Below are 72,089 nucleotides of genomic sequence, written 5' to 3'. Positions count from 1 at the left end.
GGGCTCTGGGAATAATGTCTGAACATAGAGCAAGGAGCTCACCCCCCTGAACCGCCTCAGGTGTCCCTATGATCCGGAGGATATTCCTCCTGGAGCGGTTCTCCAGGTCCTCAATTTTATCCTGCAATGCCTGAAGCGCCTTGTCCTGATTATTAATATCCCTACTAGAGTTGAGCGGACACCTGGATGTCCGTGTTCAACGGGTTCGGCCAAACTTTAAAAAAAAGTCCGGGTCCGTGTCCCGGACTTTTGCCGAACTTTTCCCGGACACCGAACCCCATTGAAGTCAATGGGGACCCGAACTTTCAGGCACTAAAATGGCTCTAAAACACCAAAGGAAAGGGCTAGAGTCCTGCAAATGGCAGCAAAACTTAATTAAGAGCATGGCAAGTGCTCTGCAAACAAATGTGGATAGGGAAATAACTTAAAACAACAAAAAAAAAAACAGAAAAATAAAACAATGTTCTTCATCTCTGAAGGACGAGGCCCATATGGAGTAGGAGGGAGGTTGAGGTGGTGGTGGATGTGGCGGTGTCATAGGCGTGCGCACAGGGTGTGCCGGGTGTGCCTGGGCACACCCTAATCACCTAGGGCACATAGCATTATCACTCTGTTTGCCAGTGAGGAGATGGAAAAGATCTCCCTCGGACCTGCTCTGCTCTATTTCTCTTTGCCAGCAGGGAGAGTAATGTATCGGGGCCATGTACATGTAGGCAAACACATGCATGTGTATTTAAACTTTGGGGTGCACACCCTAATGCAATAGGCTGCGCACACCTATGGGCGGTGTAGGTGGAAGCGGCGGTGGAGGAGGACCAGGGCCAGATTAAGAGCATCATGGGCTTGGTGCTGAGGATTTTGAAGGGCCTTAAGGGCCGTGCCTTGGCATGCACCCAGAGGAGGAAGGGTGCAGCCATGCATGCCTAATTCAACATGGGATGCTGTCTCTGAAGCCCATAAACACATGAGCACCCTCAAATCTTCAGAAGTATGAGATGAACCTCAAAAACTTGGAAAGGTTGATCTCACACGTACCGACACAGACTATCCCGCAATTTAATTGATCCCCAAAGGTTTTTATTGAATAGCGGATTAGGAAATATGATCAAAAAAAGTGTATGTATCTCACACATACACAACCACACTAGGCCCCAATTACTATTGTTTGTACCCCTAAAAGGATGGATGAGGAGTAGGAGTATGGAACAGGCAGCACCCTCAAATCTTCAGAAGTATGAGATGAACCTCAAAAACTTGGAAAGGTTGATCTCACACGTACCGACACAGACTATCCCGCAATTTATTTGATCCCCAAAGGTTTTTATTGAATAGCGGAATAGGAAATATGATCAAAAAAAGTGTATGTATCTCACACGTACACAACCACACTAGGCCCCAATTACTATTGTTTGTACCCCTAAAAGGATGGATGAGGAGTAGGAGGAGTATGGAACAGGCAGCACCCTCAAATCTTCAGAAGTATGAGATTGTGTTCACTGTACCCCACAAAGATTGTGTTCACTGCACTCCAAAAAGATTGTGTTCACTGCACCCCACAAAGATTGTGTTCACTGCACCCCAAAAGGATTGTGTTCACTGCACCCCAAAAAGATTGTGTTCACTGCACCCCACAAAGATTGTGTTCACTGCACCCCAAAAAGATTGTGTTCACTGCACCCCACAAAGATCGTGTTCACTGCACCCCAAAAGGATTTTGTTCACTGCACCCCAAAAGATTGTGTTCACTGCACCCCACAAAGATTGTGTTCACTGCACCCCAAAATGATTTTGTTCACTGCACCCCACAAAGATTGTGTTCACTGCACCCCACAAAGATTGTGTTCACTGCACCCCACAAGGATTTTGTTCACTGCACCCCACAAAGATTGTGTTCACTGTACCCCACAAAGATTGTATTCACTGCACCCCAAAAAGATTGTGTTCACTGCACCCCACAAAGATTGTGTTCACTGCACCCCAAAATGATTTTGTTCACTGCACCCCACAAAGATTGTGTTCACTGCAGCCCACAAAGATTGTGTTCACTGCACCCCAAAAGGATTTTGTTCACTGCACCCCACAAAGATTGTGTTCACTGCACCCCAAAAGGATTTTGTTCACTGCACCCCAAAAAGATTGTGTTCACTGCACCCCACAAAGATTGTGTTCACTGCACCCCAAAAGGATTTCGTTCACTGCACCCCAAAAATATTGTGTTCACTGCACCCCACAAAGATTGTGTTCACTGCACCCCAAAAGGATTTTGTTCACTGCACCCCAAAAAGATTGTGTTCACTGCACCAAGATTGTGTTCACTGCACCCCACAAAGATTGTGTTCACTGCACCCCAAAAAGATTGTGTTCACTGTACCCCAAAAAGATTGTGTTCACTGCACCCCAAAAAGATTGTGTTCACTGCAGCCCACACACAGCAAAATGGATGTGGATCACTGACACCTGCCTATCTCCTATCCCACACCACACAGCAATATTGATTGTAGTTTGTAGAACACACTTTCCCTAAAAATCAGCAAACTCTATCCCTAACAGGATTGATAAGAGATCGTAGATCGGGACTGAGTGCAGACCCCACCCCACACAGCAATATCGATTGTAGTTTGTAGAACACACTTTCCCTAAAAATCAGCAGACTCTGTCCCTAACAGGATTGATAAGAGATCGTAGATCGGGACTAAGTGCAGGCCCCACCCCACACAGCAATATCGATTGTAGTTTGTAGAACACACTGACCCTAAAAATCAGCAGCAGCCTCGCCCTAAAATGCCTACAACTCGCCCTGCCTAACACACTCCGACCTGTCCCTCAATTCTATCCGGACACAAATGGTTTTTTCCTGCCTGTCTGTCCCTAATCAGCAGCCAGCACGTTGATGTGTGCTCTCTCCCTGATCTAAGCAGCAGAATGACGCCGCTGCGACGCTGCCTCGAACTTATAAAGACTTGGTCACATGCTTCAGACGGCCAATCACAGCTACTGATACATTTGCAGGCATGGCTGGGATGGCTTAGGCACACCAGTTAAACGCTTGTTGATTGGCTGTTGAAAGCCCGCCATGAAAAGCGCGCCAAAGCATGCAAAACCCGGAAATAAAACGACCGAACACGGATTTTTACCCGAATATACAGTAAAGTGTCTGGGTAACAAAAATCCAATTATTCGGTACGAACACAAATAATACAGTCCGTGTTCGCTCAACACTAATCCCTACTGTTAAGCAGGGTCTCTTCCTCCAGGGAGGTGATCCTCAGCTCAGCCTCCTGGATTTGGTGTCTGTGGGAGCTCAGTTCTTTCTGTAACTGTGACAGACTTTGAGTAATGGCAGTTTCAATTGCTGCCTTAATTGTGGGGGATAGTATATGTGCCACGGCCTCTGCCATTTTGATATAGGCTGGGTCAGCCTGAGTAAATTCTGCGGCCGGGGTGAGCAGCGGGAGACTTGTAAGTTGTGGAGCATTTGGAGAGAGAGTGAGTCACTCACTACCCCCTCCCGCTGTGTTCCAGCAGCCGCGGCCATGTTGGGAGCTGTGTGAGGAGCGGTATCCATGTCCGGCCATTCCGTGATGGCAGAAGATGGCGGGTGCTGGAGCTCCACAAAGCGGTCCATCCAGAACCCCCGGTGTGCGGGATGAGAGTGGCGGAGGTAAGTGCTCTCCGGGTGGCCTCGGTCCCTGTATTTTTAGGCGGATCGGCGGCGGGTGTAGCAGAGTTGCAGAGGCTCACTCCTCCTGCATGAGCGCCGGAACCGGAAGTCCTGTTGAGTTATTTTGAGGGGACAACAAATTTACACTGTTATACAAGCTGTACACTCACTACTTTACATTGTAGCAAAATGTTTTTTTTTTTTGGATGGGGTGGAGAGGGATTAAAACATCTGTGAGTTTATATTGCTGTCTATGCCCCATTAAGGAAATTCACCCTCTCTATGTATCCTGTTTACCATTCACATCGAAGGTTAAGGTAAAAAAACATCCAAAATTTCGGGCTGACACCGAATCAAGAATAGAGGGGGAATCTTCCAATGGGGGCTCTGGGGAATTTTCCATTGGAGTTCTTGTTATGGCTATGGGACAGGAAGTTAAGGGAAATCTCCCCAATAGGACACAGATCAAAAAGAAAAGCCTGACAGGGGTTATAATGCTCCCTCTATCCAAAATGTTGCCTTGACACTTTCATTTATGGTAGCATATAAACACAAACAAACAAATGGCAGAAACTAGGTGTGCTTCATGTTCATAAATCCACAGGCAATCTGGATCATTTAGAGGTCTTCAAAGTGTATGGTTCTTCCAGGGTACATTTAATCATTTTAAATGTCCTTCAGGTGGTAAGCGCCTACTGTATATTATAAGGGACCTTCATCAATCACTCAACTGATTAGCATATTGGGCACTTGACAGTTTAAACAACTAAAGGCAAAACTCTTTGCATTTTGGATAGAATAAGGGAGGGTTTCAGTTTTCTGGCATCTGTGTCCCATTGGGGAGATTTCCTTACATTTCCTGTCCCATAGCCAAAACCATGACACTCCAACTACCACGCTTTACTCTAGGCAAGACACACTTGTCTTTGTACTCCTTACCTGGTTGCCGCCACACACACTTGACACCATCCTACTCTCAAGCTCCCTTGTCTCCTCCTCCCATGCTCGTCTCCAGGATTTCTCCAGGGCCTCTCCCATCTTCTGGAACGCTCTACCTCAACCTGTACGGCTATCTCCTACTCTAGCTGCTTTCAGCCGATCCCTGAAAACTCATCTCTTCAGGGAAGCCTATCACACCTCCAACTAATCTTCCATCAGCTCATTCCCTATTGTTACAACCTCTCGTACCACCTGCCCCACCCCATTAGATTGTAAGCTCTTCTGAGCAGGGCCCTCTTAATCCTCTTGTATTTTTTGTATTATAACTGTATTGTCTCCCTCTAACAATATAAAGCGCTGCATAAACTGCTGGCGCTAAAGAAATCCTGAAGAATAATAATAATAATAATAATCTGAACCAAAAAAGTTTATCTTGGTCTCATCAGACCACAGGACATGGTTCCGGTAATCCATGTCCCTAGTCTGCTTGTCTTCAGCAAACTGTTTGCGGTCTATATAAGGAAAAAAGATTGAGACTTTAAATGAGGTGCGTTAGAACAACCGGATCTTAGTAAATTATACTCACCGACCAGTCTGCTAACAAACCAAACTGACTTTTCTAACCATGTACGATAAAAACAGGGGTTTAGTTAACACATATTTGCAAACGCATGTGTAAGCTGCAAGGCCCCTTCAGTCTTGGGCGGGATTGCAGGGAAAGGTGAGTATGGTTCTGGGGTAATCCCGAGTGTGGCTCGGGGGTTAATATAGTGTACCAAAAGCGGTAACCCCGAGCCACACTCGGGATTACCCCAGAATCATACTCACCTTCCCCTGCGATCCCGCGCCGTCCTCCCCAGCCATCCTGCAGGCATCCTCACACTTTCTCCCTGCTCTGTGCTCGGCAGATACCGGCACCTGTCTTCCGGGTGGAACCGGTGGCAAATTCAAAAAGTTAATAAAATAAATGACTGGATACAAAGTTGTTATCCTAACGGATTACACTGTATCAAGTCATTTACTTCAGAATTTCACCTGCTGACTTTTCCAGTGCCCTGCCTGTGCTTTTCCAGTTCTTTGTGCCTGGAAAATTGAGAATGACCATGGCGTCCAAAAAGCATTCTTTTTGCGCAAATGCGCTTTTAGACGAACTGGAAAACAGCGACAGGGAAATGGAGTTACTTGAATAGCTGAGCGATAGTGATTTGTGGGAAAATTCATCATCAGGTACGGAAAGTGACGATGACATTGACGATTCTACAACTGAGTTCAGCGATGTGCCGTCTTGGTGCTCTATTGACTGTGGTACAGATCAGGCAGCGCCCCCAAGATTCCCATTTACAGGAGCACCTGGTATAAAAGTTGATGTCGACCATCACAACCCCTTGGCATGCCTCCAATTATTTTTGACCAATGAGGTTATTGAAAAAAATGTAAACGAGACCAACCGGTACAAAGACCAACCCAGAAATGGAGATATGCAATTAACATGAGATAGTACTGGACAATGCGTAAAACCCTGTATTGCTGATAGTAGAGCCATCAAAAACAAGTAGAATGTCCATAGTTACTCCATTCTGGAAAGTCAGTGAGATTCGCAAAGATTTTTTGCTTCCTCAGGACTAGTTGGGTGGATGCTGTTACAAGGTGTAGAGAGTAAACAAATGTATATATTGCATCTATTGCAATTGAAGCAGTATCATATATATACACAGTATTCCAATATTAATAAATAGAGTAGTATGCTTGCCTAGTCTAGATATCTATAAGGAATGGATGGCACAAATCTTGGGGGTGGACACAGAAGCTCCGTAGTTGGAAAGAGGGGAAGGGAGGGGCACCGATGGCACCAGAGAACCAATATCTATTGTATATGAACTCATAGATACCATGACTTACCTCATACAAAGGATCCAAAAATATCCAGGATTATTTGGTGAGGTGCGCTGTATTACCCTTGAAGCAAAAAAGGAGTACAACCTCGGGTAGAAGCCACAATAGTGTGACTCCAAACTTGGCACCCCGTGAGTTCAACCTAAGGATGACATAGTATAGGTGAATATACTGTACTGTATATATCCTCTAAATGTATTTTTTTTTTTATATTATATATTTTTATAAAATTTTTCAAAACACATACAAAGTAAATATAAGACAAAAGAAGAAATGGGGAAAGAACCCCAAAAATTCTTCTTTCTTTCATTTCTAACATTTTCAATTATAAAAACATTGCCTCTTCCTCCCTCCCCCCGCCCCCCCCACCCAACCTCATATGTTCTCCATATTAGCCATCAGTGAATTTCATTAACAATCTTTGGAGAAAATATTCTCCCCCCCTCCTCCATCATATTATCGTGGACTATACCCCTAAGTGATTAATTCATGTTATCAATCATTAAGGGGAGATATCTCCCATTTTAAAAACCTTTCTACACCCCAGTGTCTTGATTCCCCTGTATTGAGGGGGAAAAAAAAGAACCCCAATTTTTCCCTCTTTCCCATTATCGTGAATTACACTCCTATGTGATTACAGTATTTCTACTATCAAATATAAAATCATAAGGGGGAGATTATCCCCCAAACCAACCAATACCATAATTCGTGATACATACAGTGAAAAAAAAAAAAAGGGGGGGGGGAAGAAAAAAAATGAGGAAGAAGAAGAAGGGGAAGGAATTTATACTTGTTGCTCAATCAAATACTAGTCTCACAAAACTGCACTCTTCAATGTCTGAGAGCGTCTGTTAATCTATATTTAAACTGATCCTTTAATTACCTCTAATTTCATGTCAAAGTGAAAGAAGAAGAGAGAGAGAAAGAAAAAAAAAAGGGGGGGGGGGAGAGAGTTTCCCCTAAGGAGTGACCACCCCCCTAAGGGACCCCCCATTTTATCCTAAGCATGCACCTTAACCACTTGCCGACCGCCGCACGACTATCTACGTCGGCGGTCAGCCCCTCACAGGCAAACTAACGTAGGGCTACGTTGCTTGCTTGTGAGGGTCTATGGAGCGAGTGAGCGCGCGCCCCCGGAGGCGCGCTCCCGCTCCCGCGTGGTCACGGACCCCCCCGCGCGTGTGACCAGCGGACCCGATGTCCGCCGGTCACTCGGCGATCGTCGGGGGAGAGGGAGAATGTCAGGCAGCTTGTGTAAACAAGCCACCTGTCATTCTCCTCGGTGTAAAGACACTGATCACACGGATCTACTATGTAGATCCGTTGATCAGTGTCCTTACAGCTCAAGCCACAGCCAAACACAGTAGAAAGCACGCCCCTAGGGACACACACAGCCCCTCCCTCCCAAATAAAGTTAACCCCTTCACTACCAGTGTATTTTTACAGTAACAGTGCATATGTATAGCACTGATTACTGTAGAAATGTCACTGGTAACCCCAAAAGTGTCAAAAATGTCAGTCAAGGGTCCGATCTGTCCGCCACAATGTCGCAGTACCGCAAAAAAATCGCAGATCGCCGCCATTACTCGTTAAAAAAAAAAAAATGACAAAAATCTTTCCCTTTGTTAGTAAACGCGATAACTTTTGCGCAAACCAATAAAAATACGCTTTTTGCGATTTTTTTTTACCAAACATAGGTAGGATAAAACAAATTGGCTGAAAATGTTAAAAAATTTAGATTTTTACATTTTTTTGAGGGGAATTTCATATAAAAAAATGTGAAAAATATTGCTATTTTTGCAAAATTGTCGCTCTTTTTTTGTTTATAGCGCGTGATCAAAAAATCGCACAGGTGATCAAATACCACCAAAAGAAAGCTCTGTTTGTGGTAAAAAAAGGACGCCAAATTCGTTTAGGTACAGCGTCGCACGACCGCGCAATTGTCCGTTAAAGTCACGCAGTGCCGAATCGCAAAATACCCCCTGGTCGGAATGGGGGTAAAATCTTCCGGGGCTTAAGTGGTTAAGTATAAATTATAAGAATATAGACAATACCACCTCCAAGTCCTTAGTCTATTTCCAATCATGTTTAATGTCAATTATTTCCTCTGAGTATAGCCTCCAACTCGCCCATATTTCTTGAAAAAGAGACTGCTGACCCCGGGAAACCAGCACCCTCCTCTCCGCCTCCATGATCCCATTAACCTCTCGTTTCCATTCTCCTAGAGTAGGAGTTGTAGACTGCTTCCAGTGTCTGGGAATCAGACACTTAGCAGCATTCAGCACAAACGGAATAAATGTATTTAATAGCAACAAAGCCATATAATCCACATGTTTGCCCACCTTAATATATCCTGTGGTCCAAGGGGCAAACCTCCCTATAAAGTAGCTGGTGGGGGATTCCTGGATATACCGGAAAACAAAATCCTGGTAGATAGCCACAATCTATAGGGATAGCAAATACGGCGCAAAAGTTACACCACATTTCCTGACATTAAGGATAGAAGACCCACCACAGGGATCAATCTCACCTCAAACATGACTTCTGTGTTTCCACTGTCTGGGCCATCCCGAGGACATGGCTAATCCCCCCTTGAAATACTCCCACAGTCCATATTCCCATCCCACACATTCCTGGAATGAGCTCATTAGGCTACTGGGTGCTGTAGCGTCTGCCAGCTGGATACTGGAACAACTTATGTAATATGTAGATATTCGCCAGCACACCAAGGATCATCAATTTCTACCAAACATTTTTTTTTTTTTCAAGAAAGATCACATCACAAAACAGCGTAGTGCACTTCACTGTTTTTTGATGTGATCTTTCTTGAATATGTAGCGGGTGTCGATCTGTCACCTGCGGCCCCACACCTCTCGCCGGCCGCCTCCGAGAACAGGAGCTGACAAGCTTTCATAGTGAGACACAGCCTGTCAGCTCCTACGGGAGAATTCCCGCTCCCTCTTCTCACAGACACTGCAGTGTGCGAGTGATGATCACAGAGCCCGGCCGCCCACCCTGTTCCCTCCCCTGCTTCCTCATTGGCAGGGGAAGCGAGCCCATTGTTAGCCAGGACTCCAGCAGCTGCAAAGCATCATGGGAAATGAAGTCCATATCACCAACGGCCCCACACAATCCCTGGGGGCAGAGACTACACATCCAGCATGCACCAGGGGAGGAGAGGCTGCCGGGGAGCTGGAAATCTCTCACCATGAGGCAAGGGAAGACAGACAGGACAGAAGGGGCGTCTGTTCTTGGGGGCGACTGATCCTGCCACAGTTCCAGGAGTGGGTGCAGCTCCAGACGTTCCTGAGGACGTGAGATGTTCCGGTCACAAGGTGGCCAGACGGGCCCACTGAAGAATCATCCTATCGGGACATCTTCCTTTGGACCCTGGTTGCAGGACTGGTACGCCGGCACTCACCCACTTTAACCGCTTGCCGACTGCCCACAGTATATTAACTGTGGCAGTCAGCCCCTCACAGGCAAAGCGACGTAGGCCTACATCGCTAGCCTGTGAGGGTCTCCGAAGCGAGCGCGCGCCCGGAGACGCGCTCCCGCGCGGTCACGGACCCCCCCACGCGTGTGACCGGCAGACCCGATCGTCTGCCGGTCACTCGCGATCGTCGGTGGAGAGGGAGAAAGGCAGGCGGCTAATGTAAACAAGCCGCCTGTCATTCTCCCCTGTGTAAGAATTGAGATCATACGGTTCTGCTATGTAGGACTGTTGATCACTGTTCCTACACCTCAAGCCACAGCCAATCACAGTTAGAATCATGCCCCTAGAGACACGCATAACCCCTCCCTCTCAAAAAAAGTTAACCCCTTCACTGCCAGTGTAATTATACAGTAACAGTGCATATTTATAGCACTGATTACTGTAGAAATGTCACTGGTAACCCCAAAAGTGTCAAAAATATCAGTCAAGGGTCCGATCTGTCCGCTGCAATGTCGCAGTACCGCAAAAAAAATCGCAGATCGCCGCCATTACACGTTAAAGAAAAAAACAACAAAAATTACAAAAATCTTTCCCTTTGTTAGTAAACGCGATAACTTTTGCGCAAACCAATAAAAATACGCTTTTTGCGATTTTTTTTTTACCAAACATAGGTAGCATTAAACGAATTGGCCGAAAATTTTAAAAAATTTTGATTTTTACATTTTTTTGGGGGAATTTCATATAAAAAAATGTGAAAAAATATTGTTATTTTTGCAAAATTGACGCTCTTTTTTTGTTTATAGCGCAGAAAATAAAAATCGCACAGGTGATCAAATACCACCAAAAGAAAGCTCTGTTTGTGGGAAAAGAAGGACGCCAAATTCGTTTAGGTACAGCGTCGCACGGCCACGCAATTGTCCGTTAAAGTCACACAGTGCCGAATCGCAAAATACCCCCTGGTCTTTTAGCAGCCAAATCCTCCGGGGCTTAAGTGGTTAAAAACCAGCAACCCTAAAGGGGGCTGTGCTACATTGGCTTACCAGATCCAAATCCATACCAGACCCAAATGGACTGGGAGGGGGGGGGGCCTAGGCCGTTTTTTTTTTTCATTTTTTTATCTGTATTGCGGGAAGCCGACAATACATTACAGCCGGGAGCAAGTTTAAATTAAATTTTTTCCTTTGGAAATGTCAGTATTGCTGTAGCAAGATCTATTCATCATACAATTGCACCACTTTGCAGGCACATTAGGGGACCCCCCTGGCACGATATTTAAAGGAATTTTTCATTTTTATTTTTTCACTTTGAGCATCATTAAAATCACTTCTCCTTTAAAAACAATTGTTTTTTTAAAAAAGTTTTGCATTGGTACATGTTCCCCAGGTCAGTACCTGGACCCCCATACACTTATTTTGGGCAATAGCATGCATTTAAGCTTTTAAAATGAGGACTTTTGATTTTTGACATTCGAGTCCCTTAGACTTCAATGGAGTTTGATTATTCAAACTAACTTCTCCTTCGTTCGCGGTGATCTGATGCGATCCACACAGGGGGGGTGTTCGGCTCATCACTATCTATAACACTACGATAGACAGTAAACAGTGGTGACATAACATATAACTACCAATCAATACAGTTTGATTAAGAGAAGTAAATTAGGTACCCTTTGCCCTGAAAATGCCTTGCTGATCAAGAAAGTCTGATAACTCAATGCAAGAAAAGGGCTTACCCCAGCCAGCTAAATATCAGAAACTCCCAGATCATCTCAAGCTCCTAGTTTTGGATTCTTAGGGTCACCTGTAAATTCCCTCCTGGCTGGCTCGCCAACTATTCTGCAAATTTTATAGATAGGCAACTCCTATCCTCATATTGGTTAGTGGTTCCAAATTAAATATTAACTACTTGCTTACTTAACTTAATGTTGCTGAGCAGGAACACAAGATCTCTATCTTCTCCCCTGTCACAACGGCAATCTGCCTTGTTTACATAGGCAGATCGCTGTTCTGCCTCTCTGGGGAACGATCACAGGACCGCTGATTGACATCTCCTGTGCCCGCGCCTCCCAGTGTCTATTGCACAAATTGACTTACAGGTACGTTGTTTCATGCAATAGAGCCGACCTGCTGCAGTAAAAGTGCGGTAGGCGGTTGGCAAGGGGTTAAACATGTATTGCAATATATGTGAACTAAATATCCCTGTTTTTCATTGCATAGTTTGCTGGAAAGTGTTTATAGCAGCATACAGAGGGTCCATATGGAATTTGTAGGTTTTATTGCTGTCTGTATCTCATATTAGGTAGATTCATCCTCTCTATTTGTCCTGTTTACTGCTTTCTATCTATCTATCTATCTATCTATCTATCTATCTATCTATCTATCTATCTATCTATCTATCTATCTATCTATCTATCTATCTATCTATCTATCTATCTATCTATCTATCTATCTATCTATCTATCTCATTATCTATCTCATGGAGTTTCCTAAACAATATAATCAGGGCCGGCCTTTGGGGTGTGCGAGCTGTGCGGCCGCACAGGGCGCCATGGGCAACAGGGGCACCGTGCGGCCATCACAGCTTGGAAAAGATTAGGCTGCACAGAGGGAGGGAACTGGCGACCGCAGCCTGGGAGCTCTGTGTGTGGGGAGCTCTGTGTGGGGGGTCTCTGATGTAAGGGGGGCTCTGTGTGTGGGGTCTCTGATGTAAGGGGAGCTCTGTGTGGGGGGACTCTGATGTAAGGGGTCTCTGTAAGGGCGGGTCTCTGATGGAAGGGGAGCTCAGTGTGGGGGGGGTCCCTGATGTAAGGGGGTCCCTGACGTAAGGGGGGGCTCTGTGAGGGTCTCTGATGTAAAGGGGGCCTCTGTGAGGGTCTCTGATGTAAGGGGGGCTCTGTGAGGGTCTCTGATGTAAGGGGGTCTCTAATGTAAGGGGGCTAAGTTATTAGTGATCATAAAAAAGAAAAGTCAAAATGCAAAAAAGGTGCAAGAAAATGCGCGTGCCACGCCACAGGATTAGCTCGCACAGGGCGCCTGAACACCTAAGGCCGGCCCTGAATATAATATAACTCGATATTTGATGAACCTTAGAGATTACTAAGAATCATCCCACATATGACATGATAAATTTAGTCATTTAAACATAGCAGGAGAGCAATTAAGAGGCTAAAACTGGATACGAAACACCCCTGAGACAGGTTGGTGCATGGGGATCATTTAACTCCGCACCTGCTAGAAAAGGTGTTAATCCCTTTATTACATGACACAACTGTTGTATCTCTAAAGAGTTAATGTGTCATTTTATGTCACCATGGCATGGTATACAGTATATATATATTAAGTCTGTGACATGACCACAAAAATTCAGAAGGTCCATGTTACAGAATATCTCTTATCAGTCGGTGACGATCTTCATTAATTATCTTGCTGTAAGTATAGAAGAGTCTGCCTGGCTAAAAGTCTTTCTGTATCACATATACATCATTCAAGGCAGAGATTACACAGCGCCAAGCAAGATGCATAGTGAGGATCTCAAAGGACCCATTTATGTTTCCTGACAGTGAATAGATGGGGGATGATTTTCTAGGGATAGAGAAATGTTCACTTGGAATACCCATGTGCAGGAAAAAAAATGTCTCACATGTAATTCAATGATTGATGTAATCCAGCTTCACTTTATTAACTAAGCAAACATTCTCCACTCCTATAGTATGACAAACCAGGTTGGATCTAAAAGACTAAACCCCCATTTAGTCTTGTGATACAGACAAGGTATGATTACACTGGCCTCAACCTGTGGTGATACCTTACAGATGCAGAAAAAGAAAATAAAGGGTTATTTTTGCAAAGTTAGTCCTTGTCTGCAGTTATAGCGCAGATGCAGACAAGCTTAATATAAACAGAGGTATGATTGCACTGGCCTCAACCTTTGGTGATAGCTTACAGATGCAGAAAAAGAAAATAAGGGGTTCTTTCTGCAAATTTGTTTTATATCCCTGGATATAGTAAAATACTTTTGTGTTTTAAAATAAGGGCCGGGTCACACCATAAAAATGCAGTCCAGATGTGTTCTGGATGCTTTTATGCATGCACGTTCTTGGTGCGTTTTTTGATGCATTTTTGATGCGGTCCAGTACATATTTTCCCCCTCTCTTTTCTTAACCTTAAAAAAGAACAGGTGTGTTCCAGTGTATTTTTGGTGCGTTAAGGTGTGTTCTGGTGCATTTTTAATGCATTTTACCGCATTCCAGTACAGTCCAGTGCAGAAAAAATGCAGCATGTTGTATGTTTATTCTCTAACTTAAAGCACTGGAACTGACTGCATTGGTGTGAACTATGCCATTGGAAACCATATAACCTACTATCCATGTGTTTTTGATGCAGGAAAAACACACTGGACTGCATGTAGTGTGAACTGGCTTTAAGTCAGTTATCCTTTATGAATGCAATGTTTAAATTGACCCAAGCAATTATTTTATACAAATATGAGATACTAACCGTTCACTTTCTGGAATAATTAAAACCAGCCATTTTCAATCAGTGTTCCTCCAGAGGCTGTTACCCAGATAACAAGTTTGAAAATGAATTGCTTAGCTATGGCTAGACATGCCAGGCTTTCCAATTTGCTGCACAATTACAGCAGCAAGTCAGCATTGCATGACTCCAGATAAAATTTCTATCAAACATTCTGCAAGTCTTTTGTAAGTTCGGATTCAGTTATGATGTGCAATAGTCATCCCACCACAGGGGGTCACTGTGGCTGAATTTTCATGCTGTAGACCTGCAAAGCTCTTGCTGTAGACTCACTACTGCAACTTTGCTCTTGCTAGAGACTTGCCACACAAATTTGCTACAAATTAGAAAAGTGTCAACTAGAACTTGTGCTTCAAGTGCTCTGCAGGTGTCCAAATTGCCAGTGAAAATGTGCAGCAAATTAACATGACTTACAGCCGGTTCACACTATTACGACTTGCCAGGCGACTTGGTCAGCCTGGCAAGTTGCGTACAGGGTCCTGTACTACTTCGGGGCGACCTGGAGGCGACTTGCATTGACTTCAATTATATTAAGTCTGTGCAAGTCGCGCCGAAGGCGCGGTGCATACGACTTCACAGGTCGCCCCCGAAGTCGGAGAGACCTAATGTGAACGGGGACTTACAATTCAACACTGCCACAAATCTGTGGCGAGGTATCCTTGCTATCTGGGTAGGGATTCCTGGAGCAGTGGCTGACTGACCTCTCTGATGGTCTGGAAAGTTCTGGGTCTAATGCCACACCACACCAGAGCCAGCAGCATGACGCTAATGATCTTTTTAGCTGGCTCTAAGGTGGCAACAGTAAGGAGGGCCATTCTTCCCACTAATCACCAATGTAAGGAGCATTCTTCCCACTGATCACCAATATAAGGAGAAGGAGCATTCTTCTCACTGATCACCAATGTAAGGAGCATTCTTCCCACTGATCACCAATATAAGGAGAAGGAGCATTCTTCTCACTGACCACCAATGTAAGGGGCATTCTTCTCACTGACCACCAATGTAAGGGGCATTCTTCCCACTGACTACCAATGTAAGGGACATTCTTCCCACTGACCACCAATGTAAGGGGCATTCTTCCCACTGATCACCAATGTAAGGAACATTCTTCCCAATTTTGTTTATTAAAAGTCTTGCAATCAATAAGCATAAAATCAATATACATAAATAAATATATACATATTTACATGAAAAGGGGGGAAAAAAAATACATAGCAAATTCTGCTCTCAAATAAAGCATGCCTTTACAGCAAAAACAAAACTCACATCATGAAACACATCATTACCGGGAAAAATAATCTTAATAAAACTCACACCACCACACCAGACATCAAACCTGCGAGGTCAAGAAACAAAACCACCCCCATTATGCATGCAGCCCTTCTTCAAAAATGAAGATATTAACCAACAAAAGCTAAGGGCGTGAAAGAAATAGCATAGGAAAAAAGCTTTTCACCCAGAGATGGACAGTTCACCAAAAGCAGGTCTGATATTCCTCCACGCCCTTATCCAGACCGCTCGAGGCTCCCTGCCCTTCTCAAGACCCCAAATCTTCCCAACCTCACCAAGAATATCGTACACCACCACCTCGACAGGGAGGACTTTCTTCCGCAGGGTAATCTGGCACCGTGCATTCCACGTGAAGTAACGGACAATTATACTAACTAGAAAAAGTGTATCCAAATCAAAATCCCAGCGAGTCGGGAATGCCCCGTACACCCACTCCGCATAACTCATGCGATAGAGAAAGGGGATGCCTAGAGCCCTCCCCACCCTTTTATACACCTCTATGTTAAAGGGACACTGGAGCAAAAAGTGGTCCATAGACTCCACTTTACCAACACACTCCGCTCTAGGACAATCCCGATCATCCACAGGGCGATGCTTCAGGTTCCCTCTCACATAGAGCCTTCCATGGAAAGCGAGCCAGGCTTGATCCCTAAACTTCAAAGGGATTCTTCCTAAGTTAATTAAACGCAACCCCTCCCTCATTACGGGGCCTGGGCAATCCCTTAAGGTCAGCGACACACTGAAAGCAGAGCCCAAAATCCTCTTCTCCAGAAGCTTTCTGGGGAGGGACTTGATATCCCCCACTGTCACCTGCCACTGCCTAAGTATTTTCAGACACGGGGCAACATAAGCCGGAAGCTTGCCATGTCAGATTCTCAGACTTTTCACTGGCCCGCCATCTTCCCAGCATCACAGAAAAGGCCTAAACCAAGATTGAAAAATACCCACCCATCCCGGCGGGGTCTCTGCTAACATATTACCAAGATTATACTTTAAAAAAAGCAGAGAAAAGAAAACTATAGGGTTGACCATTCCTAGACCACCCTCCCGCCTGGACAGGTAAGTTACATTGCGTTTGATCAGGTTCAGCCTATTTTCCCATAACAGTTGGAAAAAGCAGCTGTACACCCTTGCATAGAGAGATTCCGGCAAGATACAGACAAAGCTGACATATAAAAAGATTGGGATCAGGTAAGTTTTAATCAAGTCAACCCTTTCCCTCAAGGAAAGTTTCCATTTCTTCCAGCTTGCCACCTTGGCATTGGCATTCAACAACCTGCTTTCCCAATTTCGATGACCATAGTCACCAGGACCAAATTTGATGCCCAACACTTTAATTTCCTGCTGGGGCTCTGGGAAGGCATCCGGAAGTTTGAAGCTTTCGCCCTCCTCACCTATCCAGAAAACTTCACTCTTTTCATGATTGATTTTAGAGCCAGAAGCCTCAGTGTACTGCTCTATCACAGAGACCACCTCCTGCGCCTCCTCCATCCCAGAGATAATAACAGACACATCATCGGCATAGGCCACGACCTTCAAAGGCGGCACACCAGCAATAGTGATGTCGCGAACCTAAAATTCGCCGTTCGCGAACGGCGAACGCGAACATCGACAAATGTTCGCGAACCGGCGAACCGGGCGAACCGCCATAGACTTTAATAGGCAGGCGAATTTTAAAACCCACAGGGACTCTTTCTGGCCACAATAGTAATGGAAAAGTTGTTTCAAGGGGACAAACACCTAGACTGTGGCATGCTGGAGAGGGATCACACAAAAAAAAGTTCTTAAAAATTGTAATTTTTTGATAGAGAGCCAATTATTGGAAAAATTTAAAAAAAAATAAAAATAAAAAAATTCTTTGGATTTAGCATCTGGGGGGTCTAAAAAGTGTACCTGTGAAGTTTCAGCTCTGTAGCATGTCCGGAACCAGAAAAAAATACGAATTAGGGTTAGGGTTAGGGTTAGGGTTAGGGTTAGGGCTAGGGTTAGGTTTAGGGTTAGGGTTATTTTTATGGCTAGGCTTAGAGGGTTAGGGTTAAGGTTAGAGGGTTAGGGTTAGGTTTAGTGTTAGGGGCTAGGGTTAGGGTTATGGTGAGATACTTAGGGATAGAGTTAGTAGACCTACCCCTACCCCTCTAACTCTAACCCTAAGCACTAAAAATAACCCTAACCTTAGCCCTGACCCTAACCCTAGCCCTAACCCTAGCCCTAACCCTAATTCTATTTTTTTTCTGGTTCTGGACATGCTACAGAGCTGAAACTTCACAGGTACACTTTTTAGACCCCCAGACAATAAATCCAAAGAAATTTTTTTTTTTTAAGTTTTTTTTTTTTTTAAGTTTTCCAATAATTGGCTCTCTATCAAAAATGACAATTTTTAAGAACTTTTTTTGTGTGATTTAGTGTATAGGGGGTCTAAAAAGTGTACCTGGGAAGTTTCAGCTCTGTAGCATGTCCAGAACCAGAAAAAAAGATAATTTTTCAGTAGAGCAGGGATGGTGGGAACCCCTTTTACACCTATATGATCTTTTTTTCCTGGTTCTGGACATGCTGCAGAGCTGAAACTTCACAGGTACACTTTTTAGACCCCCCAAACAATAAATCCAAAGAAATGTTTTTTTTTGTTAAGTTTTTTTTTTTTTTTTTCCAATAATTGGCTCTCTATCAAAAATGACAATTTTTAAGAACTTTTTTTGTGTGATTTAGTGTATAGGGGGTCTAAAAAGTGTACCTGTGAAGTTTCAGCTCTGTAGCATGTCCAGAACCAGAAAAAAAAGATAATTTTTCAGTAGAGCAGGGATGGTTGGAACCCCTTTTACACCTATATGATCTTTTTTTTCTGGTTCTGGACATGCTACATATATATATATATATTAAAAAAATACTCAAATACCAGCCCTCAAAAGGGCTTTTGGGGACAATAGATATATATATATATATATATATATATACAGTGGGTACGGAAAGTATTCAGACCCCCTTAAATTTTTCACTCTTTGTTATATTGCAGCCATTTGCTAAAATCATTTAAGTTCATTCTTCTTCCTCATTAATGTACACATAGCACCCCATACTGACAGAAAAACACAGAATTGTTGACATTGTTGCAGATTTATTAAAAAAGAAAAACTGAAATATCACATGGTCCTAAGTATTCAGACCCTTTGCTGTGACACTCATATATTTAACTCAGGTGCTTTCCATTTCTTCTGATCATCCTTGAGATGGTTCTACACCTTCATTTAAATCCAGCTGTGTTTGAATATACTGATTGGACTTGATTAGGAAAGCCACACACCTGTCTATATAAGACCTTCCAGATCACAATGCATGTCAGAGCAAATGAGAATCATGAGGTCAAAGGAACTGCCTGAAGAGCTCAGAGACAGAATTGTGGCAAGGCACAGATCTGGCCAAGGTTACATAAAGATTTCTGCTGCACTTAAGGTTCCTAAGAGCACAGTGGCCTCCATAATCCTCAAATGGAAGACGTTTGGGAACCCTTCCTAGAGCTGGCCGTCCGGCCAAACTGAGCTATCGGGGGAGAAGAGCCTTGGTGAGAGAGGTAAAGAAGAACCCAAAGATCACTGTGGCTGAGCTCCAGAGATGCAGTCAGGAGATGGGAGAAAGTTGTAGAAAGTCAACCATCACTGCAGCCCTCCACCAGTCGGGGCTTTATGGCAGAGTGGCCCGACCGAAGCCTCTCCTCAGTGTAAGACACATGAAAGCCCGCATGGAGTTTGCTAAAAAACACCTGAAGGACTCCAAGATGGTGAGAAATAAGATTCTCTGGTCTGATGAGACCAAAATAGAACTTTTTGGCCTTAATTCTAAGCGGTATGTGTGGAGAAAACCAGGCACTGCTCATCACCTGTCCAATACAGTCCCAACAGTGAAGCATGGTGGTGGCAGCATCATGCTGTGGGGGTGTTTTTCAGCTGCAGGGACAGGACGACTGGTTGCAATTGAGGGAAAGATGAATGCGGCCAAGTACAGGGATATCCTGGACAAAAACCTTCTCCAGAGTGCTCTGGACCTCAGACTGGGCCAAAGGTTTACCTTCCAACAAGACAATGACCCTAAGCACACAGCTAAAATAACGAAGGAGTGGCTTCACAACAACTCCGTGACTGTTCTTGAATGGCCCAGCCAGAGCCCTGACTTAAACCCAATTGAGCATCTCTGGAGAGACCTAAAAATGGCTGTCCACCAACGTTTACCATCCAACCTGACAGAACTGGAGAGGATCTGCAAGGAGGAATGGCAGAGGATCCCCAAATCCAGGTGTGAAAGACTTGTTGCATCTTTCCCAAAAAGACTCCTGGCTGTATTAGATCAAAAGGGGGCTTCTACTAAATACTGAGCAAAGGGTCTGAATACTTAGGACCATGTGATATTTCAGTTTTTCTTTTTTAATAAATCTGCAACAATGTCAACAATTCTGTGTTTTTCTGTCAGTATGGGGTGCTATGTGTACATTCATGAGGAAGAAGAATGAACTTAAATGATTTTAGCAAATGGCTGCAATATAACAAAGAGTGAAAAATTTAAGGGGGTCTGAATACTTTCCGTACCCACTGTATATATATATCCAAAAAAAACCTCAAATACCAGCCCTAGGAAAGGCTTTTTGGGGTGCTGTCCTTACAGCAGGAGTGTACCAAGAACACTGGCTAACAAGACCGGGAACTGTCCCCAGCTATAACAACAGCAGCAGCACTTTTCCTGCTCTCAGTAACACAGAAATGATCTAAAATGGATGCTGCCCTTGCTTATTTATAGGAGGTGGGAGGGTGTGGGAGGGAGGGAGGAATACTGATTGGCCTGGAATGTGTCTGCTGACTGTGATGTTCAGGGTCAAAGTTTGCCTCAATGATGATGTATAGGAGGCGGACCGAACATCGCATATGTTCGCCTGCAGCGGCGAACGCGAACATGCGAAGTTCGCCGGGAACTGTTCGCCGGCGAACAGTTCTGTACATCTCTAACCAGCAATGCCCAAAGGCACCCCACACAACGATCCACTCTCTAGCCTTCTTATGAAGGGGTCGATTGCGAATACATATAGCAGGGGGCTCAAAGGACACCCCTGGTGCACACCAGAGCCAACCTCAAAAGGCCGTCCAACCCAACCATTAACAAGTGGGAAGCTCTCAGCCCCTTTATATAATGTTTTCAGCCAATCAATAAACCTCCCCTGCAGGCCGTATCTACCAAGTAGCAAATACAGGTACTCATGATTGACTCGATCAAAAGCCTTCGCCTGATCCAATGCCAGCAAGTACTTTCTCCATCCAGCAGCCCTGCATCGCTCCAAAGCCTCCCGGACAGCTAAAATTGCTGAAAAGGTACTTCTGCCCTGGACCGAGCAGTGCTGATGATTGGACAACAAATCGCCTGCTACTGACGACAAGCGCCAAAAAAGAATCTTCGCCAAGATCTTTCTATCAACATTGAGAAGACTGATGGGGCGCCAGTTCTCAATTATTGAGGGGTCTTTACCTTTTGACAGAAGAATCACAGCGGATTGCCTCATGGAGGGAGGGAGAGAACCCTCTTCTAAACAGCTGTTATAAATCTCCGCTAAAAAGGGCGCCAGAATGGACTTAAAACACTTGTAAAATTCAGCTGTCAACCCATCTGGCCCAGGCGACTTTTTGGTAGCCAGCTTCTCTATAGCACAAACTACCTCATCCGCTGAAATTGGTTCTGACAAATCCATCAAAGGCAATGTATCGTTTCCCAATCCTGGAGTAGAATCCAGAAAGCTTTCCATCCTGTCCCGACTAAGGTCCTTTCTTCCCAGAAGGTCTGCGTAATATGACCTGAAGATCTCCAGGATCCCTGATCTGGACTTCACCAGGGAACCCGTACTATCCCTCAGACCTATGACCGTCTTAACTGCTATGCCTTGCTTACAGTTCTGGTAAGGATCAGGCGAGTGATATTTCCCATAATCTCTCTCCAGAACCAAGGAGGCATGCCGGTCGTATTGACACTTCCTAAGAAGAAGCTTTACCTCCGAGATCTCCCCTGGATCTCCTCCATACGAGACTAGACGATCAAGCTTCCTCCGCAAATGCTGGTAGGCAATATACATACCAAGCTGCTTCTTCTTACTTATGGCCTTGAAAAGTCCAATCGCCCTTTGTTTCACAAGCTCCCACCACTCTGACTTACTGCTGCAAAAGTCCAGAATAGAAACCTGTGCCTGAAAAAAATCCTCAAAGGATTGTCTTACCTCTACATCTTCCAGGAGAGCCGAATTCAGTTTCCAGGTACCCCTTCCCCTGGGTGGAGTGTCCGAGGCATTCAGAGTCACAGACAGCATACAGTGGTCAGAGAACTCCACCGCCCTCAACTCAGGAGCCGAGAAAGCAGAGTTCTCCTTTAAAAAAAACCTATCTATCCTACTCTGACTATTCCCTCTCTGAAACGTGAATCCCGTGCTGCCAGGGCAGTGCTTAATGTGCACATCTACCAGGCCTGCTTGTCTAACCATATCTCTAAGAAAAACGCTATCATAACCCAGCCTGTCTATGGAGACCCTCCTGTCTTCAGGCCTAATTATGGTGTTAAAGTCACCTCCAAAGACAACCTGCTGGGATGTAAAAAGGAAGGGCTTGATCTTTGTGAAGAGGCATTTCCTGTCCCATTTTGACTGCGGTCCATAGATATTGATCAGGCGCAGGTCCTGCCCCCTAACAGAGACGTCTAAGACCATGCATCTCCCCATTTCTACCTCAATTATCCGCCGGGACGTTACCATATCGGTTTTAAAAAGAACCGCAACTCCGCTGCAAGGCTCAGCCGCAAGAGACCAAAAGGAGGGACCGCATCTCCACTCCCTTTTTGCTAGATGGACATCGGCCAAAGTATTGAGCCAGGTCTCTTGCAAAAATAAAATCTCAGCATCAAACTCACTGAGCAAAAATAAGGCAATATCACGAGCTCTTGCAGATTTCACACTGGCGACATTAATGGTCGCCACCTTTATCAGAGCGGGCACTGCCATCAGGATGATTGGGGTAGACGTTTCTTAACCTCCACCACACTCTCATCACCCGAAACAGCTCTCTTTACACTATGTGACTCCCCCTCATCCATAGATGATAAAGAATTAGATAAATCCGACACCAACTCCTCCCCTGATAAAACAGAAAATGTGTTGCCAAGAGGAACCCCTCCTGGCTCTAACTGTAAGGAAGAAATGACCTCTTTACTGGTCTTCCTCTTCTTCTTTTTCTTCCTCTTTGTCCTCTCCCACCCCTCATCATCCGAATCCTCCACAACAGAGGGTGAGACATGGGACATGGACACCCCTCCCTCAACCCCATCGACCCCACCACCATCCAGCACCCCTGCACCCTCTTGGCCGCGTTTGCGGTGTCGAGAGACAGGGACTGGAGGTGGAGTAGGCTGAGGGGGAAGATCCACTATACCCGCCCCCCCAGCAGCTTCCACTAGTCTGGAGGATCTACGCACAGTAGATGTAGGAAAAACAGGAGGGACAGACTCAGGGACCACATCACTAGAGGAAACAGAATCTGACACAACAGACACAGGAGGGACAGACTCAGGGACCACCTCACTAGGGGAAACAGAATCTGACACAACAGACACAGGAGGGGCAACAACAATTTCCTCTCTAACTTCAGCTGCTTCATCTTCTTTATCAAGCCTCTGCAGCTCAGTCTCCAATCCTGGCAAGTTATGCAGTGCCTCTGGGCACTGGCTATATGGATGACCCAGCTGCTGGCACAAATTGCACCGAATCTGGGTGCATTCTCTGGCCAAATGGCCTAAATCCTGGCACAGTGAGCACTTCTTGTGGGAGCAGGACGATGCAAAGTGGCCTTTATCACCACATTTATTACATACCTTAGGCTGACCTTGGTAGAAAATGGTCAGCCTATCCCTACCCAGAAAGGCTGAGCAGGGAAGGTGCTGAACTACATCGCCCAGCACCCCCAATTTTAGTGACACTGTCCAGGCCCCTGTCCATATCCCATGCTCATCAAGGACCTTCCGCAGTGGAGTGAGGACCTCGCCATATCGGCGTAGCCATACTAATAAATCAGCCTCTGGTATGGATTCGTTACGCACCAAAATGGTCACTGATTTTATCAGAGGCTGCCTTGAAATTACCTTTGGCACCAAACCACTCCACTGCTGAAGGCCCTTGCACCTCCTATATCTCTCCCAGAAGAGATCCAAACTTTCAGGTTTTACAAACGACAAATCAAATTCATAACTCCCCACCGGGCAAATTAAAGCAAAAATATCACAGGCTTTAAACCCCATTTCCAAAATCAACTCAGCCACCCTCCCCCTTACTGGTGGAGTTCCATCCCCCACCCACCTCAACTGTACCACATTCCTCCTCCTATACCCACCAAACCTCCCTGAATTTTGACTAATAACAGAATTCCCACCACCCACCCTGGTGTGACTCCCCAAAGCTGAAGCATAGCTTCCAACATTCCTCCCAGCAGAAAATCCATCAGTTTTTTTTAAATTATCTGACACACACTTAGCAGATAACGATTGCACAGATTCGGGATTGATCTGTGCAATCGAATCTTTCCTCTGCTGAGCAGGAGGAGAAATGTCATTTTTATTTTTCCCAGCATTACTAACCCCTTCACCACCACCCACCACATTCATTGCTTTAACATTAATGTCATTTTTTATACTTGCTGTGATATTTATTATTGCTGTTGTCTTCACAGCAGGATCCATAGTTGCTGCTGCACTGGTAAAAACTCCAGCTGTCATCTTCTCTTCCACTAGGACAGGGTTTTCAGCTGTGGAAATAGCATTCTGTTTTAACACAGCAGCAGGTAAAGCATTGCAGGATACTTCCATTGCTACTTCCATTCCACTTCCAGAACCATGTTGATCCCCTCCCCCATCAGCAATCAGCTGGTCAATCAGCACTGGAAGACTGGGAGGCTCAGGTGAACATGAAGCAGGCTCTTTGGAGCTGGCAGCCATTCTGCTTGCCGTGGGACTACTGGTCTCAGCCAGACCAGCAAAATCCATGCCTGGGGTGTTTAATGCAGGTCCATCCACATTCATCTGATGGTCCGGGGATTCAAAGGTCAGGGATTTTCCTTGCATGTCTGCACTCGGTTTCTCCACAGCGGTAACTCCAATAGGTAGCTGTATGCAGAGCTCCTTCTCACCTGGGACACCATCCACTACAGCAGATGGGGCAGACATGTTGGATGGCAGCATGGTGTACTGGGATTTCTCCACCATTACTGGCTTTGCTGGCTTGTATCTCCTCTGCCCATCCTCAGGGATTTCTGATGGATCATCAGAAAAGACAAACTTGTCTGCTTTCAGGGGTGACTCCATCTGCTGGATGAATGTCAGGGATCCATGTCCACTCTCAACCCCCTGGCTGGTTGCCGCTGGTGATTCCCAGTTCTGGCATGGGGGGAGAGGTGCAGAGGCAGATGGAGCCTGGTCATCCATTAACTGAGGCTGCTGATCCACAGAACTTGCTGATGCTTGGCTGGTAAAACGCCTCTCATTGTCAAACTTTTCTTTAAATGCTCCACTTCTGTCTTTCAGCCTTTCCAATAATAAAGATTGTTCCTTTACCTTTTCTTCCAATTCCTGTAACTCAGGCTTCATGGCTGTGCGATTTTTACTCCAGGCCTGGAAATACTTGGTTTTGAAGGATTTGTGTTCAGCCTTCAAAACTTTAAGTTTTTCTTCCGCTCTCCCAATCGCCCTAAAACGATTGATAACCTTCTGGCTGAAGACATCCGCATTCTCACCGGGGCCTGGACCCACAGACAGGTCCTCCACCTCCTCCTCACTAGGCCCCGTGTCATCAGGGGGATCCCTCCCAGGGCCTCCCCCAGGATCAGGCATTGTTCCTGGGCCAAGCTAGCAAGCAAGGCCCAGGCTTGAAAAGGGCTGGTTCTCACAGAGAGCTCCTTGGGTGTGTCCTCCTCCTTCTTCCCACTGACCACCAATGTAAGGAACATTCTTCCCAATGATCACCAATGTAAGGAACATTCTTCCCACTGACCACCAATGTAAGGAAAATTTTTCCCACTGATCACCAATGTAAGGAGCATTCTTCCCACTGACTACCAATGTAAGGAACATTCTTCCCACTGATCACCAATGTAAGGGACATTCTTCCCACTGACCACCAATGTAAGGAACATTCTTCCCACTGGCCACCAATGTAAGGAACATTCTTCCCACTGACCACCAATGTAAGGAACATTCTTCCCACTGACCACCAATGTAAGGAAAATTTTTCCCACTGATCACCAATGTAAGGAGCATTCTTCCCACTGACCACCAATGTAAGGAACATTCTTCCCACTGATCACTAGAGATGTATAGAACTGTTCGCCGGCGAACAGTTCCCGGCGAACTTAGCATGTTCGCGTTCGCCGCTGCCGGCGAACATATGCGATGTTCGGTCCGCCCCCCATAAGACATCATTGAGGCAAACTTTGACCCTGAACTTTACAGTCAGCAGACACATTTCCAGCCAATCAGCATACCTCCCTCCCACACCCTCCCACCTCCTATAAATAAGCAAGGGCAGCATCCATCTTAGATCATTCTGAAGCAGTGTGTGTAGTGAGAGTAGGGAGAGAGCTGCTGCTGCTGCTGCTGCTGCTGTTAAGCTAGGGACAGTTAGTCAGTGTTCCTGGTCTTGCAGTGTTCTTGGTCCACTACTGCTGTAATATCAGCACCCCAAAAAGCCCTTCTAAGGGCTGGTATTTGTGTTTTTTTTTTTTTTATATATATATATATATATATATATATATATATATATATATATATACCTAGTGTCCCCAAAAGCCCTTTTAAGGGCTGGTAATTGAGGATTTTTTTTATTTATATATATACATATATATATATATATATATATATAGTGTCCCCAAAAGCCCTTTTAAGGGCTGGTAAGGTAATAGAGTTTTTTCCTTATATATATATATCTATATATATCTATTGTACACTGCAGTTGCCTGCCCGCTGTGTGTGAGAGGCCACAGACCCACCACAGACTGTACTGTGTGCACACCACACTCATTTCGGGTGGCACAGGCACAGTACCTGGCATTTTAAAAAATATTTTTTTTTTCCTCTGTCATAATTGCAGTGAGTGCTGTGTCAGGTCCACAGAGTGCACTGTACCCACTGCAGTGCACTGCCCACCACTGATATATATACGGTGGCACAGCATCTTGTTGCAATAAATTGAAAAAAAAAATATTTTTTATTATTGCAGTTGCCTGGGCTGCCAGTTACTGTCAGGTCCACAGAGTGTACTGTGCCCACTGCAGTGCCACTGTGTGCCCACCCACCACTGATATATAAGGTGGCACAGCAGCTTGCAAAGTAAAAAAAAATATATATATTTTTTAATTGCAGTTGCCTGGGTGCCAGTGACTGCTGTCAGGTCCACAGAGAGTGTACTGTGCCACTGCCCACCCACCACTGATATATAAGGTGGCACAGCAGCTTGCAAAGTAAAATAAAATATATATTTTTTAAAATTGCAGTTGCCTGGGTGCCAGTGACTGCTGTCAGGTCCACAGAGAGTGTACTGTGCCACTGCCCACCCACCACTGATATATAAGGTGGCACAGCAGCTTGCAAAGTAAAAAAAAATATATATTTTTTTAAATTGCAGTTGCCTGGGTGCCAGTGACTGCTGTTAGGTCCACAGAGAGTGTACTGTGCCACTGCCCACCCACCACTGATATATAAAGTGGCACAGCAGCTTGCAAAGTAAAAAAATATATATATATTTTTTAAATTGCAGTTGCCTGGGTGCCAGTGACTGCTGTCAGGTCCACAGAGAGTGTACTGTGCCACTGCCCACCCACCACTGATATATAAAGTGGCACAGCAGCTTGCAAAGTAAAAAAAATATATATATATTTTTTAAATTGCAGTTGCCTGGGTGCCAGTGACTGCTGTCAGGTCCACAGAGAGTGTACTGTGCCACTGCCCACCCACCACTGATATATATGCCTGCAAGAGAAAAAGCCAGCCGCAGAGAAGCCGTATTCCTGAAAATATAAGAAAAATGCTGTTTTTTAGGGGTTCTGGACATGCTACAGAGCTGAAACTTGACAGGTACACTTTTTAGACCCCCCAGACACTGAATACAAAAAATGACATGCCTGCCTAAAAAAATGCCCGCTAAATGCCTGCAAGAAAAAAAGCCAGCCGCAGAGAAGCCGTATTCCTGAAAATATAAGAAAAATGCTGTTTTTTAGGGGTTCTGGACATGCTACAGAGCTGAAACTTGACAGGTACACTTTTTAGACCCCCCAGACACTAAATACAAAAAATGACATGCCTGCCTAAAAAAATGCCCGATAAATGCCTGCAAGAGAAAAAGCCAGCCGCAGAGAAGCCGTATTCCTGAAAATATAATAAAAATGCTGTTTTTTAGGGGTTCTGGACATGCTACAGAGCTGAAACTTGACAGGTACACTTTTTAGACCCCCCAGACACTAAATACAAAAAATTACATGCCTGCCTAAAAAAATGCCCGCTAAATGCCTGCAAGAGAAAAAGCCAGCCGCAGAGAAGCCATATTCCTGAAAATATAAGAAAAATGCTGTTTTTTAGGGGTTCTGGACATGCTACAGAGCTGAAACTTGACAGGTACACTTTTTAGACCCCCCAGACACTAAATACAAAAAATGACATGCCTGCCTAAAAAAATGCCCGATAAATGCCTGCAAGAGAAAAAGCCAGCCGCAGAGAAGCCATATTCCTGAAAATATAAGACAAATGCTGTTTTTTAGGGGTTCTGGACATGCTACAGAGCTGAAACTTCACAGGTACACTTTTTAGACCCCCCCAGACACTAAATACAAAAAATGACATGCCTGCCTAAAAAAATGCCCGCTAAATGCCTGCAAGAGAAAAAGCCAGCCGCAGAGAAGCCGTATTCCTGAAAATATAAGAAAAATGCTGTTTTTTAGGGGTTCTGGACATGCTACAGAGCTGAAACTTGACAGGTACACTTTTTAGACCCCCCAGACACTAAATACAAAAAATGACATGCCTGCCTAAAAAAATGCCCGATAAATGCCTGCAAGAGAAAAAGTCAGCCGCAGAGAAGCCATATTCCTGAAAATATAAGACAAATGCTGTTTTTTAGGAGTTCTGGACATGCTACAGAGCTGAAACTTCACAGGTACACTTTTTAGACCCCCCAGATGCTAAATCCAAAGAAATTTTTTATTTTTATTTTTTTTTAATTTTTCCAATAATTGGCTCTCTATCAAAAAATTATAATTTTTAAGAACTTTTTTTTGCGTGATCCCTCTCCGGCATGCCACAGTCCAGGTGTTAGTCCCCTTGAAACAACTTTTCCATCACTATTGTGGCCAGAAAGAGTCCCTGTGTGTTTTAAAATTCGCCTGCCTATTGAAGTCTATGGCGGTTCGCCCGGTTCGCGAACATTTGCCGATGTTCGCGTTCGCCGTTCGCGAACGGCGAATTTTAGGTTCGCGACATCACTACTGATCACCAATGTAAGGAACATTCTTCCCACTGATCACCAATGTAAGGAACATTCTTCCCACTGACCCCCATTAAATTATTTTTAAGCAAGGGATTCCTGAGATGTGAAAATTATTTTAAGGGTTCCTCTGGAATAAAAACGTATAGATAGGCTGATTTAAACGTTTGGGAGTCAAATAACATTTTGCAGTTTTGGTATAAATCAGTGCAAATAAAACATATGTTCTTCTGAATTGAGGGTTTACTAAACTTAGCAAAGGCTGCATTTTTTCCAATCAACTAACAGTGCTTGCAAAAACCCAATTTTTCTTATTTCTCTTGGACATGGTTGGGTAATGAAAGTGAACATAATTTCACCGTATATACTAACAGACACGTTGTAAAGCAAAGATTCCTTTAGCTAAGTGAAAACCCTCCCATCCTTCAATAATAAATGATGTGTTCTTTTCAGGCATACATATAATGTGCATTTTTATTAAAATCTAAAAATATGATATATTCATATATACTTTTTCTACTGGTATTATTAATACTATTAACTTTGGAATCTTGTTTATCTATATCTACAGTATCTCACAAAAATGAGTACACCCCTCACATTTTTGTAAATATTTTATTCTATCTTTTCATGTGACAACACTGAAGAAATGACACTTTGCTACAATGTAAAGTAGTGAGTGTACAGCTTGTATAACAGTGTAAATTTGCTGTCCCCTCAAAATAACTCAACAGCCATTAATGTCTAAACTGCTGGCAAAAAAGTGAGTTCACCCCTAAGTGAAAATGTCCAAATTGAGCCCAATTAGCCATTTTCCCTCCCCGGTGTCATGTGACTCCTTAGTGTTACAAGGTCTCAGGTGTGAATGGGGAGCAGGTGTGTTCAATTTGGTGTTATCGCTCTCCCTCTCTCATACTGGTCAACATGGTACCTCATGGCAAAGAACTCTCTGAGGATCTAAAAAAAAAGAATTGTTGCTCTACATAAAGATGGCCTAGGCTATAAGAAAATTGCCAAGACCCTGAAACTGAGCTGCAGCACAGGTGCCAAGACCATACAGTGGTTTACCAGCACAGGTTCCACTCAGAACAGGCCTCTCAGTGGTCGACCAAAGAAGTTGAATGCACATGCTCTGTATCATATCTAGAGGTTTCTTTGGAAAACAGACGTATGAGTGCTGCCAGCATTGCTGCGGAGGTTGAAGGGGTGGGGGGGGGTCAACCTGTCAGTGCTCAGACTATACGCCGCACACTGCATCAAATTGGTCTGCATTGCTGTCATCCCAGAAGGAAGCCTCTTCTAAAGATGATGCACAAGAAAGCCCGAAAACAGTTTGCTGAAGACAAGCAGACTAAGGACATGGATTACTAAAACCATGTCCTGTGGTCTGATGAGACCAAGATAAACTTATTTGGTTCAGATGGTGTCAAGCGTGTGTGGTGGCAAACAGGTGAGGAGTACAAAGACAAGTGTGTCTTGCCTACAGTCAAGCATGGTGGTGGGAGTTTCATGGTCTGGGGCTCCATGAGTGCTGCCGGCACTGGGGACCTAATGTTCATTAGAGAACCATGAATGCCAACATGTACTGTGACGTACTGAAGCAGAGCATGATCCCCTCCCTTTGGAGACTGGGCCACAGGACAGTATTCCAACAATGATAATGACCCCCAAACACACCTCCAAGATGACCACTACCTTGCTAAAGAAGCCGAGGGTAAAGGTGATGGACTGGCCAAGCATGCCTCCAGACCTAAACCCTATTAAGCATCTGTGGGGCATCCTCAAATGGAAGGTATAGGAGCGCAAGGTCTCCAGCATCCACCAGCTCCATAAAGTCATCATGGAGGAGTGGAAGACTTGTGAAGCTCTGGTGAACTCCATGCCCAAGAGGGTTAAGGCAGTTCTGGAAAATAATGGTGGCCACACAAAATATTGACACTTTGGATCCAATTTGGACATTTTCACTTAGGGGGGGGGGACTCACTTTTGTTGCCAGCGGTTTAGACATTAATGGCTGTGTGTTGAGTTATTTTGAGGGGACAGCAAATTTACATTGTTATACAAGCTGTATGTTGTATGATGTTAAAGTAAAAGTTAAAGTAAAGCACAATCATTGTTTTCAAAAGCAGGCTGATACTATGTGTGCGTTTACATTCATACATGTGTGTTTGTTGGGGTAGGGGGGCCTCAAAAAAATGTTTGGGGGGGGATATTTTTTATTTATTTTAATTTACTTTAATTTTCTAAACTTTTTTCTTTTTTTACTTATCTTTACTGCTATCTCAAGCACAGATTATCCTCGGTTAGGTCCTCCTCTGACCACAGCAGCTGGGGAATGACAGTGCTGAAATAGGAAGTGACAAAATGCTCATCACGCCCAGCTTTAGTTACTGCAAGGACAATCAGTGAACAATGATCACCCTCCTCGCTGACACCCACCACGGCCATTCCGGATTCATAGAAGTGGCAGTGCAGCCCAGAATATATGGTGAGGGGGTCAGGTGGAGAGGCAGCCTTTTACGGCATCTATGGAAGTAGACTGGATGACTTCACTTAGTTAACATTTTCTTTTGTTTGTGTTTGATAAATAACGAAGGGGTTAGAAACCCCCTGTCATGTTTTTATTGTTAAGTGTCCTCCACTGGAGACTCACTTATTTAAGTCTAAAAGGCTAAATCTATCAATAGGGAAATTTGTCCTGATGATAATAGCCTCAGTGAGAATTTCTCCTTCCATCTAGAATAGTGACGGGCTTGGGTTCGGTCCAAACCCAAGTTCACGCAAACCTGGAAATTAGCTGTCATTGCTGGGACAATGAACTGATTGTCTGCACCATAGCGGACATACTCAAAGGGATGGGAGATACTCATGACACCAATGACCTGTTATGGGCACATGGCCTCCTCTTCATTCTTTTTTATTGAGAGAGAGAGAAAAAAAATAATCATTGATACAAAACAGGGCCTCTTGAGCATACCCAGGCTCAATACATTTTCCCATTTTATTGTATTTCATTTCAATTCTCTTCCTTATTAACAAATAATTTTCCTATTACAACCTATTAAAAAAAAAAAAAAAAACAACACCGACAAACAAAAAAAAGGAAAAAAAATGTTTATTCCTCAGCATATTATCGCTTCATAGCAACATTTCATTATTAGCTAATTTTTGCCTTCTATTTCCTTATTTTCACTTTATCTTCATCATACTCCTGTATATTACATACATTTTATATTCTTACCCCTTCCTTCCTACCCTCCTACAAAGCAAGTATCTCTCCTAGATGTTTGAGGCCTATTTGGGATATATTTATCATTCCTAAATTCCCCAACATCATAAGGATAATCTATCCATGCTTATGGTACCGTCGGGTATTATGGAAAAGGGTGCTACTATCCATGGTTCCCACATTTTTTGGAATTTATGTAACAAACCCCTACTCTTATATACCCGCCTTTCCTTTAGTAAGACATCAATAACTTGTATCCTACATTCCTCATATGTGGGTGCACCAGAAGATTTTTTGGGCTATAAATAATAACCTATTAATAGGTATTTTTACTTCCATTGAATATCTTTCCTTTTCTAAATAGCCCAGTTTGCACACCTTAGAGTCCATTTCTACTGTATGGGTGCGATTCCCAAAACCTTTGTAGTAGGTTTAGCCGTCATCCCTGAGAATAGTTTGGAGAAAGGTTGGTGCCTCAAGCCAGGTAAGTTGGGACTTTATGGGCTAGTACAACAGAATTTGTGTTTATACAATTTATTGAGAAAAGGTTTTGTATCATAAATATACAATGATAAACATAGAGTGTGTGGGTTATAGACCCATAGGTGATAGTGAGTCAGAGGATTAAATTCAAATTATGTCCATTTACTTATCCATATCTTATATACTCCATGGACAAGCGTCAAACCCTAATTCCTGTGTGAAAATATAAGGACCAGAAGCAAGGTCCCAAGAGCAGATCTCTTTTAACAAGTATGTAAACTATTAGGCGACAAATGAATCATTTCTATTGGAAGCACAATACTTACTAATTATTCACCTACTATGTCTACAGATATGGTGGAAAAACGTCCTTGATAAAGGCAGAACGCTGAAACGTGTAGGAACTCAGGATATCTCTCCCTACAGACTCCACGCCACCAGAAGCGTGGACAGATAGAGAGACATACCACTGTCACCATATCACCATGTCACTATTTCTCCTCTGACTCACTATCACCTATGGGTCTATAACCCACACACTCTATGTTTATCATTGTATATTTATGCTACAAAACCTTTTCTCAATAAATTGTATAAACACAAATTCTGTTGTACTAGCCCATAAAGTCCCAACTTACCTGGCTTGAGGCACCAACCTTTCTCCAAAGAGTCCATTTCTATACAGGTTTAATAAACACAATTAATAGTGTCTACCAAACTTTGCCAATATATAAATAATTTAGGACATTTCTACAACATATACAGTAAATCTGCAAGGGATCTGAAGCACCTCGGGCATTCCGATGTATCCCGCCTACCCCACTGATACAGTTTAAGTGGGGTTCTATATGCTCTATGGATTATAAATAGCTGAGTTAAACTTTCTTAGGGTGATGCAGACACCATGGGTACTTGTTCTAATATATCCTCCCATATTTCATCTGGCAATGTACCCAAATCTTTTTCCCAAACCCTTCTACCCGGATATGCAGCCTTCCTCTGGTATTGTCTAATCAAACTGTTATATATAAAAGATATAAGGCCCTTCCTAACATGTGACTTAGCAAAAGATATTTATAAGTGGCATAGACTGTATCTTGGGTTTTTTATCTTTAAACTGAGACTGTACAGCGTGTCAAAACTGCAAACACTGAAAAAAAAAAGCATTAATGGGGTAATGGGTACATCGTCTGGAGATCCTGAAATGTTCTAAAGGTATTATCTTTATATAACTCTGCAATATAATGGATTCTCAGTGCGCGCCAAGACTCAAACCCCTCTAATTTGCATAACTCTGGATAGTTTGTATTTCCCCATATTTATGCATATGTTGATATGTTCTCATATTGCATAATACAACTCTCTTCCTGCCAAACTTTGTGGATGAGTACTAGAGTAGGGCTTTGAGTAGCATATGCGAAGGACCCAGATTCTATTCTTTGTTATTAAATTGTAGTAAGAAGATCTACTCAAAAGCATAGACTGAACAGGATCTGCCCCATTTATCAATCCCCACCCTGCGACTTGTTGCATTTGAGCTGCTAAGAAGTATAATTTAGCATTAGGTACTGCCAATTCCTCTTCAACTTTAGGGAGCTGTAATATCAATAGACTAATTCTGGGGTTCTGACCTTTCCATATTAAATTACGAAATACTGAATCTATCTTCTTAAACCACTAAGGGTTATCCACAATGGTGCATTATGCAAAACATATAATAACTGAGGGGCCCAAAACATTTTTATTAAATGTGCTCATCCCACCACAGACAGAGGTAATTTGGTCCAAACCCTACTCTTCATCCTAAACTTATTTAGGATGACTTATAGTTAAAATATTCCTCTATTTTGGCATGTACCCAGATTCCTAAGTATTTCAAAGAGTTCAATACCTTTATCTGATAGGCACTCTGTGGTGGGATTGGGGAGGATCCATCTTTTGGGAGTAACATGGACTTGTCCCAGTTTATATCAAAGCCAGAAAATGAACCAAAGTTTTCTATCAATGTCACAGCAGTCAAAGATTGATCAATATCTCCCAAAAACAATAATGCGTCATCCGCATATAAGCAAAGCTTGTCCTCCCATTCTCCTCATCAATGATTGACCTAATATAGCCATGTGGCCATCTTAGGTAAATGTTATTGTGATGGAACCATCCAGCACCCAGCTTAGGAGCTTCTGTCAAGACATAGCTTCCTTCAGTCTGGAACCAGAAACCAGGTAATATAGCTGAATATTGCACCCAAGATACTAGATGACACTAGCTTAGATGCAAACTAGAACTCTTTATTGTAAATTCACACAGAATATATAGCACACCAGATCAGGTAGGGCCTGGTCACATTATCCTGACACTAAAAACTGTAAACAAGAATATAATAACATACTTAAGGAACAGCCAACATAAACATAATGCTAAAACATATATAACAACTAATAGATGACAGTAATATAATTAACACAGACTAATTAACAGTTAGTCACTTAAACAAACCTAGGTGCCCGGACCGTTCGGCACCCAGCCCACAACCCTACATATACAAAGCATAAAAACATAACATCCCACAATGGTTTGATAACAAGGTAAAGTGGTCACAATGTTAATCACATCTCTTAGAGATGATTAGACAGACAGAAACAATAGGTGACTCAGTTAATAATGGGAATTCACACCTAGGAGGCAAACAATGGGAGAGACATACTTAACAATAAACACATACCAAACAGTGATCCCACCCCATCTCAGAATATCCAGCAACAGTCTACAACAGTCTATGAGACAAACTCATACAATGTTCCAGTAGTCTAAAAAGGTGGAATTAATGAATCTTCATAGATCTCTTAAGGGATTATGTTGATAAATAGTTCTGTCCCAAGTGAAGGAGCCTCTACCACCCAGTCTGCAGGAAGGCCAACATATTCCATCTGACCATGAGCTTGTACAAGAATAATATTACACCTTTCCATCCACTTCAGAAGGGAAGCTTATTCAGAGAATTAATCCAAGCCTCACTCTCAATGTTCAACACGTGGTTGTCCACCATTAGAGAATGATCTGCTCTCTCCATGGGCAAAAATTAGTGGGTAGGAGGCTTGCCCCTAGTCTCCTCTGAAAGCCACTGTCCTGGTTGGGTCTGTCACAGTTATCACAAGCGTCCCCGTCCCTTTGTATACATGCAGGGAATCTCCTGCCTGCAGTTCAATGGTTCAGGAATGACCTCTATCTTCTGGGTTCAGACAGAACCCAAGCTCATCCCTACTCTAAACCTATTATCACTTCATGTTGTTTTTTAAGATAGGAATTGAAAAAAAAAAATCCCCTAAGGGACAGCAAATAATAAAAAAAAAAAGTACCCATTGTCTAACTTTTGTTTTGTATTGCAAAGTTTTGCTTGAGTTGGATTGGAGTATAAAGCAGTGGAAGGTTTATTGAAACATACGTTGCCTAATGTGGTTACATCCTTCTCAAGCTGCTCCTAATATTTTGTTTCCCTTTCATCATATACTATTTTATGTTACAGGTGTAGGCTACCAACATAGTTCTCCAATGGAGAATACTACTTTTCTCGCTGCCAACCATACCAATATGTCCTTGCTCAAAATTGCTGCCATTGTAAACATGACCTGCTTTATCATCTTAGTACTGAGTCATTTCATCTTCCTCTGTTTCGTGGTTTTCATACTTCAGGTGTTCTTCACCACTGCTTATATTAAGGAGAAGGCTCGCTATGTCCTCTTCATTCATATGATTCTTAACGATACCCTTTATCTCATCGTGGTCTTTGCCCTTTATGTATCTTTCATATATTCTGTTTACATCCCAGTCCCGGTCTGCTACACTATGCTGACGATAAGCACATCGACTTTCCGCGTCACTCCCTACAATCTGGGTGTCATGTCTTTGGAACGCTATGTGGCAGTGTGCTTTCCACTGAGACACACTCAGCTGTGCTCTCCAAGGAGCTCCACCATCACCGTTGCTTGTATTTGGGCAATAGCGTTAATATTTAACCTGGCAGACATTGTTGTCCTGGGCTCCAAGGTTGGGAAGAACTTCTTCTCTCTGTCTGTGATTTGCAGTCGAACGTCAATGACGAGGACTCAGGAACAAGGCACCATCACACTCTGTAGCCTTACTATTAGCTTTTCCGCTGTGGCACTCATCATCATCTACACTTATATCCAGGTGGCACTGGTTGCTCGAAAGATTGGTTCTGGCAAGTCATCGTTTTTTAAGGCTGGAAAGACGATCATGCTTCATGCATTTCAGCTGATTTTATGTATGATGTCCTTCACATCTTCTGTCACCGAGACCTACCTTGAAAACTCTCAAGTCTTTATTAAAATTATTAATTATCTGCTCTTCATGTGTCTGCCACGGTTTCTAAGCCCATTAATCTATGGATTGAGGGATGAAACCTTCCGCAAATATATCATTACTTTTTTGATCGGCAGCACCAGGAACAAAGGAGGGTTATAAATAAATTAAAATCTGTCATAATTTTTGTTCTGTAAATTAAATCCTGAAGGTATTAAAAACCTTATTGCTTTTCATACAATATTGTCTTTATTTTTGCTTAAATTTGGCTTTTTTAGGCCTCATACACACAGATGTATTTAGGCATAAAGTATGCTTGGCGTACAAATAGTATCCTTGTTTTCCCATGTCTAAAGAGCCATAGGTGGGGCATACAGCTGGCCATAGAACTGAAGGGCTATACAAGCCTGTACACACGTATGTCTAATGAGCATGCTTTTGTAAAACACTGATGCAGAGAAGCATTAACATTAACAAATGCATGCTCATAAGATGTACATTCCTGAATGGAAAACTTCCACATTTGGTAAAATAAACATATGCATAGGTAAAGCTGATGCAGAGAAGCTTTGGTGTTTACAAGAGCAAAGTGGCATATAGCCATTTACCTCTATGGCCTCAAATACAGCTCCTCAGCAATGGGAAAAAAAGTGTTTTTTATGCTAGGTAAATTTTATGCCTAACTACTGTATAGTACCTAACATGTCTATAAGTTCTTAACAGAATATGCAAAGTAAACCAGTTCTTCAGTCCAGCTATTTAAATCTCAAAGTGTTGCCCTTTTTCTTGTTAAGACAATCCTCCCCTCTGCTACCTATGAAATTACTATCACTGACACACGGTTCTTGATGCCAGTCCAAATTCAGTTTTTTTTTTAAATGTCCCCCCTGAGCCCCTTCCCTACAAGATGTCATCCATTTTCTATGGAACGCTATGTAGCGTTATGCTTTCCACTGAGACACCCTCAGCTGTGCTCTTCAAGGAAGTCCACTTCCATCTCCACCTTGTGAAAGGTAGTGGTGCTAATACTTAACGTTTTTAAAATTGTTGTCCTGAGCCCCAGGATTAGGAAAAACTTCTCTCTGTGTGCGATTTACAACCAAGTGTCAGTGTTGAGGACTCAGGAAAAAGGTACCATCACACTCTGTAGCCTCGCTTTCGGTTGGGGTATCATCATTATCTACACTTATATTCAGGTGCATGGTTGCTTAGTTCCATCAAGTCATAAGCTTTTCAAGGCTAGAAAGATGATCTTAACAAAAAAAGCAGCACTTCACCACTACTTAAAAATGGATACTGTGATAGATAGGGCCACCGTGCTGCAGCTCAGTTTCAGGGTCTTGGCAATCTTCTTATAGCCTAGGCCATCTTTATGTAGAGTAACAATTCTTTTTTCAGAACCCCAGAGAGTTCTTTGCCATGAGGTGCCATGTTGAACTTCCAGTGACCAGTATGAGAGAGTGAGAGCGATAACACCAAATTTAACACACCTGTTCCCCATTCACACCTGAGACCTTCTAACACTAACGAGTCACATGACACAGGGGAGGGAAAATGGCTAATTGGGCCCAATTTGGACATTTTCACTTAGGGGTGTACTCACTTTTGTTGCCAGCGGTTTAGACATTAAGGGCTGTGTGTTGAGTTATTTTGAGGGGACAGCAAATTTACACTGTTATACAAGCTGTACACTCACTACTTTACATTGTAGCAAAGTGTCATTTCTTCAGTGTTGTCACATGAAAATATATAATAAAATATTTACAAAAATGTGAGGGGTGTACTCACTTTTGTGAGATACTGTATGACTAAAAGAAATTATTTTATTACATCATCATATTAAAATGAGTTGGGGGTACAACCACCTTAAAAAATATATATAATGGTAAACAGCAGCCACACACAACTTTACAGCCCCCCAAAGAGGAACCCCCGTATTTTGTAAAAATATAAATTTAGACACTATGCAGAGACCAGTGATAGAAGAACATCGGCCGGGGCGGTTCGCGAACGTTAGCCGCAAATTTTCTCAAAAGTCTGCGAACCGCAAGTTTGCGGCGGGCCCCATTGACTTTAACCACTTGCCGACCGCCGCACGACTATCTACGTCGGCGGTCAGCCCCTCACAGGCAAACTAACGTAGGGCTACGTTGCTTGCTTGTGAGGGTCTAGGGAGCGAGCGCGCGCCACCCGGGGCGCGCTCCCGCTCCCGCGTGGTCACGGACCCCCCCGTGCGTGTGACCAGCGGACCCGATGGGAGGCGAACTTTAAAAACCTTTAGGTCATATTTGCAGCCACAAAAGATGTACTAGCTGTGCACAAATAGTCCCAGCACATGGACAATGTCATAACAGAAGTATTGCAATTGGAAAAGTTGCCCTAAATGTTTTTTTTTTTTTTACAGCAAAAATTATTTTTTTTTTTTTAAATTAACAGAGCGATTTGTGTCACTGCAGATGACGATCTCTAACTGCCCCTACAGCACAGACTGGATAACCTGTCCCTATACTGAAGAGAGACTGGACCTATACCGATATACCAGCCCTGAAAAGGACTTTTGTGGACATTAACAGAGCGATTTGTGTGACTGCAGTGATCTCTAACTGCCCCTAAAGCAGCCACTGTATACCTCTCCCTAACCTGAAAAGACACTGTAGAAGGCCTATACCGAAATACCAGCCCCGAAAAGGACTTTTGTGGATCTTCACAGCACTATATGTGTCTAGCAAACTCTCCCTAATGAGCACAGCAGACCTCTCCCTACACTGGCAGAAAGCGGAATGTGAAATGGCCGACAGCTCAGGTCTATTTATAGGGTGGGGGGACTGTCCATGTGCTGGAATGTTTCAATTGGCTGTCCCGTCCCACCTGACGGTTGTGTCATGGGTCAAAGTTCTTCTGAATGAAAAAGAAAATGGCGGCGTGGACATATTCGCGAACATCGGCAAAAGTCAGACTTTTTGTGAATTTGCGAACAAGCAAAGTTCGCTGCGAACCGACCGCCGGGCGAATCGCAAGGCCATCCCTAGCAGAGACCACCAATTAAAAATAGTGTCTACTGGTCGTCAATGAACTGTATAACACAGTGCAGGAACACCAAAACAATAATGTGATATAAAGAACACATGCACACATATCGAAGAGGAGTGCGACTACCCAACGAGTTTCACACCATTGGCTTTCTTCAGGGGTTCATGGGGTGCTGATGAATACGGTTGCTGGAAATGAAAAATATCATATAATAGTATATAGCATATGCGAAAGAGTCAAACAAATAATAATACGTGGAAGTAAATGACATCATAGAGAAAAAACTCACATAAATTAATATCACAGAAAAGCCCCTCAAAAAGGGTGGGTGAAAACCGGCCAGACCCGCCCTTTTTGGGGGCTTTTCTGTGTGAAATGCATTGGGTAGTCGCACCCATTCTTTATTGGTGTCTCTGCACTGTGTCTAAATGTTTATATCTACAACCTACGGGGGGAGCCTTTCTGGGGGGCTGTAAAGTTGTGTGTGGCTGCTGTTTACCATTATATATGGTTTTAAGGGGGTTGTACCCCAATCCATTTTACCATGATGATGTAATAAAATTATTGCTTTTATTCATATATGTGTTTGTAGGTTTGTATATCCAATAAAAAAAAAAAAAATCTAATTTCTTTATAAGTTTACGCCAATTTGTATTCTGCTACGTTTTTATTACAAAAAACTCCCCAAAAAGTATATATTGATTGGTTTGCGCAAACGTTATAGTGTTTACAAATTATGGGATAGATTTATGGACTTTTTATTTATTTATTTTTTTAATTAGTAATGGCGGCAATTAGCGATTTTCAGCGGGATTGCGACATTGCAGAGGACAAATCTGACACTAACTGACACTTTTTGGGTACCAGTGACACCAATACAGAGATCAGTGCTAAAAATATGCACTGTCACTGTAAAAATGACACTGGCAGGGAAGGGGTCAGAGCATCCGGGCGATCAAGGGTTTACGTGTGCTCCTAGGGAGTGCTTTCTAACTGTGTGGGGGGATGGGCTGACTGCGGGAAGAGAGAGATCTGTGTTCCTGATTAGTAGGAACATGCTATCTGTCTCTTCCTGTCTCACAGAACGGCGGTCTGTCTTCTTTACGTAGGCAGACTGCCTTTCTTTCATTCTACGGAATGATCGCAAGTGACCAGCGGCCATCACAGCCGACGGACCCACTGATTGGCTCCCGCTGTGTCCAATCACAGCGAGAGCACGGCTCCGGCTGTGCGCGCGCCCCCTAGAGTCCATTTACAAAATCACTTACAGGTACGTGATTTTGTGCTTAAGGGCCGCCCTGCTGCAGTAAATGTACGTGGGGTAGTCCTTAAGTGGTTCATTGACATGCTAGTGATCCCCACTACTCCTTTGGGTACTTCTCAAAGTGCTCAATGTTTTTTAGGGCTGGTAACAATACCCCAATAGTGCTCCCCTCTTGGTGTACTCTCACCAGAATGCCAGTGACCCCACAACTAAGTTCAATCAATTTGCACATTCTAGTCCCATCCGGACTGTAATAAAGGTGTCCAAGTCTTCTTATTCTTCCTCCTTATTACCGCGGTCACATATCCTGTAATCTCCTCCACACTCATGTATATTATATATATATATATATATATATATATATATATATATATATATATATATATATATATATATATATATATATAAAAAATCTCCAATAGCGCTTATAACTTCAAAACTGGGTGATGTTTATTGATGTACAGCAAAATGATTACTCACATTTTATGGGTGCTTTGAGCGCACCACACTGACATCATTTAAAAAACAGTCTGTTGTTTTGTGACACAGCAGTAGCCTCCAGTGTACAAGTTTTACCTCCGGGAACAGCCGCTGTGCCATCCTCTCGCCCCTCCCCTACGCGTTTCCCCACAGGGAACACGTGGCTTCCTCAGGGGGAAGCCAAACCGTCCAATATTATTTCCCCCTGAGGAAGCTTAGGGGAGGGGCAAGAGGACAGCATGGCGGCTGTATAACCTGTATAACTTGTACGTTGGAGGCTACTACTACTACTGTGTGGTGCGCTCGAAGCACCCAATAAATGTGAGTAATCATTTTGCTGTACATCAATAAACATCACCCAATTTTGAAGTTATAAGTACTATTGGAGATTTATTTTTATATATATATACATGAGTGTGGAGGAGAGTACAGGATACGAGACAGCGGTAATAAGGAGGAAGCATAAAAAGACTTGGACACCTTTATTATAGCCTGGATGGGACTAGAAAGCGCAAATTGATCAAACTAAGGCCCTGTTCACACCTGAGCATTTTCAGCTCATAAAACGCTCATCTCTGAAGTTTCAAAACGCCCAACAAGCAAAATCCCATTCATTTCAATGGCCCAGTGTTCACATATGAGCGTTTTGTCGCCTGAAGCTCGAAAAAGAACAGGAGCTTCTTTTTTGGCAGATTACAAGCTTGTTAGATGTCAATGCCTGCCTCCAAACACCTGTTTAAAACGTCTGAAAACAATACGCTCAGGGGTAAATGGAGCCTTAGTTGTGAGGTCACTGGCAGTCAGGCATGAGTACACCTAGAGCAGCAGTGAGGCGTTGTCACCAGCCTAAATAACATTGAGCACTGTGAGAAGTACCTAGAGGAGTATTGGTGAATGGTGATCACTAGCATGGCAATAAAAAAACTGGACTTTCTTTCTCTCTTTTTTTTTTTTTGAATCACTAAAAAGACTGCATGTATATTTATATTTTTTACAAGGTCATATATATATATCTATATCTATATATATATGTGTAGCAATATTTCCAGGCCTTGGGCCTGAGGTGGGTCTGCCATTAGTACCGGTAAAGCCCCGTACACACGTACCGAATGTCGGCCGAACGATCGGCCGTCTTTTGTCCGGTGCTGTCCTGTCGGCTGAAAAGTGCAAAAGACTGCACGCGAATTTTGTCGGCCAACAACAGCCGACTGCAGAAGTGATGTCATGTGATGGTTAACTTTCCCTATGTTTTTTCTTTTCTGAGCATGCCCAGTCTTGCTAATCTGCTGTTTGTCGGCCGAATTCTGTACTGACTGGCGAACAATTGGCCGTTCTGGTGACGCAGAGAAAGAAAAAAACAAGCCGCTCAGGTGTGTCAGTCCGACCTGGTGCTGGTGAGACCCGTAATCCGGAAAATTGCAAGTAGAAGTAGTGAAACCGCACTCAGGTAGATGAAAGCAAATGATGTGGTTTATTCTTCAAGTTCATGGATATACAGACAGTGCAGGGAACAGATAATCCAGGTTAACGCGTTTCACGGCTCACATGGCCGCTTACTCATAAGCGTTGGCCGTCACCGTTCTGGTGACGGCCAACAAAAATTTTAAAGTCTGCACGACAGATTCTGTTCGGCCGAAAATGCGCTGTCGGCTGTCGGAAGCATCATACTAATAAGCCGACAATCGGCCGATCGGTCGTCGGCTGAATATTTACGGCCGACAATCTGTACGTGTGTACGGGGCTTAACACTCCATTTAAGTTGTGAACCCAGGTGTGAGAACTGAGACAATGACCATTCCGGCATCTTTCAAAGAAGGGGGGGGGTGGGTTTGGGACTTTAAATGAGGCGCACAATGGGATTGTCGTGCGTCTCCATCCCTAATTCGTATGAATAAAAGCAAAAGCAGGGTTGGGACTTTAAATGAGCAACATGATGCGGCTTGCAGGAAAAAATATTGATGAAGGATACATACAGATAACAATAATGACATGATGAATATGTTGTGACACAAGCAAGGTAAATGGCTGATGTATAACCCAATTCCAGTGTAGATATAATAATCACATAGCAATTAACCAGGGAGAATACAGTAATATAGTAACAACATCAGTAAACTGTGTAGGTCAACAGTAATTGAGTAGTTGATAAAAACATAACATCATTGGACTTGACACGTTTTGTGGACTAAAAAATGTCCACTTCTTCAGAAGTCGATGTATGATCTATAAAAAAAAAATGTATGTATAAGAAAATAGCTAATGAGGATAATTGGAGTCTAAAAGGGGAAGGGAAAAAGAGGTAATTGCTTCAAATCCCTGAAACTTACATTGTAGAATAGGTGGTTGCTGGTATGGGGAACAAGGCATGGTCTCGGGTGTCTCCCACGGGAGCTGAGGGCACCCAGAGCAGGCAAACATGGCCGAACACGCCGGACATATGGAGAATGTGGGCTGGAATGCATGGAATGAAGAATAGTACAGATGGCAGCAGAACAGCAATTGTCTCTAAAAGTGAAAAAGCATATAATAATTAAAAAATTATATATATATATATATATATATATATAAAAAAGTAAAAATATCATGCTGCTGCCAAAGTGAGGATGTGAAGGCAACTGAGCAATAGTAAGTGTGGCACCAGGTGAAGTAAGTAGAAATGGATTAAGGTGCAGAGTGTGAATTAAAGCGGAGTTCCGGGCACAAAAACAATTTTTTTTTTGTGCCCCTCCGCTAGGTAGACCTGACCTGAAAAGGAATTGGATAGTTATTTTTATTTTTTTTTGTTTACTCACCTTTTTATTGAAGATCGTAAATACTCACCTCTGACTTCTTCCTCCCTCGGAGCCGCGGCTCACCCCGTCACTTCCTGCGCTGCGATGATTCCTGGGAGCTAAACGTCATCGATCCCAGGAATCAATGCGCCGCACCGGCCCCGCTCGTCACTTCCGGGCGACGCCGCATTCCTAACCAGCTTCTGGGCATGCCCAGAAGCTGTTTAGCAGGGGAATGCGGCGTCGCCCGGAAGTGACGAGCGGGGCCGGTGCTGCGCATTCTGGGAGAAGAAGACGCGGAAGAAGACGCAGAAGAGGACCGCGCCGGCTTCAGCTTCCCACAAGAGAGATGGAAACGCTGTGGAAGAAATTTTCTAAGTAAGTATTTCTTCTAAAAGGTAAGTGCGAACCGGGACAGATCAGAGGCTAGCCATTGTGGAATGTGCTAGCCCTGACTGTCCCGGGGGTATGTTCATCAAAAAATGACATCTGTGCCCGGAACTCCGCTTTAAGGGACTAATGGCCCAGAAATGAAAAATAATAAAAATAAAAATAGAAAGATTGAAAGTGGTGAGACCCGATGATAAGTTGAAAAACAACAATGTGTGAAAGACCAAGGTGAGAGAAGTAGCAAGTAACATTTACCTTGTTTGCGTTACAAAATATTCATCATGTCATTATTGTTATCTGTATTTATCCTTCATTAATATTTTTTCCTGCAAGCCGCATCATGTCGCTCATTTAAAGTCCCAACCCTGCTTTTGCTTTTATTCATTCCGGCATCTTTGGTTTGTTTTGTTTTATTGTATTTAGGGGATGGGAGACGGGAATGAGTGGGATACTCCTCTGGCTCAACTAGGTACACTTTGGGACACTTGAAGAAAAATGCCTGTTGGCGCTGTCTTTACACCAGCTGGATGCCGACCAGCGCTTCCTGACGCCTATAAATACTGTAGTACTGAAACTGTGCTGGAACCTCAACTTTAATTCAGAAGATCCAGGACTGTAGAACACTTGACTCCTGACACCGCTTTGGCTCAAAAGTCACTGAATAGCTCCCTCCAGTCCTGCACTGGCTGAGGTAGCTCCGTGTAGATACTTGTGCTGCTGCAACTCTTAACCGCTTGCCAACTGCGCACAGTATATTTACTGAGGCAGTCAGCCCCGGCCAGGCAGAGTGACGTAGGTCTACGTCGCTAGCCTGTCACCGGGTTTTGAGCCAATAGCGGGCGAGCGCGCGCCCGCCTCGGCTCGTTCACAGAGGAGTCCGGGCGTGTGACCGGCGGACCCGATGTCCGCCGGTCACACTACGATCGTCGGTAGAGCGGGAGAAAGGCGGGTGGCTTATGTAAACAAGCCGCCTGTCATTCTCCCTGGTGTAAAAATGGAGATCAGACAGTTCTACCATGTAGAACCGTTGATCTCTGTTTTTACAATAGTAGCCATGTCCCATCACAGTTAGAATCACGCCCCTAGGACACACTTAACCCCTCCCTCTCCAGTAAAGTTAACCCCTTCACTGCCAGTGTAATTTTTACAGTAACAGTGCATATGTATAGCACTGATTACTGCAGTAAAGTCACTGGTAACCCCAAAAGTGTCAAAAATGTCAGTCAAGGGTCCGATCTGTCCGCCGCAATGTCGCAGTACCGCAAAAAAATCGCAGATCGGCGCCATTACTCGTTAAAAAAAAAACACCAAAAATGACAAAAATCTTTCACTTTGTTAGTAAACGCGATAACTTTTGCGCAAACCAATCAAAATACGCTTTTTGCGATTTTTTTTACCAAACATAGGTAGCATAAAACAAATTGGCCGAAAATGTTAAAAAATTTTGATTTTTACATTTTTTTGGGGGGGAATTTCATATAAATAAATGTGAAAAATATTGTTATTTTTGCAAAATTTACGCTCTTTTTTTGTTTATAGCGCATGATCAAAAAATCGCACAGGTGATCAAATACCACCAAAAGAAAGCTCTGTTTGTGGGAAAAAAAGGACGTGAAATTCATTTAGGTACAGCGGCTCACGACCGCGCAATTGTCCGTTAAAGTCACGCAGTAAAAAATCGCAAAAAACCCCCTGGTCAGGAAGGGGGTAAAATCTTCCGGGGCTTAAGTGGTTAACTCTGTACACTCCACACTGTACACTGACTCTTCAGGGCCCAAACTACAGGTGTCCCCTTTCACACTTCAGGGTCCTCTACCTAGGTACCCCCTCTAATACTTCAGGGTCCTCTGACTAGGTACCCCCTTTAACCGCTAGCTGACTCCTGGATCCCTAGAACCTTCTCCAGAGTGGTTCCCTCTGACACTAGGCAGACCCCCAGGGGCAGTTTACAGTACTCACAACCAGTGTTGGAAGTAACTGCGTTTAAGTAAACGGCGTTACTTAACGCAGTTACTTTTCAGGGTAACGAGTAATCTATCAGATTACTCGTTCACTCCCTGTAACGCCGTTGCCGCTACTTCCGGCTGCGTTACCGCAATTACATCTACCGCCACTAGATGGCAGTAGATGTAATTGTATTCCCCCTCTCCTCTATGACCGCTGTCCGCGGTACTGGAGAGAGAAGAGGAGGAGACTCATCGAGTGAGTCACGTCACGCGGCGCCAGGACGGGATTCGGAGTGGGACAGTCACAGCCTCATGCTCACACAACAGCAGCAGAACAGCGCGCCAGGAGGACAGGGGACAGGGCATAGAGTCCGGCGATCCGACCCAGCCATTGCCACCCACAGTGAGTGCCAGTCTGCCAGTGCCTGCCACCACACACTAGTAGTAGACACAGTGTCAGTATATAACTTGTGTTTTGTGACTACTGACTTTAGCAGCAGAACAGCGCGCCAGGAGGACAGGGGAGAGCCCAGCCATTGCCGCCCACAGTGCCAGTCTTCTGCCAGTGCCACCCACCACACTAGGCACTGCAGTATGTAACTTGTGTGACTGACTAGTGACTACTGACTTACTTAACTTTTGCCTGGCAAAATATAATATAAATATTATAACAAGTCAACCAGTGGCAGTTACTTTACTTACAGTTACAATTACTAAACAATATAGTCCAGGCCAGGAGGAGACTCCACCACCAGTCCACCACCACCAGCCAGGCAGCCGCCCACCACCAGTGTGCCGCCCACGTCACCACCAGTGTGCCAAGCGCCCACGCCACCACCAGTGTGCCACGCCACCACCAGCCAGGCAGCCACCCACCCACCACCAGTGTGCCACACCCACGTCACCACCAGAGTGTGCCACGCCCACGTCACCACCAGTCCAGTGTGCCACGCCACCACCAGTGTGCCACGTCACCACCAGCCAGGCAGCCACCCACCCACCACCAGTGTGCCACACCCACGTCACCACCAGTGTGCCACGCCCACGTCACCACCAGTCCAGTGTGCCACGCCACCACCAGCCAGGCAGCCACCCACCCACCACCAGTGTGCCACACCCACGTCACCACCAGTGTGCCACGCCCACGTCACCACCAGTCCAGTGTGCCACGCCACCACCAGTGTGCCACGTCACCACCAGTGTGCCAAGCGCCCACGCCACCACCAGCCAGGCAGCCAACCACCACCAGTGTGCCACACCCACGTCACCACCAGTGTGCCAAGCAACCACGCCACCACCAGTGTGCCACTCCACCACCAGCCAGGCAGCCACCCACCCACCACCAGTGTGCCACACCCACGTCACCACCAGAGTGTGCCACGCCCACGTCACCACCAGTCCAGTGTGCCACGCCACCACCAGTGTGCCACGTCACCACCAGCCAGGCAGCCACCCACCCACCACCAGTGTGCCACACCCACGTCACCACCAGTGTGCCACGCCCACGTCACCACCAGTCCAGTGTGCCATGCCACCACCAGCCAGGCAGCCACCCACCACCAGTGTGCCACACCCACGTCACCACCAGTGTGCCACGCCCACGTCACCACCAGTCCAGTGTGCCACACAACCACCAGTGTGCCACATCACCACCAGCCAGGCAGCCACCCACCCACCACCAGTGTGCCACACCCACGTCACCACCAGTGTGCCACGCCCACGTCACCACCAGTCCAGTGTGCCACGCCACCACCAGTGTGCCACGTCACCACCAGTGTGCCAAGCGCCCACGCCACCACCAGCCAGGCAGCCAACCACCACCAGTGTGCCACACCCACGTCACCACCAGTGTGCCAAGCAACCACGCCACCACCAGTGTGCCACTCCACCACCAGCCAGGCAGAACGTAATTGCATTATAGAATATTAAAAAAAAGTCACAGTTACTTTGCTGAGTAACTAATTACTTTTTCAATGTGGTAACTGAGTCAGTAACTCAATTACTTTTTGGGAGAAGTAATTTGTAACTGTAACTAATTACTTTTTTAAACTAAGATGAGCAACACTGCTCACAACCTTTGTAGGCTCTCCTGGAACGGGACCCCTCTCTCTCTCCGCTGCTTCTCGGCACACCAGATCCCCTCTGAAGCTCAGCTTCATACTCACTGGATTCCCAGGCCGCCACTCGGGACACCCGCTTCCTCTGACAGGAGGAGAGACAGCCGTACTCTCCCTCCTGGGACTCTGCTTCCCGCCAAAGACGCTGAGTCATGCGCCCCCTTCATACTTATACCCCCTCCCAGAATCCTCTGCGGTAGATACAAGCCTCAATGTGTCCCTGATTGGGTTTCCTTGACTTCCCAATGAGAAGCCTTTCACAGGGCCAGTGGGGAGATTCCCCTCTTAGCAGACACACTTGGGAGCTATGACAACCTGACTGACAAAAAGAAATCATGGCCCTGCTGTTAGGCAGTCAAGGCCCACTATACTTTACCTAGCACCTACCTGTAGGGTGCTACATATAGATATCGTAAATTATCAGTAGAATTTGCACATTTAATGATTTAAAGAGTTTTAGGATTGTTTTGGATTGATATATGACTTTGTGTATCTGATTGGAATATACATGCTGGATTAGATTTAATTTGTACTGCGGCATATTGGTTGCATTAAGTTATACTATAATGAGAATATGTGTGTGCTGGTCTCAAATATGATATCTACAGAAATGAGCCAATCACTATGCAATGGCCAGTTACTTTACTAATCTCCTTTTAGAGATAAATATCTTAGGCCCACCATAGACGGTTCAGCAGAAACCGGCCGCAATTGGAACCAAGCATGGGCAGGCTGAATGTGCCACCTTGATCGATTGATCAACTTGGGTACAACCAGCCTGCCCGATTCACTTGCGATTATCGCTAGAGGCTGTTATAGCCGCTAGCAATAATCACTGTGCTTTCCCTGCCTGCCTTCGTCCACCCCTCTGCCGAGAGATGACAATGGCTCGGCAGGAGGGATTTCCCTGTCAGCACTGTCTGTGTTGATTGGGGAATCGTGCAAATGTCTTTCCTGCCATTCATAGTATAATGTTTCAATTATACCAAACAGGTGCCAATGGTCATTAATCTCATATGTAGGTTGAAAGACAATCATTAACAGAAACTGCTGTATAGGAGGCTTAAACTTGGGTGAGGAACAGCCAAACTCTGCTAGTAGGGTAAGGTTGTGAAAGACAGTTTCATGTCACAGGTCATACACCATGGCAAGACTAAGCACAGCAACAAGACACAAGGTAGTTACTGCATCAGCAAGGTCTCTCCCAGGCAAAGACTTCAAAGCAGACTGGGCTTTCAAGATGTGCTGTTCAAGCTCTTTTGAAGAAGCACCAAGAAAGGGCAATGTTGAGGATCGTAGACACAGTGGTTGGCCAAGGAAACTTAATGCAGCGGATGAAAGACACATCATGCTTACTTCCATTCAACATCATAAGATGTCCAGCAGTGTCATCAGCACGGACCTGGCAGAAACCAGTGCGACCCAGATGCACCAATCTACTGTCCAGTGAAGTCTGTCCAGAAGTGGTCTTCATGGAAGAATTGATGTCAAAAAGCCATTCCTCAAACATGGAAACAAGACTAAGTGATTCAACTATGCATGAAAACATAGGAACTGGTGTGCAGAAAAATGGCAGCAGGTACTCTAAACTGATGAGTCAAAATGTGAAGTAGCAGGAGGCAGTTTGTTGGGGGAAGGGCTGGGTGCAATAATGAGTGTTTGCAGGAAACAGTAAAGCATGGTGGAGGTTCCTTCCAAGTTCGGGGCTGCATTTCTGAAAATGGAGTTGGAGATTTGGTCAGGATCAATGGTGTCCTCAATGCTGAGAAATATAGGAAGATACTTATCCATCATGCCATGCCATAAGGGAGGTGTATGATTGGCCCAAAATGTATTCTACAGCAGGACAACGACCCCAAACATACAGCCAATGTCATTAACCACTTAAGCCCCGGAGGATTTGGCTGCTAAACGACCAGGGGGTATTTTGCGATTCGGCACTGCGTGACTTTAACGGACAATTGCGCGGTCGTGCGACGCTGTACCTAAACGAATTTGGCGTCCTTTTTTTCCCACAAACAGAGCTTTCTTTTGGCGGTATTTGATCACCTGTGCAATTTTTTGATCACGCGCTATAAACAAAAAAAGAGCGTCAATTTTGCAAAAATAGCAATATTTTCCCCTTTTTTTTATATGAAATTCCCCCCCAAAAAAATGTAAAAATCAAAATTTTTTAACATTTTCGGCCAATTTGTTTTATGCTACCTATGTTTGGTAAAAAAAATCGCAAAAAGCGTATTTTGATTGGTTTGCGCAAAAGTTATTGCGTTTACTAACTAAGGGAAAGATTTTTGTCATTTTTGTTGTTTTTTTTTTTAACGCGTAATGGCGGCGATCTGCGATTTTTTTTGCGGTACTGCGACATTGCGGCGGACAGATCGGACCCTTGACTGACATTTTTGACACTTTTGGGGTTACCAGTGACATTTCTACAGTAATCAGTGCTATACATATGCACTGTTACTGTAAAAATACACTGGTAGTGAAGGGGTTAACTTTTTTTGAGAGGGAGGGGCTGTGTGTGTCCCTAGGGGCGTGATTCTAACTGTGATTGGCTGTGGCTTCAGCTGTATGCAGAGTGATCAACGGATCTACATAGTAGATCCATATGATCAGCTCTCATACAGAGGGGAGAATGACAGACAGCTTGTTTACACAAGCTGCCTGACTTTCTCCCTCTCCCCCGCCGATCGCAGAGTGGCCGGCGGACATCGGGTCCGCCGGTCACACGCGCGGGGGGGGTCCGTGACCACGCGGGAGCTGGAGCGCGCCTCCGGCGGCGCGCGCTCGCTCCCTAGACCCTCACAAGCTAGTGACGTAGCCCTACGTCACTTTGCCTGTGAGGGGCTGGCCGCCGACGTAGATAGTCGTGCGGCGGTCGGCAAGTGGTTAAAGAGGTTGTAAACTCATTAAATGTTTTATTTCTTTTTTCCAACCTGAAAGAGAAACACATAACAATTATGAAATACTTACCTTAGAACGAGCCCCCGCCGTGCCGTCCGCTTACCTGTATGATGGGCATCTTCCGGGATTGCGGCATCCGGCCATCTGATTGGCCCGACCCGCGATTACGTCACTCCCGCGCATGCGCGCGGGAGCCGACGGTCACGGCACGGGGCTCTGAAGGAACGGCACCAGCGGCCGTTCCTTCAGAGCGCATGCACCAGTGACGTCACTGGATGCATGTAAGGTAAATATCTCCTAAACGGTACATGTTTAGGAAATATTTACGGTACCTATAGGTAAGCCTTATCATAGGATCACTTATAGGTAAAAGTTGCAGAGGAGGGTTTACTTCCTCTTTAAGAATTATCTTCAGAGTAAGGCTCCGTTCACATGTCAGCGTTGGCGTTTTTCAGGCGTTTTTCCAGCCTTGTTTTGGCGTTTTTCAGGCGTTTTTTCAGGCGTTTTTGCAAGCGTTTACAAGCGTTTTACAGGCGTTTTTAATGGCGTTTTTTAAAGGCGTTTTTGTGTAGTGAGTTGGCCAATGAAAAGCATTGTGTTTTTTTTACAAAATTTGCAAAGGAACCTCCCAGGGACCTCCTCCCCTGCATTGGACCTCCCAGGGACCTCCTCTTCTTCATTTTGTGGTGTTCTTTGTTGTCTGTGTGAGTTCTCTGCTGCTTATAAAATGGACGACAATGAACGGGGATTTCTGTTTTGTGCATCACTTGCACTTCTGATGCTGGAGGAAGAGAAGGAAGAGAGTAATCGACAATACTGGGTTCATCCTGTGATTGCTAATCGGCGACAGCGTGGCCAGTTCTGGGCAATGTATGATGACCTTCGTGTGCACGAGGACAAATTTTTTCAATACACACGGATGTCAGTAAAAAGGTGGGTTCATCTCCTAATATCCTCAATAAGCTTGTACTATTTATGATATATTATTTGACCACTAACAATCAATATTATATTGTACAGTTTTGATGAGTTGCTGGAGTTACTCACTGCACATCTTCAGCGTCAAGACACTGATTTTCGTGACTGTATTCCACCTGTGGAAAGGCTGATCATTACACTGCGGTAAGCAACAACCCACGTCCCCATCCCCTCTCAAACCCCATCTCCCTACTCAACTTACAATCAGTGCCACGTATCAGTGCCACGTATTAGTGCCATGAATAAGTATCCACCAGTGCCACGTATCAGTGCCACGAATAAGTGTCCACCAGTGCCACGTATCAGTGCCACGTATCAGTGCCACGAATAAGTGCCACGTATCAGTGCCCCGTATTAGTGTCCACCAGTGCCACATATCAGTGCCACGAATAAGTGCCACGTATCAGTGCCACGTATTAGTGTTCACCAGTGCCACGTATTAGTGCCACGAATAAGTGTCCACCAGTGCCACGTATCAGTGCCACGTATTAGTGCCACGAATAAGTGTCCACCAGTGCCATGTATCAGTGCCACAAATCAGTGCTACGAATAAGTGCCACGTATCAGTGCCACGTATTAGTGTCCACCAGTGCCACGTATCAGTGCCACGAATAAGTGCCACGTATCAGTGCCACATATTAGTGTTCACCAGTGCCACGTATCAGTGCCACGAATAAGTGCCACGTATCAGTGCCACGTATTAGTGTCCACCAGTGCCACTTATTAGTGTCCACCAATCAGTGTCCACCAGTGCCACGTATCAGTGCCACGTATTACTGCCACGAATAAGTGTCCACCAGTGCCACGTATCAGTGCCACAAATCAGTGCCACGAATAAGTGCCACGTATCAGTGCCACGTATTAGTATCCACCAGTGCCACGTATCAGTGCCACGAATAAGTGCCACGTATCAGTGCCACGTATTAGTGTTCACCAGTGCCACGTATTAGTGCCACGAATAAGTGTCCACCAGTGCCACGTATCAGTGCCACGAATAAGTGCCACGTATCAGTGCCACGTATTAGTGTCCACCAGTGCCACGTATCAGTGTCCACCAATCAGTGTCCACCAGTGCCACGTATCAGTGCCACGTATTAGTGCCATGAATAAGTGTCCACCAGTGCCACGTATCAGTGCCACAAATCAGTGCCACAAATAAGTGCCACGTATCAGTGCCACGTATTAGTGTCCACCAGTGCCACGTATCAGTGCCACGAATAAGTGCCACGTATCAGTGCCACGTATTAGTGTTCACCAGTGCCACGTATTAGTGCCACGAATAAATGTCCACCAGTGCCACGTATCAGTGCCACGTATTAGTGCCACGAATAAGTGTCCACCAGTGCCACGTATCAGTGCCACAAATCAGTGCCACGAATAAGTGCCACGTATCAGTGCCACGTATTAGTGTCCACCAGTGCCACATATCAGTGCCACGTATTAGTGTTCACCAGTGCCACGTATTAGTGCCACGAATAAGTGTCCACCAGTGCCACGTATCAGTGCCACGTATTAGTGCCACGAATAAGTGTCCACCAGTGCCACTTAGTGCCACAAATCAGTGCCACGAATAAGTGCCACGTATCAGTGTCACGTATTAGTGTCCACCAGTGCCGCGTATCAGTGCCACGAATAAGTGCCACGTATCAGTGCCACGTATTAGTGTTCACCAGTGCCACGTATTAGTGCCACGAATAAGTGTCCACCAGTGCCACGTATCAGTGCCACGAATAAGTTTCCACCAGTGCCACAAATAAGTGTCCACCAGTGCCACGTACAAACACCTCCCTTCCCACCATGTGCACCCGCAAGAGTGTCGCTGGTTGGAATCCCAACCACGACACTACCTGCCTGGAGTTTGTATGTTCTCCCTGTGCCTGCGTGGGTTTACTCCAACACACTCCAAATACCTCCAACCTCCTCCCCCTTGTCCTCTACCCCAGGTATTGCTGATCCTGTGGCCCTACAGCTGTTGCAGAACTAAAAGTCCCTTTAACCATTGCAAGCTGCTGACAGTTACAAGCATGAGACTCCCAAAGGCGGAGATATGATGTGATTTTTAGTCCCACAACAGATGGAGGGCCACAGGTTGAGCATCCATGCTCTACCCCCTATGAATAAGCCATGCTCTACCCCGTATGAATAAGAGACACAAACACAACATTTGTACTTGTGATACATTTTTTTTAATTTTTTTAATATGCTTAATTGCATAGAACTCTATGCTAAAACTGGTGAAGACAGGAGAGTGTCCTGAGTAAACCTCAGTAATGAACGTTGCAACCATTGCCTTAGAACAACTGTAGAAAAAAAAAAAAAAATCACAAATTGTGAAAAGTTAGAGAAGGGGAGCTTGGGCATAAATTATCAAATATTCCTCCCTGTTGATTGGTGGAGACAGAAGGACCTGAGGATGTGTTAGCCTTAGCTGGAGCAAAATGTTGTGTCGAGGGATGCATAGGTGGTTGGGAAGCATGCATGGAAGGAGGAGGATGAAATGAGTGCGCGGGATTGGATGAATGAGTGTATGATGCATAGTTAGAATGAAGGCCAGTTGGAGGTTGCGGGGAATCTTGTGCAGGATAGTATGTGGATGAAGCAGAAGAGGTGTTTGGGTAATGCTGAAAACCGGAGTAGGGAGGTGGTCGTGTTGGCGGTGGTGGTGCTGGTGTGTATGTGGTTGTTGCGTGGTGGTAAGTAGGAGGTGGAGGACAGGTCATTTGGGAAGGTGCTGAAGATGGGCAGGGTGGGTCATCTGAGGGGATGAAGGAGGAAATACAATCGAAGATTGCCTTCCTCATGGCTATCTGCCTCGATTCTGGCACTTTGTCCACAAATGGTTCTAGACTTTTGAGGAACATCACCGTTGGCTTTTCCTCCCTTCTTTGAGCAAATTGTGACATCATGTTGACCACTTGATTGTATCGGTCATTCCTTCGTCTAGGGGCCCTTGTTGTGGATCGCCGTAGTGTAGCAGCAGGGGGGGGGAAGCATTTCGGGGCTGGCAGATGGTCTGTTATTGGTTTGAATTTCAGTGGGTGTTGATACATCTGCCAATGGTCTTTCTTGTAATTGCATTTCCGGAACTGGCATGTCTGGAACTGGCACTTCATCAAAACTTATGTCCGGTAATGCCATGTCCGTTAATGCCATGTCCGGTAATGCCATGTCCGGTAATGGCCTTTCTGCTAATTCTTGACTTGGTAGTTCCTGACTTTCCTCCGCTGCATACATGTCCTCCTCTTCTTCATGAGCTGTATTGCTCCAGGAACTTTGGGTACTGTGGAAAAAAAAAACCTGCTCTAGAATGTCTGCATGCATACTTCATATGTAACTTTCAAAGTAACATGACCTACTTGTTCATTTGTAATGAAGGCCACAGAAAGTCCAGGTCTCTCGCATGTATGTATTGCGGAGGTTCTTCAGCTGCCTGCCCACTACGGAACTCTCTTAACTGGCGCTTGTAACGGGCGTAAGCGTCCTTTAAGCTTTTCCATTTTTTTTTTGAGTAGAAAAACTGTAAAAAAATAAAATAATTATGTAATTTTTTTTCTTTTTCTACAGGTACTTAGCAACTGGTCAATCCCTGGCCAGTTTACACTTTGCATTTATGATTGGGAAATCCACAGCTAGCTACATTATACGGGACACTTGTGCCAAAATCTGGAATGTCTTACATGATGTAGAGATGGCCCAACCTAAGGAGGACGAGTGGCTCTCAATTTCTAAAGTCTTTTGGGAAAGATGCAATTTCCCAAACTGTGTAGGAGCTATAGATGGGAAGCATATACGAGTAATTAAACCAGTTGACAGTGGTACAAAATATTTTAATTATAAAAAATATTTCTCTTTTGTTCTATTGGCGGTCGTGGATGCCAATTATTGCTTCTGCTACATTGATATTGGCTCTTACGGGAGTAGTTCGGACTCCAGCATCTTTGCGCATTCTACTTTTGGCCAGATGCTACGTAACAATAACCTAGACCTACCTGATAACAATCCACTACCGGGAACCAATGGTCCACCTGTCCCCTATGTGTTTGTTGGGGATGAAGCGTTTGCGCTTCATGAACACCTTCTAAGGCCATACTCAAGCCGAAACCTCAATGTGGAGAAGAGGGTGTTCAACTATAGGCTAACCAGAGCACGGAGAGTGGTTGAGTGTGCTTTCGGCCTGCTATCAAACAAATGGCGATTTTTGCACAGCGTCATAAATCTCAACATGCAAAACGCAATATGCGCAGCCAAGGCAGCGTGCATCTTACATCATTTTGTAAGGAAGTGGGATGGTGTGTGCTTCGAAGATGCTTTAATGCACACAATGCAGAGGGCACAATGGAGCGGGAGTCGTGGGAACACAACTGGTGCATATGTTCGAGATTCCTTCAACAACTTCTTCATGAACACAGGACAGGTTCCATGGCAAATGGAAGCCATTGAAAATTGCTAATGACAATTGATAAGTGACAATCTCTGTATTGATGTGCATTAAATAAATTTAAAGGTATCATTGTATCATTTCAAATAAAGGTATTATTGCAATCTAAAGCCCCGTACACACGTACCGATCGTCGGCGAACGATCGGCCGTCTTTTGTCCCCGGGCTGTCGGTGTCTGTTGAAAAGTGCAAAGACAGCACAAGAATTTTGTCCGCTGACTACAGCCGACTGCAGAAGTGATGTCATGTAATGGTTAACTTTCCCTGTGTTTTTCCTTTTCTGAGCATGCCCAGTCTTGCAAATCTGCGATCTGTCGGCCGAATTCTGTACTGACTGGCGAACAATCGGCCGCTCTGGTGTCGGCATACAGAAATTTTAATGTTTGCAAGACAGATTCTTGTCCGCAGAATGTGCGCTGATGGCTGTCGGAGGCACCATACTAACAAGCGTACAATCGGCAGATCTTTCGTCCGCCGACGTTTGTATGCCGACGATCGGTACGTGTGTACAGGCCTTAAAATTCTGTATTGGTGTGCATTCATGGTATCATACAAAGTGCTTATCTGTGGTGTCATGTGACCCGGGATTTTGTTTGTGCAATTAAACTACAAGGTCAAAAAAATAAGGTATAACCAGAGCGAGCGAGAGCATTATTAAAAAAAAAACAACCCTGTACTACATTCACACTACTCCGACTTTTCGTGTGGCACTGATACGTGGCACTGATACGTGGCACTGGTGGACACTGATACGTGGCACTGATTTGTGGCACTGATACGTGGCACTGGTGGACACTTATTTGTGGCACTGATATGTGGCACTGATATGTGGCACTGGTGGACACTGATTGGTGGACACTGATTTGTGGCACTGATACGTGGCACTGGTGGACACTGATTTGTGGCACTGATTTGTGGCACTGATTTGTGGCACTGGTGGACACTGATTTGTGGCACTGATTTGTGGCACTGATACGTGGCATTGGTGGACACTGATTTGTGGCACTGATACGTGGCACTGGTGGACACTGATTTGTGGCACTGATACGTGGCACTGGTGGACACTGATTTGTGGCACTGATTTGTGGCACTGATACGTGGCACTAGTGGACACTGATTTGTGGCACTGATTTGTGGCACTGATACGTGGCACTGGTGGACACTGATTTGTGGCACTGATTTGTGGCACTGATACGTGGCACTAGTGGACACTGATTTGTGGCACTTATTTGTGGCACTGATACGTGGCATTGGTGGACACTGATTTGTGGCACTGATTTGTGGCACTGATACGTGGCACTGGTGGACACTGATTTGTGGCACTGATTTGTGGCACTGGTGGACACTGATTTGTGGCACTGATGGACACTGATTTGTGGCACTGATACGTGGCACTGGTGGACACTGTTTTGTGGCACTGATTTGTGGCAATGATTTGTGGCGCTGATACGTGGCACTGGTGGACACTGATTTGTGGCACTGATACATGGCACTGGTGGACACTGATTTGTGGCACTGATACGTGGCACTGGTGGACACTGATTTGTGGCACTTATTTGTGGCACTGATTTGTGGCACTGATACGTGGCACTGGTGGACACTGATTTGTGCCACTGATACATGGCACTGGTGGACACTGATTTGTGGCACTGATACGTGGCACTGGTGGACACTGATTTGTGGCACTTATTTGTGGCACTGATTTGTGGCACTGATACGTGGCACTGGTGGACACTGATTTCTGGCACTTATTTGTGGCACTGGTACGTGGCATTGGTGGACACTGATTTGTGGCACTGATTTGTGGCACTGATACGTGGCACTGGTGGACACTGATTTGTGGCACTTATTTGTGGCACTGATACGTGGCATTGGTGGACACTGATTTGTGGCACTGATACGTGGCACTGGTGGACACTGATATGCAATGCAACACATATGTCCCCCCACATACATGCTGTTGTAAAGATGCAGACATGAAATCAGACACAAGGCAAGACATGCAGAACACATTGAACACTTACCTTTCTCATGCTGCTGCTTCTTACTCAGTGTCGACCACCCTGAAATAACTTTGCCAGCTATTTCCTCCCATGCCCTCTGCCTCTTATTCCTGTTCTTATAATGTACATTTTTAGTGTCATAAAGACAAGGAAATGTCCGGATAAGAGCAATAAAAGCTTCTGCTTCTAACAAGAAATTACTTTCTTCCATGTTGCCGGAAAATGTGCTCACAGAGGCGTGCCAAGGGGGTGGAGAGCTGGGTGGAGATTTGTGCTGTTTGAGCTGATCAGGAGCAGCAAAGCGCTTGTAAAACGCCTGTGAAACGCCAAATAACACTTTACATTGATGTCTATGGGACAAAACGCCTGTGATCTGCCCAAAAAGAAGCTCAAGTACTTTTTTGAGCGTTGGGCGTTTTTCTTAGGGCGACAAAACGCTCAGATGTGAACAGGGGTCATTGCAATGAATGGGATTTGTCTTGTTGGGCGTTTTGAGAGCTGATTAGTGAGCAGAAAAACGCTCCAAAAACGCCCAAAAACGCCCACATGTGAACGGAGCCTAAAGAAGAACAAGGAGTCCAAGTTCTTGTGTACAAGTGTACCTAGAAGAATTGAAGCTGGTTTAAAGGCAAAGGGAGGTCACACCAAATATTTAATTGATTTGGATTTCTCTTCTGTTAATTTCCTTTCCATTTTGTTACAGTAATTAATAAAAATAATCTATTAACACTTCAATTTCTGAAAGCATTCTTCATTTACAGGATTTTTTCATAATGAACAAAATAAAGGGGTGATTTATGCGCTGCCACTCAGGTATCAGAACAAGAGGGAATCAGGAGAACCGTTGATGTATAGAATCACTGGTAAATGTAATATAAATATAGGACAAAGTCCTAGACCAACAGCAGCCAATTCTAGTATTATCACCAAATACTAGCAGAAATAGAGCGTAAAAAATGAATCGGCGCTGATGGAATAAAATCTCTTCTAAAAGGCTACCAGTGCATAATAGCCTAAAATCCTGGATAAAAACGCATGGATGAATAAATAGATGGATCTATTTATTCATCCATGCATTTTATCCAGGATTTTAGGCTATTATGCACTGGTAGCCTTTTAGAAGAGATTTTATTCCATCAGCGCCGATTCATTTTTTACGCAGGATTTTTTCATACCTGCCTAAAACTTTTGCACAGTAATAGGTCACGTTGTAAAAAATCCTTCTTTAACCACTTAAGGACCGCCCACTGCAGATTTACTGCGGCAGGCAGCCCCTCCTGCGTGAACGGACATAGCTGTACGTCGGTCGCACGCCTGCAGCTAGAGGGCTCCGATTGCCGCTGGGCACCTGCAATCGTTCCCCGCTGAGAGAGAAGGACGGTCTGCTGTTGTAAACACAGCTGACTGTTCTTCTCTTCTATATAGGTTTCTGTGGTCATTTCAAAAGCCCGTCCCTCCATACAGTTAAAATCACTCCCCTAGGCTTACATTTAACCCCTTCATCACCCACTATGTTAACCCCTTCCCTGCCAGTGTCATTATTACAGTAACAGTGCATATTTTTTTAGCACTGATTATTGTAGTAATGTCACTGGTCCCCCTAAAATGTCAAAAATGTCAGTTAGGGGTCCCATCTGTCCGTCGCAATGTCGCAGTCCCACTAAAAATTGCAGATCGCCGCCATTACTAGTAAAAAAAAAAAAACATAAACATGACATAAATCTTTCCCGTAGGTAGTAGACGCGATATCTTTTGTGTAAACTAATCAAAATACGCTTATTGCGATTTTTTTTGTTACGGAAAACAAATTGGCCTAAAATGTTAAATTTAGATTTTAAATTTTTTATTTTCTTTGCGAATTTTATATAGCAGAATGTGAGAAATATAAATATTTTTTTTCCGGAATTCTCGCTCATTTTTGGTTTTATAGCACAAAAAATAAGTCGCCTGACAAGTCGGAGTAGTGTGAACCGGCACTTACAGTTCCAAACACGGTTGCAACAAAGCCTCAGTATTGCAGGCAACCTGGGTACAAGAGCTCTTAACATGCTGGTGGTACTTTAACACAGTCTTTGTATTAGAAAGAGCACTTAATAGGCTACATTACTGGAAGAGGTTGGCTCACAGTCATTACAGCTGTGCAGGTGCCTTTTTTAACCACTTTATCACCGGAGGATTTTGCTGTCTTCCGTCCAGGCCACTTTTTGCGATTCGGCGCTGTGCGACTTTAACTGACAATTGCGCGGTCGTGCGACGCCGTACCCAAACGAAATTTACGTCCTTTTTTTCCCACAAACAGAGCTTTTTTTTGGTGGTATTTGATCACCTGTGCGATTTTTACTTTTTGCGCTATAAACAAAAAAAGAGCGTTTATTTTGAAAAAAATAACAATATTTTTCACATTTTTTTATATGAAATTCCCCCCCAAAAAAATGTAAAAATCAAATTTTTTTTTAATTTTTGGCCAATTTGTTTTATGCTACCTATGTTTAGTAAAAAAAATCGCAATAAGCGTATTTTGATTGGTTTGCGCAAAAGTTATTGCGTTTACTAACTAAGGGAAAGATTTCTGTCATTTTTGGTGTTTTTTTTTTAACGCGTAATGGCGGTGATCTGCGATTTTTTTTGCGGGACTGCGACATTGCGGCGGACAGATCGGACCCTTGACTGACATTTTTGACACTTTTGGGGGTACCAGTGACATTTCTACAGTAATCAGTGCTATATATATGCACTGTTACTGTAAAAATGACACTGGCAGGGAAGGGGTTAATTTTATTGGAGAGGGAGGGGTTAATGTATGCCTGGTGCTTACTGACGTGTGGGGGGGGAGGTGACTGTGTGACAGAAGGACAGATCGGATGTCCAGCTATGCTGAACACTCCGATCTGTCAGTCCCTGTCACTATGGAGATCCGCCCGCTGTGTTTACACACAGCGGGCGGATCTCCAGACTCGATCCCCGACGATTGGGGCAGAGCAGCGGCAATCGCCGCTGCTCCTCCCCTGGCCCGACTCCCGCTGTGAATGAACACAGTGGGAGCGAGCCTCCGGCGGCGCGCGAGCGCCGCCCACAAGGGGCAGAGTCCAGCGACGTAGGTCTACGTCGCTGGACGGGATCGCGGCACTTTGCCGCAGTAGCCTCCATGTGAGCGGGGCTAAAGTGGTTAACTAGGTAGGCAGGTCCATGTCCCAACTCTCTATGGTTCCAAGAAGGGGGAGCCAGGCATAGTGTACCTGCACTGTCCCTCCTCAACTGGAACCTCTCCCTAGAGATGGGTGCATTGTCCCTAGCTAGCGGGAATCCTTTACCTACACTCTCCAGCTGCAGTGTGATGCAGTGCTATTAATAATCATTGCCCTTAAACATAAATGGCCTGCGGGGGTCAGCAAGGGCAGCAGCATCCAATCAGATGGCCGCTTCCCTGATGACACCTACAGAGGCTTCAGAGGAACAAATCTCTTCTCAGCCTCTATTCCCTTCTGCTCAGTGACAAGCTGAACAGTGCCACCTACAGCGGGGAGGATAAACTGCACCTGCCTACAGGCAACCAACAACAAAGTGGATGGATACAGTCACATAAGGCAGTGGTCCCCAACCTTAGTCTTCAAGTACCCCTAACATGTCATGTTGTCTGTATTTTCTTCACCTTGCACAGGTACTTAAAACACTTGGTCATTGGCTTTGGTATTTTCACAGCTTTTTGTTTAAGGGAAATTTCCAAACCATGGCCTGTTGGGCAGAGGTGTAACTAGAACCTTCAGGGCCCCGGTGCAAGAAACCATGAAGGGCCCCCAAAACCCCTGGCCGGGGCCCTTCCCTTCAAGTCTGGGGCTCTTCTCACTGATCCTGGGGCCCTTTACACTCATTGCGGGACCCTTTCACAAGTTCTGCAGTGGGCCCCCTTCCTGCCATCTTGGGGCCTCCCCACAGTGGTGGAATGCCGGGGCCCGGTCGCAAGTGTGACCTTTGCGATCCTGGAAGTTGACCCACTGGTGTCAGTAGTTTTTACTTTTTGGTATTTTAATTGTAACATTTTTTATCATTTTATTTTATTGTTTTACAATGTCACTGACTATGACTCTGTCCATTCAGAAAAGGAAGGAGCTGGTAAATTACATATTTACTGACCCCTTCCTGGTTCTCTATTGTGACACATCCCTTGCAGCAGCCGGCAGGAGAGGGAAGGCAGCACAGTTGGGGACCAGGGGAGCACACAGGGGCCCAGAGACAGCAGAACACAAGTGAACTGGATAGGAAGAGTGGTGGGGGCAGCATACAGAGGAACCAATCTCCTCCATTTTCCTCCTGCAGCTACAGGAGGAAAAAGGAGGACAGTGATTTCTTTACATGCTGCACCTGCCCCCCTTCCTATCCAGGTGTACAGGGGAGCCACACAGGCCCCTCTGGAATATAGGGCCTGATTGCAATTGCAACCCCTGTAGTCACGCCCCTGCTGTTGGGGGTACTTGAGGAATGAGGTTGGGCAACCACTGGTATGAAGATGCCACTGTAAAGACTTAAGGCCCGCATTAATGAAAGACCATTGTGGAAAAAGACTTTTCATGTGGTTACCAGAAGTTGGCTTTGACTTGACAATATTTAAAGCACAAGTCCAGTGTGAGTAAAAAAAAAAGAAATCAGTCTCCAGCATCTTCTTCAAAATTAAAAAGCAGCTCTAATTGCTATACTCTCTTGCACTGTGGCTTTTCACCGCAGATCCATCCCCTCACCAATCCACGTTCTCTTCCAGACTGATTCCACCCCCCCCCCCCCCCATCCTGGACTCACAGGAAAATGCTGCAGAGTGGCATTGTGGCACCACTTTCTACACCATTTAGAATTTGCCCATCACCACTGGAAAAAGAGAGTAAAAGGGCCTGTGATGTCATCAGACAAGACCGACTACACCTGGAAAAAAGATATGTATACAGAATTTTTATATGGGTCAGTGGGTGCTTCAATGGAGGTGGAGGAGCAAACTCGAAGGGGGAAACCCTGGAAAGTTGAGTTTTAGCAATTAAAACATTGTAGGAGTATAGGCTCTATTCATTGTAATAGCAAAAGTTGTTTATCCCAGTGCTGGACAGATTTTCAATAGCAATTTGTTGCAGAGGAAGTGCTCAGCTGGAGGCTTCTGAAGCGGCAAAAGATCTCAAAGATGTAGAAACAGTAAAGTAAAGAACATGGTGGAGTGGTAACATTTCAAGGACGGCTATACTAAATATAAAGCTACCCTTAAAGCCCAACTGCACTTTTTGTATCCTCCAGTGCCCCTCTGCTTTTTTTTTTTTCAATCCTTTTATACTTTTTTCCAAGCCAGTCTGGTGACATCATGGGTCCTTACAATCCTCCAACAGCAGTGACGGGCCATCCTTCCACCACGCTGTCCAGAAGCAATGTGAGCTCCGGCCTATGTGGCGATGCAACCCCGTGGGGGAGTGTCCATAATGACCTGGGATCACAGGAAATGAGTAAGATGATGGGCTTCAGTGAACCTGGATAAGGACCTGCTCTGTTTCAGGGATCGTTGAGTCTACAAAGGGCAGCACTGTAGAGGAGGTGAGTATTGCAGCTGCTTTTTTTTTTATTTGTAAAGATGCTGGGCAAGCGAAAAACTTTTTTTTTTTTTTAATTTGGATAGAGTGGAGAGGGATTAGAAAACTTGTCAGGTATTTATTGCTGTCTGTACCCCCAGAGGCGTAACTAGAACCTTCAGGGCCCCCGATTCAAGAAACCATGAAGGGCCCCCCCGGACCCCTGGCCAGGGCCCTTCCCTTCAAGCCTGGTCCTCTTCCCACCGATCCTGGGGCCCTTTACTCTCATTGCGGGGCCCTTTATTACTCTCCTGCAGCGGGATCCTTTCACAAGTTCTGCAGTGGGCCCCCTTCTTGCCATCTTGGGGCCTCCCTACGGTGGTGGAATGCCAGGGCCCGGTCGCAAGTGTGACCTTTGCGATCCTGGAAGTTCACCCACTGGTGTCAGTAGTTAATATTTTTTGGTATTTTAATTGTATTATTTTTTATCATTTTATTTTATTTTTTTTACAATGTCACTGACTATGACTTTGTCCATTCAGAAAAGGAATCAGCTGGTAAAGCATACAGAGGAACCAATCCTCCATTTTCCTGAAGCTACAGGAGGAAAAAGGAGGACAGTGATTTCTCTACATGCTGCCCCCGTTGCCCCTCCTATCCAAGTGTACAGGGGAGCCGAACAGGCCCCCTGGAGCATAGGGCCCGGTTGCAATTGCAACCCCTGCAACCCCTGTAGTTACGCCCCTGTGTACCCCTATTAGGTAGATTCCTCCTCTCTATTCGTCCTGTTTACTGTTATCACTGAGAGTGAAAGTCAAAGTATCTATCTATTATCGTCCGTCCGTCCGTCCGTCTGTCTGTCTGTCTGTCTGTCTGTCTGTCTGTCTACACTATTTTGGCAAAATGTATTGGGTAAACTGCCTTTATACACACACATAAGCCCCGTACACACGTACCGATCGTCGGCCGAAAAGCTTCGGCCAACGAACGATCGACTGATTTTCGGCGTGTTAGTATGATGCTTCCGACAGCCGACAGCGCACTTTCGGCTGAAAAGAATCTGTTGTGCAGGCATTAAAATTTTTGTATGCCGACACCAGAACGGCCCATTGTTTGCAAGCCAATACAGAATTCGGCCGACAGACAGCAGATTTGCAAGACTGGGCATGCTCAGAAAAGAAAAAACACAGGGAAAGTTAACCATCACATGACATCACTTCTGCAGTCGGCTGTAGTCGGCGGCCAAAATTCTTGTGCAGTCTTTTGCACTTTTCAACAGACACGACAGCCCAGGGACAAAAGACGGCCGATCGTTCGGCCGACGATCGGTACGTGTGTACGGGGCTTTAAACTTTAATGGCATCCCAGTCTTAGTCCATAGAGTTTAATATTGAGTTGGCCCACCCTTTGCAGCTTCAACTCTTCTGGGAAGGCCGTCCACAAGGTTTAGGAGTGTGTCTATGGGAATGTTTGACCATTCTTCCAGAAGCGCATTTGTGAGGTCGGGCACAAGAAGGCCTGGCTCACAGTCTCTGCTCTAATTCATCCCAAAGGTGTTCTATTGGGTTGTCTTTATGGACCTTGCTTTGTGCTCTGGTCCAAATCATTTGGTGGAGGGGGAATTAGGATGTGGATTTGTTATTCAGGGGTTGGGCTTGGCCCCTTCGTTCCAGTGAAGGGAACTCTTAAGGCGTCAGCATACCAAGACATTCTGGAGAATTTCATGATCCCAACTTTGTGGGAAGAGTTTGGGGATGGCCCCTTCCTGTTCCAACATGGCTGTACACCAGTGCACAAAGCAAGGTCCATAAAGACATGGATGAGCAAATTTGGGGTGGAGGAACTTGACTGACCTGTCTGTCTGTCCTGTCTGTCTGTTCGTCTGTCTGTCCTGTCTGTCTGTCCTGTTTGTCTGTTCGTCTGTCTGTCCTGTCTGTTCCGCCTGTCCTTTCTGTCCTGTCTGTCTGTTCTGTTCTGTCTGTTCTGTCTGTCTGTCTGACCGTTCTGTCTGTCTGTTCTGTCTGTCTGTCCTGTCTGTCTGTCCTGTCTGTCTGTCCTGTCTGTTCTGTCTGTCTGTTCTGTCTGTCATTTCTGTCCTGTCTGTCTGTCCGTCTGTCTGTCCTGTCTGTTCTGTCTGTCTGTTCTGTTCTGTCCTGTCTGTCTGTCCGTCTGTCTTTCTGTCTGTCTGTCCTGTCTGTTCTGTCCTGTTTGTCTGTCCTGTCTGTCCTGTCTGTTCTGTTCTGTCTGTCTGTTCTGTCTGTCTGTTCTGTTCTGTCCTGTCTGTCTGTCCGTCTGTCTTTCTGTCTGTCTGTCCTGTCTGTTCTGTCTGTCTGTACTGCCTGTCAGTCCATCCGTCCGTCCGTCCGTCCGTCCGTCTGTTTGTCTGTCCATCTGTCTGTCTCTTTTACCTGTACAAACATGGAGTTTTATAAACAATATAATATAACTTGATATTTGATGAACCTTGAAGATTAATGAGAATCATTCCACATATGACATGATAAATCTAGTCATTTAAACATAGCAGGAGAGCAATTAAGAGGCTAAAACTGGATGCAGAATACCCCTGAGACAGGTTGGTGCATGGGGATCATTTAACTCCGCACCTGCTAGAAAAGGTGTTAATTCCCTTTATTACATGACACAACTGTTGTATCTCTAAAGAGTTAATGTGTCATGTTCCCATTTACCCATGGCACGGTATACAGTATATATATTAAGTCTGTGACATGACCACAAAGACTCAGAAGGTCCATGTTACAGAATATCTCGTATCAGTTGGTGACGATCTTCATTAATTATCTCGCTGTAAGTATAGAAGAGTCTGCCTGGCTAAAAGTCTTTCTGTATCACATATACATCATTCAAGGCAGAGATTACACAGCGCCAGGCAAGATGCATAGTGAGGATCTCAAAGGACCCATTTATGTTTCATGACAGTGAATAGATGGGGGATGATTTTCTAGGGATAGAGAAATGTTCACTTGGAATACCCATGTGCAGGAAAATAAATGTCTCCCATGTAATTCAATGATTGACGCAATCCAGCTTCACTGAATTATATCCCTGGATATAGTAAAATACTTGTGTGTGTTTTAAAATAAAAACAGTTATCCTTTATGAATGAGATGATTAAACTGACCTGAGCAATTATTAATTTTCCATTATGAGATACTAACTGTTCATTTTCTGGAATAATTTAACCACTTTACCACCGGAGGATTTTGCTGTTTTACGTCCAGGCCACTTTTTGCGATTCGGCGCTGTGTGACTTTAACTGACAATTGCGCGGTCGTGCGACGCCGTACCCAAACAAAATTTACGTCCTTTTTTTCCCACAAATAGAGCTTTCTTTTGGTGGTATTTGATCACCTGTGCGATTTTTACTTTTTGCGCTATAAACAAAAAAAGAGCGTTTATTTTGAAAAAATAACAATATTTTTAACATTTTTTTATATGAAATTCCTCCCAAAAATATGTAAAAATCAAATTTTTTTAAAATTTTTTGGCCAATTTGTTTTCTGCTACCTATGTTTGGCAAAAAAATCACAATAAGCGTATTTTGATTGGTTTGCGCAAAAGTTATTGCGTTTACTAACTAAGAGAAAGATTTCTGTCATTTTTGGTGTTTTTTTTTTTTAACGAGTAATGGCGGCAATCTGCGATTTTTTTTGCAGGACTGCGACATTGCGGCGGACAGATCGGACCCTTGACTGACATTTTTGACACTTTTGGGGGTACCAGTGACATTACTGCAGTAATCAGTGCTATATATATATGCACTGTTACTGTAAAAATGACACTGGCAGGGAAGGGGTTAATTTTATTGGAGAGGGAGGGGTTAATGTATGCCTGGTGCTTACTAACGTGTGTGGGGGGGGGGGGGTGACTGAGTGACACAGGGACAGATCGCAGGTTCAGCTATGCTGAACACTCCGATCTGTCACTCCCTGTCACTGAGGAGATCCGCCCGCTCTGTTTACACAGGCGGGCGGATCTCCAAACTAGATTCCCCAACGATCGGGGAAGAGCGGCGGCGATCACCTCCCCTGGCCCGACTCCCGCTGTGAATGAAAACAGCGGGAGCGCGCCTCCGGCGGTGCGCGAGTGCCGCCTACAGGGGGAGGAGTCCAGCGACGTAGGTCTACGTCGCTGGACGATAACGAACCACTGTGCCGCAGTAGAGGCACAGTGGCCGGAGGTAAAGTGGTTAAAGTGTAAATTTAATTTAAAGTCACATTTTACATGTATCCACTCCCAATTATGTAGACATGAACTATCGTGGGTGTTTTTTTTTTTTTTTTTTTTAATGAAAAGGCTAAATATCTTTTCTTATACCACAGCTGTGCGGTCACGTGATCCCTCTCTGCTCTTCTTCTCCAATCTATGGACAGAATCGGAAGGGGTGGAGATTCCCCTGTGAAGTCAGCCGGCCAGCAGAGGGGGATCACGTGACCGCACAGCGGCGGTGTGTGAAAAGGTATTTAGCCTTTTCATTTTAAAAAAACACATGTACACTCGTTAATGGCCTACTGGGCACTTTTACCCCCTTCCTGCCCAGGCCAATTTTTAGCTTTCAGCGCTGTGGCACTTTGAATGACAATTGTGCAGTCATGCAACACTGTACCCAAACTAAATATTTATCATTTTTTTTTTTTCACACAAATAGAGTTTTCTTTTGGTGGTATTTAATCACCACTGGGTTTTTTTATTTTTTGCTAAATAAACGAAAAAAAAATTTAGCAAAAAATTTAGAAAAAAAAAAAAAAACTTTTTTATAGTTTGTTATAAAATTTTGCAAACAGGTAATTTTTCTCTTTCACTAATGTGCGCTGATGGGGCTGCACTAATGGGCACTGATAGGCTGCACTGATGAGGCAGTACTGGTGGGCACTGATAGGTGGCACTGATTGGCACTGATAGGCAGCACTGATGGGTGGCACTGATAGGTGACACTGATAAAGAGGCATTGATTGGCAGCCCTGGTGGGCACACATTTTCAGCACGAGTGGGCACAGATTAGCAGCACTGGTGGGACTGCACGGATAAAAAATGACACTGATAATCAGTGTCCTGATTATCAATGTAGATCAGTGGTCCTCAACCCTGGCCTACAGGGCCCACTAACAGGCCAGATTTGCAAGATAACTGAAATACATCCCAGGTGATATCATTTGCTGCTCAGTGATTGCAGTACTCTAGTCTGCATCTCCCCAAGGTAATACTTAAAATCTGGCCTGTTAGTGGGCCCTGTAGGCCAGGGTTGAGGACCACTGATGTAGATGTCCCTTTTAGAGAAGCTGGCTCTCTTCTCCTCTCCTCATGTCAGTATGAGGAAAGGAGTGCCGATAACCGACATCTGTTTACGTCCATGATCAGTTGTGATTGGACACAGAGTTGATCACATGGTAAAGAACCGCTGATCGGCTCTTTACCTTAATCTGGGATCAGCGGTGTCCGGGCGACTGAACACAGGAAGCCGCCAAAGAACTAAACGACTGCGCTGTAGCCGTCATTCCGCTAAAATGCAGTCAGCAAGTCTTTAAACCAGACATTCTCAGTCAGGGTTCCTCCAGAGGCTTGAGCTGTGGCTGATTGACCTCTCATCTGATGGTGTCTGGATAATTTCGGGTCGAAATGCCACACCACGCCGGAGCCAGCAGCATTAAGATAATCATGGCCGGATCTAGGGGGGTGTTGGGGTGGGCTATGCTTTTGCTTGAGCCCCCCACAGGCAACCCATGGATGTTGTCTATCAGAAGAAGCTGTCTGCAGCGGCTGTCAGCATCTCTCAAGGCAGAGTGATAGTCTCACAGAACCCAGCTGGCACACTCCCCCCCTCTTCTTCTGTGCATGGACAGGAGAGGAGAGAGGGATCCATGTGCACCGCCTCCTCCCTCCCTTCTCCTTGTGTCTGCTTGGGAAATTTGAAACACTGCAGCCGGCAACTACAGTATCCCACAAAAGTAAGTACACCCCTCACATTTTTGTAAATATTTTATTCTATCTTTTCATGTGACAACACTGAAGAAATGACACTTTGCTACAATGTAAAGTAGTGAGTGTACAGATTGTATAACAGTGTAAATTTGCTGTCCCCTCAAAATAACTCAACACACAGCCATTAATGTCTAAACCGCTGGCAACAAAAGTGAGTGCACCCCTAAGTGAAAATGTCCAAATTGGGCCCAATGTGTCAATATTTTGTGTTGCCGCCATTATTTTCCAGCACTGCCTTAACCCTCTTGGGCATGGAGTTCACCAGAGCTTCACAGTCCTCTTCCAATCCATGAGACCTTAAGTTCCTCTACTTTCCATTTGAGGATGCCCCACAGATGCTTACTAGGGTTTAGGTCTGGAGACATGCTTGGCCAGTCCATCACCTTTACCCTCAGCTTCATTAGCAAGGCAGTGGTCATCTTGGAGGTGTGTTTGGGGTCGTTATCATGGTGAATACTGCCCTGCAGCCCAGTCTCCGAAGGGAGGGGATCATGCTCTGCTTCAGTATGTCACAGTACATGTTGGCATTCATGGTTCCCTCAATGAACTGTAACTCCCCGGTGTCAGCAGCACTCATGCAGCCCCAGACCATGACACTCCCACCACCATGCCTGACTGTAGGCAAGACACACTTGTCTTTGTACTCCTCACCTGGTTGCCGCCACACACGCTTGACACCATCTGAACCAAATAAGTTTATCTTGGTCTCATCAGACCACAGGACATGGTTCCAGTAATCCATGTCCTTAGTCTGTTTGTCTTCAGAAAACTGTTTGTGGGCTTTCTTGTGCATCATCTTTAGAAGAGGCTTCCTTCTGGGATGACAGCCATGCAGACCATTTTGATGCAGGGTGCGGCGTATGGTCTGAGCACTGACAGGCTGACCCCCCACCCCTTCAACCTCTGCAGCAATGCTGGCAGGA

General features: G+C 44.8%; 1 protein-coding gene across 1 annotated transcript; it reads left to right on the top strand.

Moving 5' to 3' along the window:
• Positions 1-36,609: 36,609 nt before the first annotated feature.
• LOC309546760 (odorant receptor 131-2-like) lies at positions 36,610-37,470 on the top strand (the record flags this gene model as incomplete). Its single annotated transcript, XM_082246451.1, has 1 exon — positions 36,610-37,470. One exon carries the CDS (start codon positions 36,610-36,612, stop codon positions 37,468-37,470), a length of 861 nt encoding a protein of 286 aa, XP_082102577.1.
• Positions 37,471-72,089: the final 34,619 nt, after the last annotated feature.

This window comes from Pelophylax lessonae (assembly GCF_965119305.1).
Source record: "Pelophylax lessonae genome assembly, chromosome: 2".
Classification (NCBI taxonomy): Eukaryota; Metazoa; Chordata; class Amphibia; order Anura; family Ranidae; genus Pelophylax; species Pelophylax lessonae.
The sequence above is the reverse complement of the archived record's forward strand: the minus strand, read 5'-3'. Positions and strand labels throughout refer to the sequence as shown.